This window comes from Ambystoma mexicanum, chromosome 4q (assembly GCF_040938575.1).
Source record: "Ambystoma mexicanum isolate Mex_15411 chromosome 4q, UKY_AmexF1_1, whole genome shotgun sequence".
In the NCBI taxonomy this organism is placed as follows: domain Eukaryota; kingdom Metazoa; phylum Chordata; class Amphibia; order Caudata; family Ambystomatidae; genus Ambystoma; species Ambystoma mexicanum.
The window spans coordinates 772230088-772302176 of NC_090928.1; positions in this window are offsets into that span (position 1 = coordinate 772230088).

Below are 72089 nucleotides of genomic sequence, written 5' to 3' on the forward strand. Positions count from 1 at the left end.
GCAGTTGGCGTTCAGATCTCCAGCAATTATAATCTTACCTCCTTGGTTACTTTGTAGCCACAGTTCCATTATAGCTCACAAGTTAACAAGCCCTTTTTCAAGAGTGAGATCAGTCAATTCACTGGGATTCCAGTACACATTGATAATGAGCACCGAAAAATCATCATTATTGTTACCCAGCTTATAAGAAACCACTAAAAAGTGATGTGAACAGATCCATTCTCCAGTTTTCACCATTTTGTTTGCCTGTTTTGCAGCTATCATCAATCCACCCTTCGGGTGACCCCTATTCTTACCATAAGCACAAACAGAGGTGACATCAAAGCCGTCCCAACATAACTGAACTCTGGACCAGGTCTCTTGTAGGAGAATGAAGTCAAACTCAACTAAGTATCTCATAAATTTTGCATTATGCAGTAAATTGAGACAGCCTCTCGAGCTCCAGCTCACACATTTTAGCTTGTCGCTGGAGCTAAAGAGGCCTACCCAATTGCTTCAATGTGTCAATCGATTCCCTCAAAGACAACGCCAGCCATCGCCAATCTTGTTTGTTCAGATCTTTTTCAGCACTAGAGAGATCATTACCTGACATTCTCTCTTGATTTCCCCCCCTCAAAAGACACCAGCTTCTGTAACAAACTTGGAGGATTTTGCACAGTTGGTCTATATTCATATATATCAAAACCTTGTATTTGTAATTGTTCAGCTTCCTTCAGGAGCAAGGACCTTACCAAGGGTGAGGGAATAACAAGGTGAACATGATCGTACCTAAGTCTGTGTATATAATCCAATAGTTTAATATCTGATGAAGTAATTAGGCTAAGTTCGGGGATAGTCGATAATAATGATAGAATGTATGGTCTACTCAGAGATACATGACCCCTATCATCAAATAAAGCTTTGAGGATTAGCCCAAGCACCTCTGGAAAACCAGTTGTCGTAGGTTAGTGTCCCTCTTACCAGACAGCAGATATTCATTAACACATTCAGACTCATTCTGCTTAACGCCCAAAAAATCCTTACCACTCCCTACCAATGTAGACCCAATACAGGAGGCCGGAAGGTGTTCATGCAGATTTCGGGGTTGAGTGATAGCATCGTAGGTATTAACAGAACCAGGGGCAATATCGTCCCTGAGCACCTTAATGATCAGTTGAAGTATTTTGTTGGCATTCATGGGGGTTTTTAGAAACTTCTGGGCCTTACGACCACCTCACAATCTGTCCTCAGCGGGGATGTGGCCTCGGTCTCTGTAGTGTTGACTCTAGTTTCCAAGTGATGCTGCATAGCAGTATGTTTAACTCTTGCATCACTCTTAGGCTCTACATTACCCACTGACATGTTCACAATAGTTCCATCGGGATCATAACCTTTAACCACAAGTCTAGCAGATTTTTCAGTGTCAACCGCATTTCCTTCAATAAGCACCACACCATCACTACCATCCTTGTGTATAATTTGTTCCCAGACGGACTCAAAATTTGAGGTCAGACTATTTACGTTTGGGATAGGTACAGTTATGAAGATTTCAAACATTACATCACCTTTCTTTTTCATAGCCTCATTCATGGTGCCTAATCCTCTGTGTACCTATCCCTAAGAATTGTTTCTTCGCTAGTTTTACTCTTTACCAGATTACCCTTCAGATTATGGTCTTTGTTACCCTTCCCATTGTAATCTTTCTTTGTCATTAAATCTTTATGAACCACTTCTGGTGGTTCACCCTCATCATCTGTCATTGTCATTGTTTGTGTCGGTTCCACATCCCTCAGGAATTTCCTAGAGGTTTTTTTAAGAACAGCAGCCATCTTATTATTCTTTTTCCTTTGTTTGACCATTTTTTTCCCCTGCCTTTTAGATAGTTTTACTTCAAAATGTTCACACGGTGGGTCCACTAATAGGACTTTACCATCCAAGACGCCCTTAGTATTTTCTTCACTCAGGGCTTTTTTGTGAAGTAGAGTTTTTGAGTTATGCACACCCCCAATTCCTGTATAGATGGAATTACAATGATTTCCTCCTCAGAGAAAGTATTAATGGAGCGTGTACATCATTTATCTACTTTGCACTCGTTCACATTAGACTTAGCTTCATCCCTCATCGCCTGTACAAATGACTCAGTAAATCTTATAGGTAATGTTTCCACCTCATTAGCCAACGTCACTAAGGCCGCTGTCTGTTTCTTCAATTCCGACAACAGCAATCTGTTAAATACACTCATCATTGTAGAAAAATCAGACCCAAGAGCTGGTTGGATTAAATCATTCAAGACCCCCCACCCACCCACCACTGGCTGTATACCTTCCAGATGGTTGAGGGATGGAACATCAGCCAGATTATCATAAGAAAAGCTGCTAGGAATAGATACATCCACCACGTCCAACAAATCACTGTTAACCAGTGTTTCTCCTTTAGCAATATTAGGAGTAGGTGAATCCAAATCAACAAAAAGGGGTTGGGAGGGATCAATTTGGTCCTCAATCGTTTTGCAGTCAGGGGAACATTCCTGCGTGCACTGCAAGAGGGCTTCCTCCTCATCACTCACAATGGGTAAGGGACAGGCTACAGCCCTTGCAAGACTCGCACGTCTGGTGCTGACCGTGGTGAAAAAGTCAGCCCCAGGCATCTCTCCTCATTGCTGCCAGTTTGTTTTTACGCATCATAAACTAAGATGACAAGCTAAAACAACAACAACAAATTCTGCTCAGGTTATTAGGGGAAATCCTGCAGGTTAACACCCTTGTTAGTTTTGGGTAACAAACTTACTGGAGAATAGAGAGTTCCCGCTGTCCCTGCCACCGCCAGCCGAACAGCCCAACAGCACTTGCAGGGCACTTCCGGATGCGTGCGCGGATGCGCGTCCACCCGAGATTTATGCTGGGCGTCGGGCGCGGGAGGCAGGGGGCGTGGCACACACACAGGGAATCTGTGGAGGAGGAGAGAAATCAGCATAAGTTTCCTGCCCAGTACTAGGAAATGCTGAGAAACGTCTCTTCACTCGAAACACAGCAAAGCACACACTGTCAACAAAGTAGTCCAACAAATAGAACAACAAGTAAAGTCAATAAATTCCCCAGAATGGCGTGTAGAGAAAAAGCAATTCCACGCAGTTTCTGGCAGGCAGAATCACCGCAGACACAGCGAAGACAGCAGGGACAGCGAGTACAGCCCAACAGCCCTTACAGGGCACTTCCGGATGCGGCTTTATTTCTGTTTATTGCTTGTAGCTCTGCAACCTTGGGGAAGATGTCCAGAGTAAACTGGGACTTTTCATAGTTTGGGAAACCGAGCCTAACATCCCAGAGTAACCTGGTAAACTGTTCAGTGCTTGAAAAACTCGTTGTGCAGAGACAACGTCTTAAAGCCCCTTTTGAACATAGGAACTGTTCATTGTTGGAAACACTGGGTGCTATACCCCCCCTTTCCTCAGGGGTCAAGTCCTAAAAATAGAAGTGGGGGGACTCATCAGCAAAAGCAATGGGATGTGACGTCGCCAGAAATTAGCATATTAAGGTGAAAAATGCACATTTCATTAAATTTGCTTTGCATAACCACCCAAATTGCACAGGACGAATGGTATTTGCTTCAAAAAATCAACACATACACAGAACCAAAATAGGATGTTTTCTTCTAATAGTGTTTTTGGAAACTTTAAAAGGTGCGCATGTTTTAAACTCAAAGAACCAATACAAATGTTTTCCCTGGAGCATGCAGTCCCGAAATGGGACATTTCATTTTAGTTGTTTGCTATTTTTGTTCCGTTTACATAGTGCACTGGTGAAGTATCTGGCCTGCAAACCTAACAATTGCAGTTCATTCCCCGAGATCGGCATTAATTCATAAATTCAAGGAAGACTTTCAGTGTTTCACATTTTATCCTGGGGGGACTGAGTCCACCCTGTGAAAAAAGTGGGTGGACTCTGTCCACCTGCGTGTACCCTCGACTTGAGCTCTGCTTGTCTGTCCCTAAACAGAGGAAAGCAAGATTCAGTGATAAACGGTTGATGATAAAGTATTTCTAAAATGCAACTCTTTACCGTCCCACCTTGTCAAGTGTTATTTTATTGAATGCAAAGCTATCTGGTACAAGGTTGGAAGGACATTTTCCACTCAAATATCATGTAATTAATGTTAAATATAACAAAACAAAATAAGCAGTTAAAACATGCTGTGTTGTAGGCTTTACTGAAAATGAAATAAGGTAATGCAAATAATTGTCTGTACTCCTGTTGCAAAAAGGGAATTGTTCAACTTGAATTTTAGGATTCTGCAAGCAAGTGATACACAGAAGGTTATTACAAATCACATGAGAGGTATAGTATATTTATGAACAGAACAACATATGGTTTGTTTGCCTTTTCAAGTAAAAATGCTTTAAATTTCCCATTTTCTATCACATGAGACAGAATATATCATATAGCTGTGACATGCTATGCTGTGAATTACAGTTCACCTGACACTGGATGTTTGTGCTGAACTAAGCACATTTGAAAGCTAAGGTTTCCAGACCTCGTCGCATTCACTTTAATGAACTCATAGAAAATGTAAGGCCCCATGTGTGTTTACCTGAGACAATCGCCATGTTTTCAAAATATGAAAAAAACAAGTCAAGATGAATTCCAGGATCAGGTTTTTCTTAGTCTTATATGTTTAAGCTAATCTGGAAAGCCATCCTCGGAATATGTTGATGTGTGTCTGATTGATGTAAATTCAAAGCAGAGATGTACACGAACACTAACCTCCGACCTTGGCAGAGCATTAGCCTTCTGAAGAATGTGTCTGTCTCACCAAGCTGCCAATTAAATGGATCTTTTTGTTTAACAGAATTTTTTTCTCAGTAGATGATTTCTGCTGATAAACTGGGCTAAGCTTATATAAAAGCAATTCAGATAAAAACAAAATGTCTTCTTTAAAATGTGCAGCACAAAAGATGCATTAAATTGACAATTGGAAATACATTTTCGGCTCCTACTCTTTGCCATTTTTCGGATTTGCGAAATGAAGATAGATCTGAATTCAACAGAAATAGGGCAAATTCCAAGCATAGAAAAAGGATATATTACATTGTATGGTTGATGCATAATTCTCATTTTTTAATAACTATTATATATGCAGTGATAAAAACATAAAGTATGTCTCCAGATTCAGAACACTCTTACAAAACTGAATATATAATTTTTAGCAATGGCACATAACCAAGTACAGAATACAAAAACATACATTTTTTTTTCATACCTTGCTTCATGCTGGGCTGCAGCCTCTAAGCTCAGGACCAGGCATTTAACCTGTGCTGCTCGGCACTGTCTTGTTTCCAAGAGACACTGTCTTGTTTTCAAGATGAGTGCATTTCCCCTGAGCTATCCTCCTAGCCCAAATATAAGGAAAACTAAATATTCTAGTCCAATTTGGATTCCTCATTCCACAGGTGAGGGCTCTCTCATAGCTAATGGACCCCCTTATAACATATCAAAATACATTGGGCAAATAGAAGTCAGGAGGGGAGGGCACTAGTGGGCGAGAGATAATGAAAAGAGCCTATAACAGGGTCTGTCTAATCCAGAATTGCTGTTTAAAATGGTGCTGCAAGGAGTATTTAAACAAAAACATACAGAAAGATGAGAGGGTTTTGGGAAGCAGAAAAGCAGGAGAACCCACCTGACGGGGGAAAAGCAGATTGGGATTCCAACTGAAGTGGCTAATTGGAAATCTCGTTAGGAAGGCCTAGGTGGGACTGAAAGTAGAGAGCCTTTTTAGGACTAAAACAGATTATCTGAGAGGGAGGGATTTTGGGAGCAGGTGGACAGACTGAATGGAATAATTTACCTCACAATGCTGGCTGAAACTCGTTGATGTCCTACATGCCCTAGACCTTTGAAAGACAACCCAAACATGTATACAATGATCCCAGAGTATTTAGACTTTCTGAAATTCCAGAGAGCAATTAAATGTATTTTGTGGGAACACTGTTTATAAGCTAGATCACCAAAAAAAGGGGAATGTAGTAGGGAAAGGTGTATGTGCTTTGTGATTTATAATTAAAATGTAAACCCTAGGTAGCCTCATAGTAAGGCTTTTCTCCTGTCATTTGGGATCTATGGAGGCCTTCGACATCCCAAATTGAAATACGGAATGACAAGTCCCTCGATTGCCATAGTCAACAAAGTAACTGAAGACTGTTCCTTATTGAACACCTGGAACTGGGGTGTTGAATGTGCACCTGATTCCTAGAGAATAGTGAGAGAGTTAAGAGCTGCTTTCCCATCATTCCAAAATGGAACAGAATTCCTAAACCAAAGCCTTCACAATTATTTGCAGCACATTAAATATCTCAAAAGCTATTCAAATGTATCTCCCGAATTACAAACAGGTTAAATCTAATTTAGCCCAGTCATTCCTACATATTTTTTGTGTGACTATGAAGTGCTTCTACTTTGTTTCTCAAAACATCATACATGTTTATGATGAAAACTGTATTAGACTAAGGGGCCAATTCATAGAATCTGGCGCAGATGTAGCACACGTGGCTGGTGCAGAGAGGGAGCGTGCGCCATCTGCATGCGCTAAACAGCATTTAGGTGCACCGCATATTCATGGATTTCCCAAGCCATTTGCAGACGTGGCGTAGCGAACATCCAGCAGCGCATGACTTAGGCACTCTGAATGTGCGCTCCACTATGCCGTGGGTTGCAATATGGCCTGCATTGTATCTTACCTGGGGTGGTGTGGTGGGGTTACGTATTGGCGTCATCATGTGGGTGCTCACAGGGGAGGCATTGTACCCTGGGGAGGTGATAATGGTTGTCATTAGTTGGTTTTGTTTATTTGTCTGTATGTGACATGCATGAATGTGCACAGGCATTTGTACTCAACAATGGGCCATGTGTTGCCATGCCTCCCAGCTTCCAGGTCCCGCTGTAGGGCTGACATTCTGAATATGAAACAGTCATGGGTGGACCCAGGATAGTTTACATAGACAGAGGTGATGATTCCCTGGGCATCACATACAACCTGCACGTTGATGGAATGCCAGTGCTTGCGGTTGCGATAGATGTGCTCAGTGGCACTAGGTGGACATTGGGCCACATGGGTCCAATCAATGACACCAAGCACTCTGGGGAAGTGTGCCACCCCATAAAAGTCCTGGACCGGAGCCTGCCTTTCTGCAGGTGTTCTGGGCATGTATATGTGCCTGCGGACTGAGGGGCGTGTAGTCATGATTGCCAACACCTGGTATAGACAGCGTGACTTTGTGGCCTATGAGATGCCCCCAACTATGGCAGTTGTCTGCTGAAATGACCCAGTGGCCAGAAAATGCAGGACATTGAGCACCCTTTCCAAGGGGCTCAGTGCTTGGGAGCACAAGGTGGGTGATGTGAGGTCATCCTCCCACTCAGTGACCAGGTCTAGGATGATATGAGGTGGAAACCTATACCTGACATAGACCTGGTCATCAGGAATCCCAAAAATGATGGTCCTGGGTATGAAAATGCAGGGCCTGGCTATCCTCCTCGTCCTGCGGTGTCCCACGATCACTGCTGCGAGGAATGGGACATTCATTGTAGCTGTATATGCTTGCTTGTTGTTTGTGCACGCTTTTATGCTGCGCCGGGCCGCTTCCGCCTGCTTTCACGTGGTGGATGTGTTTCCGACTTTGCGCGTCTTTTGCCGTGCGCGGGTTTGTCCTGTTCAATTCCATGAATACGTGTTGTTAGCGTGCGTGTTGGCGTTGCGAGGGTTTCACTGCCGTACTTCCCCTGGTACGCCCACATTTTCACATGCTGTTCTCCATTCCGCTTGTTCCGTCCCCTTTTTAGGTGTGTGCGCTGGATGTTGTGCACCCTCACTGGGCTCCTCGCGCACATCTTTCGGGATGTCGCTATAACATGGGTGCCACGTGCAGATTCAGCACAGGTCCCAGGTAAGCCATGCGCAGTGCCTTCCGTGAATCGGTAAACTGGCACACGCATACATTTCGCACGCATGCACTGCGTTTCTGGCACTTGTGCTTTAGATTTCGGTGCACAATGAATCCATGAATTACCCCGTAAACCTTCTTGCACATCAACAAAGTGCACTACTCCAAAAATGTTTTTATAATCACTCAACAACACATAAATAGCAATCATTATTTATATTCAGTATTTGTTCAAATTCTAAAATTAATTTCAATTATACATTTCATGAAAAAGATTCCTAATACAATAATTATTTTCTGCAGAACCATACCGATTTATATCAATGAACTCACCCTAAAAGGAACCAATATGATCCTTGGATCACAATGTTTGTTAGCTTTGAGTGAACAACAATTTACTCTCAAAATGCTTTGATAACTTAATTTGAGCATGGCTAACGTGTTGTGATCTTTGAGAAATTAAGTCTACTGTCTCTTGTGCTTCTTCAGAGTCAATATATCAATGTCAAAATATCTTTCATTTTAATTGCATGAAATAAACTGCCTTCTGATACCATGTTTTATGTCCTGTTTAAATGTATACATATTTGGAAACAACATTATCTTTTATTCTGGTCCAGGTTTCTCTCAATCTTTCCAATAATTCTTCTTAAAGGTGAATTTTGGACTTTCCCTTTGTGATTATATCTTGTGGATTTTCTCAAATGCCTTGTAATGCTTGCGCTGCTCTTTCAATATCGCATGGTGTCCGTGTGCTACTCCAATTGTAGTTTGTGTGAACTTGAATGAAAACATTAGTGAGATAATAGCGGGCTGGTTGCATTTTTCCTTTCTGTAGACAGGCTACCTGTATTAATTTCAAGCCTACGGTTCACTTCCCCAGCATTGTCAGAGAGGGAACAACCTTTACCTAGATATTATTATTTTAAATAAAACAAAACATTCAGATTACTCTACCCCTCCTGTTGCCTCCCAGGCTCTTTGCAATGCCCTTGCCTCTCACTTAATTTCAAAAACCCAGGACATCCTTTCCACCCTCTCCACCCCCACCCCACCTCTCCCCTCTCCATCTGTGGTTGCTGACCATCCTTTAGCCACCCCCCACCATCCTTCTCATCTTTTCCTCTTTTCTCCCCTGACAAGGTCGCTAGACACGTCCGATTTATGAAAGGCTCGTCAAAACAAGTTCATCCCTGTTCCTCTAAAACCATCAAGGACCACATTGACACCCTCGCTCCGGCCCTTGCTGATTTTTGCAACCACTCCTTTGCCTCAGTATCTTTCCCCTCCCCTCTGAAGCACTCCCCTGTGCATCCTCTTCTCAGAAAACCCACAGCTGGTCCTTCTTGTCCAGCTAACTATCGCCCAATTTCCATTACTCCCTTTCTGGGCAAACTCCTGGAAAAGTTGGCCATCTCACAGCTTAAACTTCATTCCAATTCTGTTGGCTGTCTCCATGACCACCAGTCTGGCTTCAGAGCTGCCAGAAGCACGGAAACTGCTCTCCTGAACATCCGTGAAGATCTGCTCTTCAACCTTGACTCTAACATTCCCTCTGTCCTCATCCTCCTCGATCTCTCTTTTGCCTTCGACAAGGTTAACCATACCATCCTGCTCAACCGTCTCCATGAAAACCTGGGTATCACTGATCAGGCTCTGGCCTGGCTGACCACTTTCCTCTCTGATCGACCCTCCCAGGTCCAACTTGGGTCCTTCCTATCATCTATCTTCCTCTCTACCTGTGGTGTTCCCCAGAGGTCTAACCTCTCGCCCTGGCTTTTCAACCAATACCTAGCAACTCTCGCCCACTGCATTGCCATTTTCTGCTCAAATTTCCAGTGCTATGCTGACGAAACTCAACTCATTTTCAGGCTGTCCTTGGCCACCTCCTCTCCCTCTCTCATCTCTGATTGCCTAACTGCCATTCAAGATTGGTGCGCCGCCAATGATCTTTGTCTGAATGCCAGCAAGACTGAGATCCTCCTCATTGGCACACCTTCACCATCCTTTCCCCTCACTCTCTGGCCAGCTTCCCTTGGCCCTCCTCCTACCCCCACCTGCGAGGCTAAGAATCTCAGGGTCATCTTTGACTCCACCCTTTCCTTCTCCACCCACATCTCTGAGGTCTCTAAAAAGTCAAACATCCTACTGCACCTCCTCAGAGGTACTCTGCCTTTCCTCTCCTTCCCCCAGAAGCTCATGGTATCCCAAGCCCTGGTTCTCTCTAGGTTGGACTATCGTAATAGCCTCTTTCTAAATCTACCTGCCTCTACTCTCCACCCTCTGCAACAAATCCAGAACAGGACTGCGAGACTTGTCCTTGGCCTCAAGCCTTGGGATCGTATCTCTCCAGCTCTGAAATCTCTCCATTGGCTCCCAGTGGATGCAAGGATTGAATTCAAAACCCTCTGCATTTTCCACAAGGCTTTCTGGGGCCTGGGTCAAAAATACCTTCAGCTATCCCTCCGCAAATACCTCCACTCTCGAGCTCTTCGCTCCTCTACCTCTAACTCCCTCAGGGTCAGTCGTTTTTCAAAGAAACGAGCTGTGGGTAGATCTGTCTTTGGCTGGGGCCTCCCTCTGGAACAGCCTCCCTGCCACTCTAAAACATGAGGAGAACCATCTCCGGTTCCGGAAGCACCTCAAGACCTTCGACCTTTCTTCTGCCTTTGCTCCCCCTCTCCCCTGCTGATCTGTTCTCTCTTGGCACCGTGCACCTGGCCACCCTCTTTCCTCCGGGCCAAGGTACCTGCTCACCCTACCACCCTCCCGCAATGCCTCTGGGCCTCCCTTTGCACTGGGGTCTGTATCTGTACCCATACAGCCCCCCTTTTCTTCCTGCACTTATCAGACCTACCCTGTCTGCTGCCTTAAATCTAGCACTTGCAAATTGCTGGCTGCACTACCACTGTTTGTTTCATTTATTTATTTATTTATTTATTTATTTATTTATTTATTATCTGTTTCTCCTCTGCTTCGCACGTTCCACCTCTCCCCCTTCCATGCACTTTTCCCCTCCCCTCTCCAATGAACTTGCACGTTCTCAATTTCACTGGGCCTAGTAAGATCGCTGTTTTGTTCTCCCCTGTTCCTCTCCCTTGCCTTGTCGCGCTCTGAAACACTTGTGGACGAGCGCGATAGAAATAAAATATCAATATCATTATCAAAGATTAAAACAGCCTGTTTCTTGTCCCAAATTTTGAAGTGGGATTGTTACATTGGGAGGGGCGTGGGTATTACATTAGTGACATTATTCCATTAAAAAATCCTTCAAAAAACAGATATTTTCCATAGATTGGTGTCGTTACAATCCATTATCTAAAAATCAGGAGGAATTTTAATACTTTGCCACTTTAGTATCTAATTGGCAGATGTTTTATATAGCACCAATGTGCTCTTGGGCGAATGTACTGTACTTTATAAAATGTCCCAAAAATCACAATTATGCTGAGAAACACAATGTGAAAGTCTAGATGAAGCCTAAGAACGTTTACAATCCGGGCCTTTGAAGATTGATCCCAAAACAAGGGTCAACACTGACACCAGAAGAAATCTTAAAATGAAACCTTTTAACTTTGTGTGTAGTTTGTTACTCTGTAAGTGCAGAAAGCACCCCTCGTAGCTCCAACCACACCTACACAGGAGCTAGAAATCAGCACTTAACAAGGTTTTTTACACATTGTTTTACTGATGCCACCGGATTAGCAGAGGTCCAAGTCAACTGATTAGCTTCAAAGGACCCATGGTCTAGTAGGTGTCAACTATAAAAAAAAGAACATTTCCCGAACAATAAAATTGGTTGCATAAAGTAGCTGAACTATTAAAAGTATAAAGTACAATGATAGTTTCCGCTCACTTTAACCTCTGCCTGTAATTCTCCATAAAAGTTAGTGATACTGTAGATGTCCCCCTACCACTTATAAAAGTGACCTTTTATAATTACTGAGCAACTGACATTACCTATTTCCGCAAAGTGTCAGGTCTAGGAGATATTCGCAGTGACTTTGTTACTTGCTGACAGTTGGATGGTAGTTATCACAACAGCGCAACACAATACACGTACTGCAGAACTGAATAGGAACATAGACCTGTGTAATACAGGGACTGCTGTAGCAATCAGGAAGTTGCAGGTCCAGAGTGGGGGAAACGCCCGCCCCGAACGGCACGAATGTGCAAAAAAACAAAGGCATGCAGTGTCTGTTCCTGAGCGGAACAAAGACGACACTAGGGCAAAAATACAAAACGTCCCAAAACACAATCCAAGTGGTGGGTGTCAGAGGACACCTATATCTATCAGTGGAAGAACAAATCGAGTCACCAAGTTGGAACAAGAGCCAAAATCGGGTTGGGAGAATATCCGGGTCAACAATGAAGAAGTCAGAGCAAAGGAAGAGGGGATTGGAGGAAACCAGGAGGACAGGGAATAAACACAGGGAAGGAATGGTCAGGGTGGGACAAAAACAGATACAGGAAGATCACCTAAATGCGTGGCAACAAGGACTCAACAGTTTGTTGGCGAGTAACCCACTGAGTCAACTGCCATCCTTTTTCTTTCTTGACAGACAGTGGTGCTCGCGTGACATAGCCCGCATTTCCCAGTGACATTACTGCGTGCGACCTGCGTCTGCTGTTGGGACATGGAGTCCTATCAGTGACCCTCCAGGCAGTCGAGAACATGATCCCCAAAGCGCCAGAACGTGACACAAGGCCTGATAGGTGAGATGGGTCTATGCTTACCAGTCTCAAACTTGCCAGTTCACCAGTGACATGGAGCACTAAGCAGATGGTGATTGGAAGAGGAAGCCACAAAGGGAGAAACCTCTTTGTTGCCTATCTGCAGCTGGACAGGAGAGGAATGGAATCCCTGCAGGCTACTGGAGATAGATTGAAACCCTGAAGGAGAGTCCTGAGTGGCTTTCAAGGAATCTGGTAGCAAAGACCTGAAGGTGTGGTGAACCAAGGTGAAGCGCAAGCAGGCCACCGCCCTGACAACAGAACATAGCATGGAGGACTATAGCTCTGTGCTGCAGGAGAGGCAGTGAGCAGGAGGCACTACAGCGGGCTGGAGAGCAGGACACTCTGAAGAAAGGCGTGAGTGGGAGGCAGCGAGAGGGCTGGAGTGCTGGGAACTCTGAGACAACAAAGGAAAAGCTGCAGTGAGTGGAGCATAATGGCAACGTGCCGGCTACCCACAGCCGGGTCCTTATTTACTCACACTGGTTTTGTTCCCCGATTTGTGGACGATTTGTGTCCCCACCCTGGACTGCGCCACAGTCCAGGGTGGGGACATAACATATATATTTGAGTTAAGTTTCTGTAAATTGTAGCCAGTGTATCCCTTGTGTTCAGCATGCACCCCCACGTGTATAATAGATGTGCAGCCAAGATCATGTACAATTCGCCATAAGCAGGTTATGAGTTTGATGATTCCATGCGACCCAGTGACGGAATTGATTTTGTATTGCTGTATAAGCAGATGGAATTAATATTATTAGATATTACGAAACACATTTTACAATGAATCTCACTTTTTCAAATTTTCCACACATGACACTAACAATGAAAGCAGAAATTCATGTGATCATAAGATGGCGAACAAGTAAAACTACATGAGAAGGATTCTGTGCCTAAGAAATGTACAAACACATATCATAGCATGAAATAAATATTAAAACATTTCTTTGCCAGATAATTCGGCTGTCTCTTGCATTGCAACCATATTTCAGAAACAAAATGGCTAAAAGCTCCACACATACCCATCCTAATAGTGGAGGATTTGCTGCACACCGCATACATGCTGTCAATCTCTGGAAAAGTCCTTTTCGGTATCCAGGCATTACATTGAATACATAGTTTCAAATGCAAAATGTTTTGTAGGTAAAGTTTTTTTTTTACTATAATGGGTTTTAAGGGGTAAAAAACGGGGGTTGGGGAGGACCGCCCCATTAATTTTTTTTAAAAAAATGCATTTTTTCGATGGATGTGCATTCGAAGCTTTTGCATTCATTGCAATCACTAGGAACCATCTTTTTCTATACTTTTTTACTCGGATTACCTTTTGTCTATTTTAAGTTAACGGTGGAGGAGGTACATAATAAGAACCCGACCTTGCGACCAATCCACGCATTGGTATTCACCGTTGTTGCTAGAATTATCAGATGGCCATTGGGTAATTGCATTTTGGAAAGTCAACCACCTGTTGCCGAAAGTTGCATTTGTGACACATAATGAAATATTGTGATTGTTCGTAGAACATTTGTGACACAGTCGTCCTTCTCAAGCTCCCGGTGCCAGGCTACACATATGACTTGGACCACAGGAGCTGCCATTTTCAAGCTTCTAAACCATGTGGTTTCTCCGTGGAATTAAGTGTGTGGGTAATAGGTGCTAGCTGCAGTACTCAGTGAATTTTTGCTCAAGCATTGCTGATGCTAATTAGAGGAAATGCTTTCTGGCGCCTTCTTCAGATAAGCCCAATTTATTTGATCCACAGCAGATAGTGTCATGTGATTTCCTGAAATAATCCCCTTCCAGTCTGCCGGGCCTTTGAATGAGTGCCATGCCTTAATCCTTGATACCAACCAATACTACCAAGACAGAAACAATAGGCAGTATCAGATATCCGGATGACTGACCCTTGATGCCATCGGCTCTGCTCCAGTGATGTGTTCAGACCAGTGACATCAGCAGTATGCGCCACAAAGAGCAGCTCTACTGTTGTGTTGCCTGATCTGAAGTGGAGCTTTAATCTAAAAAAAAAAAGATGTTCATTTACCGTAATTCTTATTCAGAAAGAAAGTACTGATTACAAGCAAAAATGCCTAGGTTTTAAAAAAAAATGATCTGGCCTAAATGCAGGTTACCAGTGTAGTTGGTAACCTGCATTCTTTTACAGGCAGGCAAGGCAGCCCAGAGTGCAATGATGTGCAGGGAAATAAGAGGGAATGGAGCGCAGAAGAAATTGTCGGGGAAATAAACATCCTTAAGAAATTAGAAGTGGTGGGAGCGCTGAAAGATTGTCTGAAATGAATAAATCATGCTCATTAATATGAGAGTAGGTTTGTTGTGTTTGAATGCACAAGGGTTTAATGTTTAATTTAGTATTTGTTTGCTTTACAGTGAACTATGGCCTCTGACTCTACTACATATATCAACGGTCGTATATCAGAAACAAGTAATATGGCATTAGCACTCTTGCAGTCACAGGAAACGTCTGTGTACCTGGTTGTAGAATAGACCTTTAACGCAGCATTACCAGCCTCAAAACTCCATAATGGTACTCATACTTGTAAGGAAGGCATGGTATCAAGTAGAAGACACAGACACAATGGATAAAAGTTTTGAAAAACTTTATTTGGTATTTTGGTTGGGTTGGTAGAATTCCTATCTGGCCCTAACTCTAGAATAGCAATAGTCTCGACCATTAAACAAATTACAAACAAGTCTAACTCAGTCTATTCAAAATAAAGAGTCCAATACTAAAAAAACCTGACCTTGCCCATCTTCTCAAAATGACAAATGTGTTAAGGGAATACAAAAGGAAAATAGTGTCTCAAAAGAAATTTAAGAATGGCTTCAGCTCCAACTCCCTTCCCCACGTGGTCTAGAGAGTTTCCTTAAAAGTATAGGTGGACGGCACAGTTCTATCAGTTTTGCATACTTTGGCTTTACTGGTACAGTTCAACAGTTCAGGCTTGTGCTTCAAGCTTCTGGTAGTTCAATAATTCCTTAGTCTTCGTTCGCCTTGTCATAAATACACAGTTCCACTTTTGACATTTACGAGCCTGTTTATACACTTTTTCTCACTATCACACAGTTCTGCACAGGCTTCTTATGGTGGCAACTGTAAAGACAGACACAAGTCATCACAGTTCGAGGGTGTTTATTAAATTGTACAGGTGGGTTGGAAAAACGACTAATCTAAACCTAAATCTAAGATGGGAGCAAGCTTCGACCATCAAACAATAATAAAGAAGTCTGAGTGGCGTCTTATCAAATAAAAGGGCCTATATTAAAAAACCTGTTGCCAATCCTTACTCTAAATACAAAAAGAAGTGTGGGATAATCTTCATAAGAAGGAAGTGTTCAGCGTTAGTCGCAGTCTCCCTTGCCCACGTTTTCAGCACGGGACAAGGTAGGATTCTGGAGCACAGCACATGCTCCAGCTTTCCCAGCACGAGTCAACAGTGCCGCTTTCAGCAGTTAGGGCCTTCTGTGGTTAAGTCTCTTTTCTACAAAAAGTCTCTTGCCTCCGAGGACCGGATGTGTTTCAAAATAATAAACAAAAGTTATGTTCTGTATACACAGCGGGTGAGGACCTTTCACCCCTGAATCCCCCTTTTCCGGGCTCAGATCTACAAAACGTTTGTAATAATATCAGGACCTTCAGTAGTTATGTTTTCTCATTTCCGAGGGCTGATAGGTTCAACGTACCAAAATAAATGTTTAACAAAAGTTTTTTTCTGGTTGCACTTTGGGTGATACTTCCTCACCCTGGGACCCTCTCATCTGGGCCCAGACCCCTCTTGAATGTCAGCCTCCCTCTGTCAGGTTTAGTATGGCTTTGTGATGGTTTTCCATCCCTGAGTCCCCCTATTCCGAGCTCAGACCCTTCTCGAATGTGAGCTTCCCCCCGTCAGGTTCGCTATTGCTTTAAACATATTTTAACTGTGAATTCACAAATCTTACTGTCTTTTTAAACAGTTCACTGTGGACATCCCACTGCCGGGCTCACTCTTGTCAACACACTGTAAATCGGGACTTTAGACATTGCCCCCTGTTTATCGGCATCCCTCCTTCAGGTTCTCTTTTGACAACTTTGTCAATCGCACATTTTCTCAATCAGTTCTTATGATGCAGGATTCACTTCCCTTAGCTTCACAATCATCTGTCAGTCAAAGACGTTTGACTGTACAGAGGATTTTACTGGACCCCTGTATGACCACTTTAACCCCTTACAAAAACAGTGGTTGTTCCTAACAAGTCAGTTAGGAACTCCCATCCCCTGCACACTATCTACTGTCTGAACATCAGACCAAATATTCAAATGGGTAGTCACTAATTCATATAAACCATTTGGTATAGTTTCAAACATAAGCAACAATTTGATATGTGAGGTTGTTATAAGAAAAAAATTTTTTCAATTTTTCAGCAAAACATAGTATTTTATTATACAAATGAAAAGCCCAACGTGTTTCGAGTTACAAACTCTTCTTCAGGGGCAATGTAACAATTCTTCTAATTTCTAAAAAGTAAAGATAGAAAAGAACACATCTTAGTATATAATTTCTAACTTCATTTCAATAATCAAACAGGTATTTCATTACAAATGAACACATTTTTTAGAGGAGATGAACTAAGCTCCTCTTCTAATCAGAGGAGGTCTCCCCTACTGTAGTGCATCCTCAGGATAAATATGATAATTACTCAATTTTTAGATACGCCTAATGGTCTTCATTACAACAGAATAATAAGTGAATTTAGCACAGTGCTAACAGGAGGTTGTAATCATTAAAATAAATCATAACACTCAATCCAACCAAAAGAGTCTAGAGAGAATACTGTCAAATGGTCTCGGTCTGTACAGTCAGTAGAAAAAACGGGGGAACATCACTTACCCCAACAGGTGGGTGTCTAGATTGAGATAAAGGACTAAAGGTGCCAATATTCATCAAGTAAATGATTCCTTAGGACATTACGTCCGATAGTGGAAAGATACCTAATTGGTAACAAAAAGTAAATGTAATCAGAATAAAGTGCTGAACCTAGGTTTAAAAGTAGAATGCAAGAAAGTAAGTCAGCACTTACATTCAAAATGGTGTCCCACTGGAAATCCGTAGTACAAAGAAGGGTTCCTAACAGCACAAAGCTGCAAGTAAAGATAGAAAGAGATAGAAAAAGAGTATGAGTTTTATCACTATTACTCATTAAGTTGGCCAAATAGTCAAAACAAGGATCCTCAAATACTTACAATATTCGCCTTAGTCAAGGTAATGTTGGAGCCATGGAAGCGCACACCTCGCCATTGGAAGATGTGTTGTTCCCATGTAAGCCCTTCATTTATACCCAAAGGCGTAATGGGGTGCATGCGCAGCAGTAAGCGATTGCATGCGCATGCGTCTGAAGATAGAAAATCACGGCATCATAGAGCTGACGCAATACGTGAGCATGCGCGTAAGTGTTAGAGTAGGATAAACAAGGTGCTATAAAGTGGCGTCAGACTTGTCGAATCATCGCGTATGTGTGAAAGGGTGTATAATAAAGGTAGCACCGTCATCGTTATGACGCCACCTGCGTGGAAGCGTGATGGCGTCAGTCAATTAGTAAAAAACGAAGGAAAACGTCCTCTTGAGTATACAGAGTAAATGTAAGGCTGTGGACCAATAACTATGAAAAAATAGATAGCAATGGATGTAAACAGAAACGAAAATAGATATAGATAGTAAACCGAGCCAAAAAAAGGCAAGGTAAATAAAAAGCGTGGTTAAAACAAAGAAGTGAAATAAAGTCATAAGTTTCTAATGGGAATGTAAGTCCTAAATGTCGAGATCTACAAAGTATTTTAAATATCCTGCCCACCTGTCTTTTATAGCGGCATGATCCAACACAAATAGAATAAAACAAATAATAAGACATCATCACATCTTAATCAAGGAAAATAAATCAAGGGATACATTATAAAAACGGGCCCAGATGTAGTCTTCGTTCATCCCCAGGGGAGAGAGGGAGTCAAGGCAGTGAATCCAAAAAAGTTCTCTCTGGGATAGTAATTTCTCTAAGTTACCGCCTCTAGGGAGTGGATGTATAACTTCAAATATTACAAATCGCATTTGTGGTACTGTGTGCTGGTGATCTCTGAAGTGTCTGTATACTGGTGATTTGATATTTTTTGTGCGGAGATTGGACTTATGTTCTGTCCATCTTTCTTTTTCTTTCCTGGTGGATTTACCAACATAGTATTTGCCACATGGACAGATTAATGCATATACAACATTTTTAGAATCACATGTAGCATATTGTTTCAGAGGTATCTTTTTGCCAGTGTTACAATGTCGGATGTGATCGCCTTTAATCACATTTGAGCAGTGTTGGCAATTAAGGCATGGAAAAGTCCCATTTTTAGTTTTGCACAGAACAGTTTGATTGGAAGGTTTGCGTTTTTCTGCCTTGATCAGTTTATCGCGAAAGTTTCTGCCCCTCTTGTACGCCAGCATTGGTGGTTCCGGAAAAAGGTGGTTCAGTTGTGGGTCTGTTTTAATGATCTCCTTGTTTTTGTGTATAATCCTCTTAATTTGAAAACTTTGACTAGAATATTTCAATGAGTGGATTAAGTTAGTTTTCATCGTTTTTGCTCTTGGGTCCAGGAGGTCCTCCCGGCTCTGTAATTCTGTTCTAAGTATGGCTTTGTCAATCAGGTCTCCAGGGAAACATCCGTCTATGAATCTCGATTTCATGATAGTATATTCCTCCTCCAGTTTGTCTGCTTCTGAAGTAATTCTTTTAACTCTGAGAAGTTGACTATAAGGTGAATTTTCTTTAAGATGTTTTGGATGGAAACTTTGAAAATGGAGACTGCTATTAACATCTGTCGGTTTCCTGTATATTTGTGTCTTTAGACCTTCATTGGTGATTTCAATGGTAACATCTAAAAAATGTACTGATGGTTTGCCAATGTCCATCGTCAACTTGATTCTGTTGTTGCACTTGTTGAGATATTCCCAGAATTTCAGAAGTTCTTCTTCGGTTCCCTTCCATATGCCAAAGATATCATCAATGTATCTAAACCAGCTCTTAATTTTGTCTTTCCAAATAGCATTGTCAAGGACATACGTATGTTCAAAAAAATACATAAATATATTAGCATATGCGGGTGCTACCGATGACCCCATCGATGTTCCTGAGGTTTGCAAGTAAAATTGTCCATTTAATCTGAAGTAATTGTTAAAGAGAATGATGTTAATAAGTTCTATAGCAAAAACTTTGTGGATTTTGACTTCCTTATGTTTTAGTAGGAACCATTTGAGAGCATTAATTCCCTGGTTGTGAGGAATCGAGGTATAAAGACTAGTTACATCCATTGTAAATAGTATAAGGTTAGGTTCCCCCAAATTCAAGTTTTTAATATTCTGTAGAAAATGAGTTGTGTCCTTTAGATAGGTTTCTGTTTTTTGAATTAGAGGTTGCAGTGCTGTGTCCAGGTATACTGCCAAAGGATGGAAAATGCTTTCTGTACCCGTGACGATTGGCCTCAACGGTGGGTCCATTCTATTATTATGAATTTTGGGGAGTCCATAGAACACCGGTGTTACTGGATTGTTGCTTTAACCCCTTAGTCGCCTCTCCCAAGGCCTTCTGGTAACGGTAGTTTCACAATGGGGTAATTGCCCAGAGTTTTCTGAGTGAGCACCCATGTGGTGCCTGACTCCTTTGTTGCTGGTTTTCCCCCTTCTGGTATCAACGTTTTTGTTGTACTTTCACTATTCAATTAGCAGTTTGCTACTTTTGTTCAACACAGTGGTTTCTTATAGGCTCTCGCCTCAACTCACCGACTATGATGAACTGCCTGGCTTTTCTTCTCTCTGTAGTCAAGGTTGGTACCATGGAGACAAGTGTCTCTCCCCGGCTTGGTTATCAGCAGAGAAGGGCCTTGTGTACCGTTGGCATCTGCTGCAGCACACGCTGGCTATTGTTCGCGGTCTTACGATTCCTTCTGCAGAGGTGTGATGCGCAGTGGTCAGAAAGGGCAAGGTCGCTTCTCTCCTTGTCATCCTCTCGGTTTGCGCTGTCTTTCTCCTGCTCTTGAACTGCCATGCCGAGTTAGCTCTCATGTCGTTCGGTCTGCCTTGCTCGTATTGTGCTCTCGTGCCCCACCTTTTATCCCTGTGTGGAAAGGAAAGGACCGTCCGGTGTGTGCGGTTCTGATCAATGATTTGACTTTGCCTGACCCTTAGGTTGGGCCATGTCAGATAAACGGCTTTAGTGTTAGTGGTGTCGGAAAAGGAGGGGGTAGAGTTTATAAGTATCGTACATGGTAGGATGGGGGAGAAGGTGTTATAAGAAGGGGGAATTATATTCTTTGTCCTATGGTGGTAGGCGAATTTGTAAGGGTGATTTTGGTCGTTTTTGTGAAATTAATAGGGGGATTATGGGAACAGTAATGTTTTGTCAATGCTGACTGGTTGTTCGTAAAATAGTACCTGGCGGGACGTAGAAAAGAATGACCGGGAGTATTCGGGTAGGATACAGGAAAACGGGGATTCTGGGAGAGATAGTTTCTGGGTGTAACAAGGTTTGAGATCCTAGGGGATTGGTTGTATAGAGGGGTTTGATCTAGTCTGGGCAAGAAAGATTCAATGGGAGGAAGGGAGACAGATGTAGCGCAACCTACAAAGGTCTTGGGGATCACGTCCTCCTCACCTTCGTCCCCGGTATAATACTGTGTCTCACCTGGGGTATTTCCCTGAGCAGAACCCTGGGCTCTCACATCCAGGTGATCCTCTCTCGCTAGTCCACCCCTAGGGTTGGGGTCTGAGAGCATTGGCCCTTCCCAGGTCACCTGAATAAGGGATTCTCGAGGCTTGCTTGGGAGAATACCCTCAGGTTTCTCACACTTCCCTCTGCCGGACTCGAGCCTGTCATTCACCTTTCACTTAATCACACAGTTGTGCACAGGCTTCCCTCTGCCAGGCTAATGCCTGTCTTTCTCTTCGTGGGGGTTCCCTTCCCCACGTTTTGTCTTAGGTGTCTTTTCACTGTTGAAGAATTTCAAAACTGCAAGGATTTTTAGGTAGACCTCTGCATGACCACTTCGACCTCTCTTTCACCAATTCTACAATCCACAATCTTCCTCATCTTGCAACCCAATGCCTCTTGGTACTTGTAGTTTCTTATTCACTTTCGTTTGCCCACTTGGTCGGTTTCAAAGTTCATATACTTTGCCCTCTTGGCATACTCAGAGTTTACATACTTTGCTTTTCATTCATTCAACTTTCTTTCGGGATCGCGGTTACTTTTTTGCCTTTGGTGTCCGTTCAACTCAGAACATTTCACAGAGACTTGCGAATGTTCGATTTCGCCTCACAGGGCAGCTCTGTTACTTTATATCCATTCCTTTTACAATTCAGCAATTGTCCTTTCAATTACACGTTTTATCGGTTGCCTTCGAAAAATCAATGGTCGTGTTAATTAGTCTTCTTTCATCAACACTCTTCATGTGGCAGGCAAGTCCATTACCAACGCCTCCTCTGCTCCTCCCCATCTCTGTCATTCACCCGGGAGGGTTGTGGGCTGCTTTCAAGCACCTTGAAGGTTTCTTACTTCCGCTCACTCGATTTCAGTCTTGGAATGCTTATGGCTTCCCAAAAGTGGGGGATTCTCGCCTGGCTTTTTCTCGATCTTCGCCACTGCTGATCAGCCCCTTCGCCTTCCACTTTCCATTGCCTGGTTCACTTCAGCCCTGAAAGAGCTGTTCCTTCTCGTACCCAGCCTCGCTATGAGTGTGCCTGTGCACGCCATCTTTTATCCACCTGACGGGGAGTGTTAACAAGTGGCAGGTGTGTATAGTCAGGATTACGTGCCTGACTATGCCTCACCTCATTACAGGGATATAGCCATTACAAGTCAGTAGAGGTAATCTTTCTGGCCTGATTCCTCATCTTCCTTGGCTCAGTAGTGTTGTCAATGTAATGTGGTGAGGAATTATGGAAGCTGTAGTTTCCCATAAAATAAGCAGGGATAGGGTTTAGATGGGTTGTGGAAAAAGGAGGATACATGTCTCACCATCAGGTGCTTCTCCCCCAAGCCTGAGGACCCCCTACCCAGGTGATTCTCCCTCTCTTGTCCACCCTCAGGGTCTGGATCCAAAAGTGATGGCCTTTCCCTGGTCACCTGAGTACGGGATCCCTGGGGGACTGGGTTGTGAAACAAGCTCTGTTTTTTCACATACTTAAAGATGGGATGATGGCACTGCAGGTTAAGCGCTTGCCTGCCACGTGGGGCAGGTTTCGTGAAATACTGTTGCCCTGTATTCACTATGGTGAATCAGTAATTATTCCCCCAGAAACCGGGCCTGGGACGCTTCTCATGTGGCCAGGAAAAGGCAGACGCTTCCTGATCCCGTCCCTGGGCATGGTGTTCTGTGGGAGGATCACATGAGGGAGGGAATCGGGCCAGGAAGACTGGGAAACCCCATGTTTAACTTTCCCTGTCACCCAACACTTTTAATGGCTGTTTGCCAAAGGGAAGAAGTCAGAAAGGCTAATTATGCTGACAAAGACTACAAGTCCCTTAATCCTATAAGTACTGGGATAGTCATGCAATTAAGCCTGATACCTGAGGAGAGCTGAGAAGCTTAAAAGGCCCCCTTAGGTGCAGACAATAGGAAGGAGCTGGAACTGTGGCCGCAGTGTATGTAGCAGTAACAGAAAGAGAAGGAAGAAGGCACATGTTGGCAATCCAGGCAGAAGTGGGAGAACCAAAGGGACGCAGGGACTCTGATGCAGCAGATTTCACCTGTTTGTCCTGTGAGGGTCCTGTTCCCCCAAACTCTGAGGTGCAGAGACTGTGCAGTGGAAGGCGTACAGGAGGGCTGTCTATCCCATGTGAGCCTAATTGCAGAGATGGTGCAGCAGGAAGCATGTCAGAGACCTTGGTGAGAGTTTGCCATGAAACTGTGAGTCTCAGGAGAGAGAGAGGCTCTTTAATTGAGTGTCCAGACCAGAGAAGCCTTCACAGAGGAAGGGTCTGGGCCCCAAGTGAAGCCATAAGTCGTAGAAGCTGTGCAGCACACAGAGAAAGGAACACAGTAGCCAATGGGTTGTACCAGCATTCTGATTCCTAGCTCGAACAGTATCCAGCTAAATAATCACCTGCGTATGAGTAGAAGTGATGCAACATTGATCGATAATTATTTGACAATGGAACACTTGAATTGTCGCACTTGCGAATGACCAAGCATTCTCCCTTTCACTTGCGGGAAGAGAAAATGTGGTCAAACTGCATTGTTGAACTTAAAACCTTGCAAAGAATACTAGGAAGTGGCTGTGAGTGCCTAATAACAGGTTGTAAGAGGAAGAGTGACCTCTTAATCTGTATTAAAGCAGTTAACAATTCATAACAAAAGACATCAAGTGTTTAAACATTGTTATTATAAGTAGGAGAAAGCAAGCATTGGCCCAAGCTAAGAGCGAAAAAGGTAATTCCCCAATTAAGACTAAAACCACCCTTTCCCAGTGACAAAGAACAGTCTGAATCTCACTGTGAGCTAAATGGAATATCAGCATTGCCTAAAACCAAAGTTTACATGCATTACCTGAAACCAATAGAGTGGTAAAAAAAGCTTCTGGGTAATTCTTCTGGCTAACAGCAGGCAGAGAGATAAAGGCAAGGTTGGGGCAGGGGAACCTGCTACCATTAATTGTTCTTCAAAGTTATTGGAACCTGTATTGCCAAGGCCAACAGGAAGAAGATAGAAGTTTATCATATGGGCAATTCGATTGTTTTGGGTGTTGCAGATAGTTAAGAAAGGCTAAGAGGCTGCCCCTCTGGAAAAGCAAGGTTCAGAGGAAGGTGCCTTGCTTACTTGAAGGTGTTGAAGTACCCAAACGTGAAATGTGTCATAACTGAAAACTCTTTAGTCACAAAGTACTGAAGCCCTGGTGTTGTATTTGGTTGTCACTAGATTTGAGACTTCAGTAACACAGTTGAAGGTGAAATACTATGAGGCTGAGGAGTAGACCCTCATGGTGAACTTTTGTAGAAGTTGTTTAACAGTGAAAGTTGCTGAATTAGAAGTGCTGTGAATCTATCCTGACAAAGATACCTACTGTGACTCCTAATCTTATCAAGAGAGACGTACTAAGTGTTAACCAAGAACTGTGTTTCATTAACATTTGCAGTATTTACTTTAATCTAACAACGGTGTTGTTTCCTCTTGAACAAATGGATGTTGTGGCAAAAGCATTGTGGCTGAGAATAACATTGGTGCTATTTTAGGAAGTGGAAAGTCTTTATTTCACCAAGAAGAGAAGCTTTTCTGTTGTTGGAACTTTGGTTAACAGAATATTATTATAACATTGAAGGAGTCAAGAACTGATCTAAGATTGTATTACAAACACGGATTTCCTTGATCCATTTTGTTGAACATTGAACTCAATGACCTTGAAACCTGGGGAAGGGGAGTGCACCCAGGTTACCAGAAGAGACTGTGAATTTCATTGTTGCTTTTACTATGAATTGCCATATATTTCTTTATGTATTTAATGTTTAAGTGTGAGGGCTAGATATCCTATGTTGCAGTGTTTTCCTTTAGTTTGATAGGTAGGGAAATCTTTGTCAGAGTAGGGATAGTGAGACGTTTGGTTAACTTTATGATTTAATAAAAAGGTGTATTTTGACAAATCATCCAAATGTTTTCTGCCTCACATTCCTGATCCCTCACAGCAGTCTCCCCCGAATTCTCCCCCGAGACTTCGTTCTGAAATCAAATCTCTGGCAGGATGAATACTATCTCGCCCCATCTGAAATAAAGTTGCTGCATTGTTTGCGAGACCGATTTTAACTTCTGGGTTATTATGCATGTCTATGCAAAACGTACGAACCTACTCATCCTCGGCCCTTAAGAGGTTAAATTAGAAGAGGAAAACATTAAAGCAGCATGCTGGATTCGAACCTATGGCCTAGCCTGTTTTTATTTTATGTAAAGCTGCAGCGTGGCTCTTTGAGCTATGAAAGAGCCAGGAGCACAGCCCAGAAAAACACTGATTGGACATATTTTCAGCAAACATGACACTATTGACATCGGAAAAACTGTATTTTACTGTAGCATGTCAGCTGTGAATACTTCAACCAGTTTAGAATTCACCAACCAACCATTTGAGTCCAAATACATATATATATATATACATATATATATATATATATATTTTAATTTTGACTGTTTTTTTATATATGTAATGGGAGCCATTGCACCTACATTAGGGTTACAACATGGGACACAGTACGTATGCTATCACTGAGGCATGATTGGAGCTTTGGCAACTAAATGCTGGAGCACTCCATTATGGCGAGTTCCTTCCACTGTGTTACTGGCCTAACACAGTAGCACAGAGCAAATGAAAGCTACAGGAATATTCCCCCAGCACAGGGAATACAGCCAGGTCTCTCGCTCCCACTCCTTCTCCCCCTCTCTCTGCCTCTCTCTTCCTTTTTCCCTCTCTCTCTTTCCCTCTCACCTTCCGTCCCTCTCTCTCTCCTCTGCTGCGGCAGTACTAGGATGAGTATTGACTAAAGTGCCTGCTTAGCCTCACACTACTACTAACCCAAGACTGATCCCAATCAGAGGTGAACACGGCACAGCACAGCAGTATACCTCCTTCACCTCTTTTGTTTAACATAGGCCGGGGGCAGACTATACTGTAAGAAGAGCGTGTGGGCTAGTGGTAGTAGTAGTAGTACAATGATTCCAAAATATAAGAATGCCCATTGAAGGTTATGTAAAGAAACATATGCCGCAAACAACTAATTTAAAAGTCTTATGGCCCACCCCTATAAGAGAAACACACAGAATGCACACCTTTGATGAGAGATGGCACTCTGGGCTGATAAGCCGATGTGTTCAGGCAAAATACTTCAGAGTTTCGCCCATCAATGATGAACTTTATTCTGCTACAGAATCTTCACTTCAAGGGGGAGAGTTTATTTTTATACTGAGTCTCCCTTTCCAAAGGGAGAGTGTATTCCGCTACAGAGTGTCCCACATGAAAGGGGATATTGTGTTCTGCTACAGATTCTCCCTTTCAAGGTGGAGAGTATATTCTGCTAGTGTCTCGTCCATCAAGTAACAGTGTATTCTGCTACTGTGTGTCCTACATCAAGGGTAGAATTTATTGTAATACATATTCCCACCTCCAAGGGGAGAGTTTAATCTACTACAGAGTCTAGCACATCAAGAGAAGTGTTTATTTAGTTACAGAGTGTGTTCTGATACAGTGTTTCCCCTTCAAGTGGATAATGTATTCTGTTACAGAGGCTCCCTTGTCAAGGGGAGATTTTATTCTTCTACAGAGTCTCCACTTGAAGGGATGAGTTTATTCTGCTACACTGTCTTCCCCCATCAAGTAGGCAAGTGTATGCTGCTACAGAGTATCCTATATAAAGGGGGAACATGGATTCTGCTACAGTGTCTCCCCTTCAGGGAGAGAGTTTATTCTGCTACAAAGTTTCCCCCATCAAGGGGGTCATTCTGCTACAGAGTTCTCCACATCCTGAGGGAGAATGTATTCTGCTAGAGAGTCTCCCCTCAAGGGAGAGGGTGTATTCTGCTACAGAGTCTTCCCCATCAAGGGGGAGAGGTTATTCTGCTATAGAGTCTCCCCTCAAGGGAGAGAGTGTATTCTGCTACAGAGTGTGCCACATCAAGGGAGAGAGTTTATTCTGCTACAGATTCACCCCCATCAAGAGGGAGAGTGTATTCTGCTGCAGCGTTTCGGAGAGTTTATTCTAACACAGTGTCTCTCCTTCAAGGGGGAGAGTTTATTCTGCTACAGACTCTTCCCCATCAAGGGGAGAGTTTATTCTTCTACAGAGTCTCCCCCATCAAGTAGGCGAGACATTCTGCTACAGTGTGTCCTACATCAAGGGTGAAAGCTTATTTTTCTACAGTTTTTGCCCATCAAGGTCAGAGTTTCATATGCTAGAGAGTTCCCCCCATCAAGAGGGAACATTTTTTTCTGCTACAGAGTCACCCCATCAATGGGGAGAGTGAATTCTACTATCTGTCTCTCCCATCGGTGGGGATAGTTTATTCTGTTACAGAGTCTCCACCATAAATTGGCAGGGTGTATTCTGCTACAGAGTGCGCCACTTCAATTGTATCAAGTTTATTTTGCTACAGAGTTTCTCGACTCCAAGGGGACTTACCTTCCCTGACTTGACTTTCCTAACACCCTCCCTAGAAGTGTAGAGACTTGGTTTTAAAAAATGCAAGATGATGCAGGATTTAAAATGGGGAGAAAGTATTTCAAAGGTGGAGATTCCTTTTCAGAATAAATTCTACCAGGGAGGCTTTACTTCAGAATAAAGTCTCCTGGGGGAACTTTGTTAGGGCAAGGTTTTATTTCCTGACACCGGCCTACCGTTGGTTAGTTCAAATCCAGGCACAGCCAATTTAGACCTTCATCCTTCTGAGGTCAATAATTTGATTACCATCAAATCTGGTGACAATAGCACAAATAATTACAGCCCTTAGAAGCAAGGAAGAATCCTGCATGAATTGCTGTATTAAAACTTGATATTATTATTTTGCCAGAGGAAAGGATAAAACATGGGGTGAGGGGTTTGGAGGGGTTATTTCTTCTTGGGCCATGGCAGGAGAAAAGAGGGGAGAAAAGGTGGAGGTAGCCGCATTAGTATATCAAAGAGCAAAGCCGCTGAGAAACCTACATTATGTCACTCTGACTTTCTTCCTTCAAGGGAGAAGACGATGCGGAGGAGAGCTCTGAGTTCAGTTAGGCTTATCAAGTTGATAGACAGAAGGGGGAACATACTTAGGGTTGCTGAGAGGCTTTCCTATTACCAAGGAAGAAGACGGAACAGAGCTACTGGTGAAGGAAGCTAGGCTCTGTAAGAGTCTAGCTTATTGAAGCAAATAATAAAACCCTTAAAACCTCTTATTGGCGTCTCGTTTCTCAACCCACAAAGTGGTGTCAGAATTGGTATAGAGAGCGCCATGGAGACCCTAATTAAGATGCAGACTGATGGACAGCAACAATCTTAACACCTGGTGCAGAGCCAACAGTCTCAGGCTGACCGTCAAGCTTTTCAGCAGGTCATCCACTCTGTCATCCACTCTGGAGAAACACTACAAGACTCTACTCCAAGTAACGGATGTAATGACCACCACAAGGGTACACCCGGTGGTTCCCCCCTTAATCCTGCAAAAGTACCAGGAAGGCGACAATGCAGTGTTCTTTTTTTACACGTTTTTAACGCATAGCCCGAAACGCCCAATAGCCACAAGAAAGGAGGTTCTGCTGCTTATGGGACCCATGCAGGAGCCCAACCCCACATGAGACTTCCCATATGCTGATATCGAAAGGCCCATACTCGAATGGTTAGGGATGGATGAAGAAGCGTATTGAATGAAATTCCGAGAAACGAGATTCAAACAAGGAGAAACCTTGAGACAACTGTTTTACTGAGTAAAGGACATAGTGGAGAAATGGTAGTTGGTAACCTCTTCATCAGTGGCCACAGGGATAGAGAAAGTAATATTCAAAGTTTCTGGATGCTTTACCTGGTCTGATACAGAGATGAGTATGCCAACATTACAGTCTGAGTCTAGTCGAGGCCATTAACATAGAGTCAGCTTACCAGAAAGCGGGTTTCAAAAAGGTTCTGGGGAACATGATCCCGACCAGACCTCTTCAAAAGCCTGCTGCCAATATCATACCTAAACCCATGCTTCCCTGGTGGAAACCCCATGAAGAAAAACCAACCAGGATCGAACCCCGCCACACCATGGGCCTAGGTGTGCCCCGTCTACCTCAGTATTTTGAATGTGGTTCTGACAGAATATAACCAACCCTGAACATATTGAAATAGGAGCCATGCAGTCCAGGAACTTCAGAGGCAGAAGATATCAGTATAGTATAGATGTGCATGTCGATGGTGTACCGACCCAAGCCACAATGGACAGTGGAAGTCAGCAGGCGGCAGTCACACCTCAAGTAAATAAATCAGGGGTGGATCGACTACTCCCGATTCATATTAAATGGATGTAAAGGGACACAAAAGCATACCCTTCCAAGATTAAGCTTAAAATCAAGAACAGAGTCATAGACATAAGAGCTGCTGGCATGCCTACCGTCTGGCACCTCATTTTCAAGAGATAGTGTCTGAAGAAAGTGTTTACAGGAGGCTCCCTTCTATAATGAGGACATTCACACACCCATGACCCGTCCTCATAAATCACAGAAAAAGATCATGCAAGAGAAACGGTTCTGGACAAACACCGTAAACCAATCCGGTATGATAGACTGGGAACTGGACGAGCGGACACCTTCTCTGAGGACAGACTCCCTAACCGATGACACTCTCTGAATCACGCGGATAATGGCCGACGAATGAAGATGTACGTTTTTACGTGATACACTGCATTGCTTTATTATTATTATTATTATTATTATTGTTTTTATTGAGTGTGGACCGAGCTTCGAGAAGTAACTGAGTGCTTTACAGAGGTATACAACAATGCAGATGCACAACAGAGCGTTATACAGACGTATACAACAGTACAGCTGCATAACGGGGTGAATTTTAGAGGTAACAACAGAACAGATTTACAGCGGGTGGTAGGATACAAAGGGGCACAGAGAAGGAGTACAGCTGTACAGGATGGCTGGCAGGAGAGGGCCGGACAGCGTCTAGTGAGTCAGGTGGTGTGGGGGGCAACGCGATGGCCTACGTGTTGAGGAGGAGCGGCTCCTTGAAGAGGTGGGCCTTGAGTTCTTTTCTAAATTGTAGGATTGTGGGGGTGAGTCTGATGCTGACAGGGAGGAGGTTCCATAGTCCTGGGGCGTAGGCAGAGAAGGCTGGTTTTCTGGTCCTTTCCTTTTTGCATGGGTGGATTTCAAGTTTGCACGTTCCCTGGTTTCAGGTGGTGCACTGTCTGCTAGAGAAGCTTAGTTTATCTGCGAGGTAGCTGGGTGACTTGAGGGCGACTGCCTTATAGATGATGCAGCAAGACTTGAAGGTGATTTATGCATGCAGTGGAGGCTAGTGAAGGTCGATGAGTGCCAGGGTGATGCGGCTGTATCTGCGTAGACCCTTTATGAGGCCGCCACGAGTATCCCGGTGGGATAGGAGCTGTGCTTGAACAGTGGATCTAAAGCAGTCCGGAGGGAGGAAGAGCTTGACTTTCTTCAGGATGGAGAGCTGATACCAAGCTGTGTCTTGAAGGAGAGGTGTTTGTACCTGTGGAACCCGAGGTACTTGGCGCAGGAGGTGAGCTCAGGTGTGAAGCCCCCAGGGTTCATGGTTGATAGCCAGGTCTGTATGTCTGGGTGTTAGGTGTTGTTGGTGAGGAGTAGGAATTAGGTCTTGGAGTGGTTGAGCTTCAAGTATGCACTGGACATCCAAGACTGGATCAGCGAGAGGCAGGTTTCGAGCCTTGTGATGTTCTTGATGGAGTGAATCTTGAGGGATAGTTGTGTGTCATCAGTGTATTTGTGGATGTGGAGGTTGAGTGTGGCTAGGAGGGCTCCCAGTGGCTCCATGTTTAGATTGAAGATCACTGGGTAGAGTATGGAACCATGCAGGACTCCTCAGGTGATCTGTAGCATTGGCAATCTAGAGGAGTCCATCTGAACAAACTGCTGGCAGCTGGTGAGGTAGGACTGGAACCAGCATAGAACAAGGTTACTCATCCCCATGCACCGAAGTAGGAGGTATGTGAGCACCTGATGATCTACTGTGTCGAAGGCAGCTGAGAGGTCAAGTAGAACCAGCAGGCAGGGATGGCCATGGTCAAGGATGTTAAGGGCATTGTCGACCACCTGTATGGTTGCTGTCTGTGTGCTGCTTCTGGGTCTGAACCCCGATTGGTAGGTTTGGTGTCGATGTGTTGCTGCAGTTACATGCTGCCGCTTTCTCCATGATCTTAGGGAAGATAGGTGATGGTGCGATAGTAATTAGGGTCGATGGTAAGGTGCCTTGAGTTAGGGAGCTGTTGATTATCTCCAGGTAGGGAAGAAGAGCTTCGGCGTGGGAGGTCTTGAGAATGGATGATGGGAGGATGTTGTCTGTATATGGTGTGGCTTTGAGGGCAACCAGGGTTTCTACCAGGTTCTCTGTAGAGAGTATCTTGAATGTTGACCAGGGTGTGGAGGGAGGTGAGGTGGGTCTGTGTATGCAGAGCTGGTGTCTATGTGCTGGCGAATCCTGCTGATTTTGTCGATGAAGGTGTTGATGGCAGTGGATTTTTTGATGGAGTGTGGTATATCAGGGTCAGGTAGCGGGTTGATGTAGTTTTTGACTGCTTTGAAGAGGGCTATGCTTTTGTTGTCAGCTTCTGCTGTGGTGTTCTGATAGTAGGAGGCCTAGGCTGTGTTGATTAGTTGTCGACGGGTGTCTGGGAGTTTGTTTCAGAGCACCAGGCCGTATGCGATCCTGGAGCGGTGCCGGATTTTCTCTTGTTTCCTGATGACTCTTTTGCTGAGGTTGAGTTCTTGAATGTACTAGGGTTCTGACGGTTTTGGTTTGCAGGTGTCTTCTTTCAGAGCACATGCCAGTTGATGGAAGCTGACAGGGTGGGGTTGAGGGCTTCTAGTAGAGAGTTGCAGTTAGGTTGGGGGTGTTCGGTTCTTGCGAGGTGAAGGTTGATGAGGTCTTCCACAGGGAAGTTCTTGAAGGACCTGAAAGTTTGTTTGATGGGTTTCTGCTGGGAGTGCTTGACTTGGGTGGTGTGCAGTATGTTGAAAGGCATGGCCAGGTGGTTAGACCAGTCAAGCGGGAGAGGAGAGCTGTAGTGGAGGGACAAGAAAGCAGAGAGAGAGTTTCCTTCACCAGTGTGGTGACCTTGTTGCCTGGGAGGTTGAAGTTGCCTAGGCAGATGTTGTTGGCGTGTGTGAGGGACATGGTGGTGAGCAGGTAAGTTAAGTCTCTGATGAAGGCCGTTTGGGTGGTCTGTAGATGAGATGGAAGGGGACTGAGTCCATAAGGGAGAGTGGGAAGTGGCAGGAGAGGACTTCAAAGGAACCAATGTTATTGATGTCAAGTCTGGTGCAGGGCCACAAGATCTTGTGGATGACTGCCTTGTTCTTTCAATGTCTGTGTTTGATGCTGTAGCCGTTGGGGACTAGGACGTCTAGGGTGAGGATGGAGGTGGGTGTCAGCCAAGTCTCGGTGATGAAGATGGCATCAAGGTTGTATGTAGTGATGAGGTTGGCGAAGTCTGCTGCATGGATGGTCGTTGAGCCGGACATTGGCATGCTTGAACTTTCGTGTTGTGGATTGTTAGTGGGTGCTAATGGGCTTGACGCTGATGTGGGTGAGGTTGCTGCATTACAGAGTCCATGCCTTAGAGGAGGGGCGATGTCGTAGATACTGCTGTTGTCTAGTGATGGTGCGGATGGCCTGTGGGGACGGAGGGAGAAAACACATGTCGGTGCTGCGTGCTTACCTGTTGTCTGAGCAGCGGTTCTGTTCACACAGGTCCAAACAGGAATTGCCCTTTTCTTCGTCTGCCCTTCACTTAGGACGCCCGGGCGAGAGATGCCCTTGATCTAAGAGTTGAGAGCAGAAAGGAAGAGGCAGGGCTAAGAAGGTGGGTGGGGCTTAGGCCACGTGACCTAGATCCACTTGCACAAGCTTGACAACTGCAAAGAAAAAGAAGCTGGAGGATGGCCTAAGTAGGGAAAAAGTGTGACAAAACAGGAAGGCACCAACAGTTTATACAATGATAGTGACCATTCAAAAATGTATTTGTCTCTTGGCTACACATAACTTTTTTTAATTTCACTATCAATGATGTGCTGATGAGTATTAAAGGTTGATGGCACTCCTTATGTTATTATCTGCAAGGTCAGATGTGTTGTCGATACGTATGCAAATTAGGGGGTATCTCTCTCTTTTACCACACATGGCCTCTAAAATCCCAGGACCGCATCCAGGGGAGAAATCTTACAGGCGAGTCCCCTATTTGCATAACAATTGTACAGTCTTTGTATGTGCTGTGTTTCTGTTAAAATATCTATGCCACTGTACTATAAAAGTGTATGTGGGATAAAAGGGAGCGACGACGCAGCATGGCCGCGTGCACCTCAATGTGCATCTGTTGTGGCTCCGTGTCTAAAGAAAACCTTTTTGTGAAGTTGGCCACCCTATTTGGCTCTCTTATTCAAGCCCTACTGGCTACGAGCGGCATCTTAAAAGATGCCCCAAATAAAAAAGCGCCAGAGCGGCCTTTTATCTGTTTCAGATGAGCCCCTAAAACGTCTCTGAAGAAACATCTGCCTTTCCTCCCCCTGTAGCAGACCTTTTGTATCGCGATTTCTGATCCTCCAAAGACTTCTTCACAAAATCTTTCAGTCCAATAAACATTAAAGGGGAAATGTGATATTTTCATAACACATGCCTGTCTCTCATCACTTCGAGAGAACCGTGCTCCCCCAGTGGCCCCATGTTTGTAGTTTTGAATGTTCTTACCAGGTTGCTGTGCAGTGATATCCTCCTGGAGGCCGGGGTTATTGTCCCCCTGGGTCCGCTGCTGCAGGGCTGGAGGTGTGTGCCACTCCCCCTCCCCCGACCCCTACCCGCCTCTTTCCTTCCCGCTCTGAGCTCTGCGGGAGACGTCGATTCGTTATTTATGGCTGCAACGCATGTGTGTGTTGTTGGCCTGTCTGATGTAACCTGAGTTATAGTACTTTTGAATTATTGTTAATAATTTACGGCCTTCTTTCGTGAATTATCCATGGTATGAAATGAACCGTTCACGTTTCAGAGGCCAAGTTACTGGGCGCGTATTTTACATTTTACAAAGTGCAGGTCGTTCAGGGAACAAAGCAGGCAAGACAATTAATAATTGGGTGATTTTTTTTCTTTTCTTATTAACCACATCACCGAATTCGTTTGGAGCACGAATCACTGCTTGTATGGCCTATAACAGTTGCCTCCCCATATCAAATATGAAACATAATGTGCCTCACTGCAAGGGAAAGGGGGGTACAGTGATGACACTTTGCCTCATGCGGCATAAATCCCGCCGATGCTGAGGGGTAAACCAAGGCGCTTTACACGTTACGTCGCCTCATATTGATGACGTCACAGGATCGTACTGGCCCTATGCAATACATGAATAAACAGTGTTTTATAACACGAGCAAACCCCCAGCTACTAAAACTAGCAAATGCAAAAGTCACACTGTGTTCTGATGGATATTCTTACAGCCGGGGAATAGGTGCAGGACAGTCAGCTTCAGAGAATATCCTTTGCAGGACACACTACGCACTGATGGAAATTACCACCCTGCCGCCTCTCCTGGGATAAAGGTTTATACCTGCACCCTCATTTGAACACCTATGCCATGGGTGCACAACATACGGCCCGCAAGCCAGTTGCGTCCCGCCAAGCCGTTTTGTCTGGCCCGCCAGCAACAAAGACTTTCCTAATGGAGGGCGGCCCGCAAGCAGCATCGGCCGCCTTCCATTTGGGAAAGTATTTGTTGTCTTCCGGGCCGGACAAAACACTGGTCCTCATTGGCTCAGGGCACACGAACCACATAGCTCCTACGAGCCACATAGTGCGTGTGTGCTGCACCAGTGGAGGGCCAGCACTACGGCTGGCGTGGCCAGTAAGGCTTGATGCCGGAAGGCATTTCAGCCTTGCCACGCCAGCCGTAGTACGGGGCCTCGCCAGCGTTCCAGCTAGCCTACCTTCCAGCACATCGTCCGGTAAGTACAGAATTGTTTTGGGAGGGGGGATGTTTGTTTGTGTGTGTGTAAGTGTGTGTCTGATCTTTGTGCTGCTAGTATGTTGAGATGCGGGTGTGGGGTGTGTGTAGGGTCTGCCTGAATGTGTTTGTGTGCAAGTTCAGTGTATGTTGAGATGCAGGGGTGGGGTGTGTGTCGGGTCTGCCTAAATGTGTTGGTGTGCAAGTTCAATGTATGTTGAGATGCTGGGGGGAGGGTCTGACTGAATGTTTGTTGTTGTTGTGTGCACGTTCAGTGTATGTTGAGATGCGGGGGTGGGGGGTCCGGGTCTGTATGCGTGCATGCTTGTGAGTTTGTTTGGTGCGTTGGGGGTTTGGGGGGGTTCAGGTCTGTATGGATGCATGGTGTATGCTTGTGAGTTTGTGTGCTGAGTTGGGGGTTTGGGTCTGTATGGGTGCATGGTGTATTGCTTTTGAGTTTGTGTGCTGAGTTGGGGGTGGGGGGTTCGGGTCTGTATGGGTGCATGGTGTATGCTTGTGAGTTTGTGTGCTGAGTTGGGGGGTGGGGGGTTCAGGTCTGTATGGGTGCATGGTGTATGCTTGTGAGTTTGTGTGCTGCGTTGGGGGGTGGGGGTTCAGGACTGTATGGGTGCATAGTGTATTGGTGTATGCTTGTGAGTTTGTGTGCTGAGTTGGGGGTGGGGGTTCGGGCTGTATGGGTGCATACTGTATTGGTGTATGCTTGTGAGCTTGTGTGCTGAGTTGGGGGTGGGGGGTTCGGGTCTGTATGGGTGCATGGGGTATGCTTGTGAGTGTGTGCTGGGTTGGGGGGTGGGGGTTCAGGACTGTATGGGTGCATAGTGTATTGGTGTATGCTTGTGAGTTTGTGTGCTGAGTTGGGGGTGGGGGTTCGGGTCGGTATGGGTGCATAGTGTATTGGTGTATGCTTGTGCGTTTGTGTGCTGAGTTGGGGGTGGGGGGTTCGGGTCTGTATGGGTGCATGGGGTATGCTTGTGAGTTTGTGTGCTGGGTTGGGGGGTGGGGGTTCAGGACTGTATGTGTGCATAGTGTATTGGTGTATGCTTGTGAGTATGTGTGCTGAGTTGGGGGGTGGGGGTTCGGGTCTGTATGGGTGCATAGTGTATGCTTGTGAGTTTGTGTGCTGAGTTGGGGGGTGGGGGGTTCGGGTCTGTATGGGTGCATGGGGTATGCTTGTGAGTTTGTGTAATGGGTTGGGGGGTGGGGGTTCAGGACTGTATGGGTGCATAGTGTATTGGTGTATGCTTGTGAGTTTGTGTGCTGAGTTGGGGGTGGGGGTTCGGGTCTGTATGGGTGCATAGTGTATTGGTGTATGCTTGTGCGTTTGTGTGCTGAGTTGCGGGTGGGGGTTCGGGTCTGTATGGGTGCATGGTGTATGCTTGTGAGTTTGTGTGCTGGGTTGGGGGGTGAGGGTTCGGAACTGTATGGTTGCATAGTGTATTGGTGTATGCTTGTGAGTTTGTGTGCTGAGTTGAGGGGTGGGGGTTCGGGTCTGTATGGGTGCATAGTGTATTGGTGTATGCTTGTGAGTTTGTGTGCTGAGTTGGAAGTTGGGGTTCGGGTCTGTATGGGTGCATGGTGTATGCTTTTGGGTTTGTTTTCTGAGTTGGGGGGTGGGGGTTCGGGTCTGTATAGGTGCATAGTGTATTGGTGAATGCTTGTGAGTTTGTGTGCTGAGGTGGGGGTGGGGGTTCGTGTCTGTATGTGTGCATGGTGTACACTTGTTAGTTTGTAAGCAGGGGTGGGGGGTTGGGGTCTGTATGGTATGTATGCATGGTGCATGCTTGGTGGCATGGGCATAGTGTTTGGTTGGGGGTGGGGCCATGGGGCATAGTGTTTGGTTGAGGAGTGGGGGCCATGGGGCATAGTGTTTGCTTGAGGGGGAGGGTGTCTTGGGGCATAGTGTTTGCTCGAGTGGTGGGTGTCTTGGGGCATAGTGTTAGCTTGAGGGGTGGGTGTCTTGGGGCACAGTGTTTGCTCGAGGGGTGGGTGTCTTGGGGCATCATGTTTGCATGAGGGGTGGGTGTCTTGGGGCATAGTGTTTGCATGAGGGGTGGGTGTCTTGGGGCATAGTGTTTGGTTGAGGGGTGGGGGCTATCGGGCATAGTGTTGGGTGAGGGGTGGGTGTCGTGGGGCATAGTGTTTGTTTGGGGGTGGGGGCCATGGGGCATAGTTTTTGGTTGGGGAGTGGGGGCCATGGGGCGTGGTGTTTGCTTGAGGGGTGGGTGTCTTGGGGCATAATGTTTGCATGAGGGGTGGGTGTCTTGGGGCATAATGTTTGCATGAGGGGTGGGTGTCTCGGGGCATAATGTTTGCATGAAGGGTGGGTGTCTCGGGGCATAATGTTTGCATGAAGGGTGGGTGTCCCGGGGCATAATGTTTGCATGAGGGGTGGGTGTCTTGGGGCATAATGTTTGCATGAGGGGTGGGTGTCTCGGGGCATAATGTTTGCATGAGGGGTGGGTGTCATGGGGCATAGTGTTTGGTTGAGGGGTGGGAGCCATGGGGCATAGTGTCTGGTTGTGGGGTGGGGGCTATGGGGCATAGTGTCGCACTCCAAGAGTGAACCCAAAAATAAAGCTAAAACAGGCACAGTTAGGAGATGTACATCCAGCAAAGTATATCAGTCCAAAATAATGTCCAATCAAGTGTCAATAAATATATATAATTTAATTAAACAGACGATATGCAATAACTAAATAGAAATAAATAATAACAATGGAAAATGTGTAGTACAAAATGTAAGTTTGAAATACAAATGAAAATCATTACACCTCAAAAACGTATTCTTTTTCCATGTGTTTAATAAAAATTGGGGGATGAAAAAGCCTCCTGCCACGCCATGCCCCACCACGCCTACCGCCCGCCCCACCAACATTTACTTTTCGGCCCACTATAGCCATCATGTAAGGTACTTTTGGCCCTCTGTCAAAATCAGCTGTGCACCCCTGACCTAGGGGGTCTCTTCCGACCAAGAGATGACCTTGGCTCCTCAGATTAATGATCCAGAAATACTCCTTTCCTTCACCCACAACACTCAGGCAGTTGGGCAGCCATGATCACATCCCCCATTTTATGCCAGTTCCTTTTTACCCTAGAATACCTCTGTTTCTCCTTTCCACACTGCAATGAGCCAGGCGTGCATTTTGAGCTCTTTTGTGGGGAGACTAAGGGACAGAGGCTCGATGGGCCCTTCAATGGTTACCTGCTGAGGAGCATATCCTATTTAAAAGTGCATGTCCTATTTTGCCTTGCCACGGTGCCCCCATGTATTTAAAGGCAGAAATAACAATCCCCCCAACCTCCTTGCTTTCAACTAGTGATTAGTTCCCGCCCGAATGCCTTGAATCAAATGTAGCGTCTGAAGAGGAGCTGAGCTTCACAGCTCAAGCTGTCCAACTACTGAACGGACTCCTCTTACATCTGCGTAGTATCGCGCCTGATGGCCTTGTGAAAGCACCTCAAAGCACATCTATTATAATGGCTGAAGAGCAAGGCCATCAGCCGCAGGTGACCCCTCGGAGCAGTATACACGTACTGTCACTCACTCTCTCAAATCTCAACCAGGTAATGCCCCAAGACTGGTGGTGTCAAATGTTTTTGGCAGCGAATCCTATTAACATCAATGGAGATTAGCTTTTTCTGGAGGGGGCGAACGTTTTCTGAGAGGGAGATTGTATTGAAATATAGTTACGGGTTTGAGTCCAAGGCAGGTGACACCATCCAAATGTGGCATGCTTTCTTTTCAACATTACATTGTGCAAAGTGAATTTGAACATGTGCAGTGTTTGTGCATGGTCAATGGCAATGCTTTAAGTGGGAAGGGCCCCGTAAATCTCCAAAAAGTGGAGCTGAGCCGGGCCCTGCCAGGTCCCCCGGATCCCACCACACCACAGTGGGACACATTATCCTGCCACAGCCGCAGCCACAACGGGAGATGCGCCCGACATTTTCAATTCACGCAAGCTGACAGAAGCGCCAGCCAGGCACAGAGCAAGGCTGTGGCTGGCTGGCACTTCTGTCAGTGTAACTTCCTCCAGTAACCCCTTGAGCGAGGAGTCACAGGAGGAAGTTACTGTCTTTTTGTTTCCCCGCCCCTTCCCCAGGTCACTGAGGCGTCTTTAACCCTCGGCGAACCTGGGGACTCCGTAACATACTTCTATGTTTATAAAAGATGGCTTGAATTGTGTGCTTTTCAAGCCATCTTTTATAAACACAGAAATATTTCTGTGTTTAAAAAAATGGCTTGAAAAGTACACAAACCATAAGTTACCCACACATATATATATAAATGCTATATATTTGTGTGCCTACCTTACTACGGTTTGTGTACTTTTCAAGCCATCTTGAAAACCATAGTAAGGCACGCAAACAAATATATAAATGTAAGCATTTATATATTTATGTGTGTACCTTACTATAACAGATGGCTTGCATAGTACACAAACCATAGTAAGGTACGCATACAAATATATAAATGCTTACATATATTTTTATATTTGTTTGCGTACCTTAATAAGGTTTGCGTACTTTTCAAGCCATCTTGAAGTACACAAACCATAGTAAGACACGCAAACAAATATATAAATGTAAACCTTTATATATTTATGTGTGTACCTTTCTATGGTTTGTGTACTTTTCAAGCCATCTTGTATGAACATAGACCTATGTAAGATATTCCTATGTTAATAAAAGATGGCTTGCATAGTACACACAAACCATAGTAAGGTATGCATACAAATATATACATGCTTACATATATTTATATATTTGTTTGCCTACCTTACTATGGTTTGTGTACTTTTCAGGCCACGCTCATCTTGCAAGCCACATCCCCAAATGAGGCCCCCTCGATTTCTTCCCCCACTTAAGGCCCTGGGTAATGGAATCAGCGAAGGCGAAAACACAGTTGCACTGTGTTTACAAATTCGATTGTGCATGCACAAATGCAGTTTGTGTGTGTACAGTGCACTGTAAAAAGGCCCAAGTTGTTAAATGAGTTGCAAAGAAGTCCACGGGCGTTGCAAGCTGCCACCTAGTTTTTGCGACTACCTGCCACTGAATGATGCCCCGTTCTGAAAACACTATCAAAATGCACAACTAGCTATAAAATGCCAAACGAGCAAGCGCGTGCATTGTTTTGAAAACATCAACAGAAGCTTAAAGCATTGGATGATGGTTAAAAGAAGGCGATGGGTGGCTCTCTTGACAGAAATCTAGAACGTATTTCTATTCTTTTGTCAGAACCCTGGGTAAAGTGGGAAAATCCCCACTCCAGCCCAACCTCCCCCCCACCCCCTCCCAAACACGGAGGCGGAATGGAGAATGACCCTCCCACCTTGCTTGGCATGGGATCCTGATTTGGACAAGAACCGGTAACCACGAGGCAGCCAATGGGGGGAAGGAGGGTTAGGGAGAGGTTGTGGATTGAAAGGGGGAGATTAGGGAAACTGGAAAGAGGTTTAGTGGAACAAAATGGATGGATGAGAGGAAGACCATGGAAAAGCGCATTGCATACATGCAATAAAGAGGAACAAATCACTACACATGAGTCTATAACCACTCCTAATTGAGGCCCAGACCTAACTTAATACTGATTCCTGTCCTAGTCAACACGCCTATAATGCAGTGTAGATGACTGCATTGCCCAGCACAAACGTGATTATAGCGCATACATTAGTTGCAAGCAGGAAATATCATAGAACCTCCAACTTGTACCTCGAGCAGTAACACACATGTGGCAAGCATCTAAGCATTAACACGCATGTAGCAGAAAGCAACAAACATGGGGTTAGCAAACATGTGGGCATAGTTAGGAAGTGAGTTGTCCAGTGAGTGATGTCAATGCGGTCTGTAAAGCCTATGTATTTACAGGGTTAATATGAAGCTGGGATGTTGCTTTCCTGAAGGTAGAAGCGTACCCTCTAACCAAGTGTAGTCCGTCTTTGTCAAATCACTCATGCTTCCTTAAACCCTCAAAAAACCCTCATCTTTGGCCCTGGAACCCACAGTGCGAGTTTCCAGGGCTTGTATTTTCTGCAAGGGACTGTATTCTGAAAGCTGCAGGCAGCCGGCGTCCCATTGGACCGTGTTGGCGACCTGCAGTGGCCACAACACAGTATGTGAGAAATCCCAGTGTTGCCGCCGAAACAGTGTGGAAGTGAGTGCACTAATGGCCACCAAAGCGACGTGCGTATTAGCCGCTGATGGTGCCGGAGCGGTGTGCGAATGAGAGTACCAGTGGCCACCGAAGCAGCATGTGAATCAGCCTGCTGTTGCCACATGAATGCTGTGAGAGTAAGTATCTCCGCTGTGACTGCCACCGAATCATCGTGTGAGGGCCTGCAAGAGCTGCTGAGGCAGTGTGCAGGTAGGTAGCTCACCGGAGATAGCGCGTTTCCTGCAGAGCCCTGCCTTGCCCATGTCATGTATGTCAATAACCAGCAAGCGGCATGCGCGAACACAGGATTGAAATGGAGTTCCCGGCCGGCTGGCTTCCTCCCAGCCACCCGGAACTCTGGGTAATGTATTCCTGAGCCCTAAAGACACACAACTCCAGGCCGTGTTAGTCTTTTGAAAGTGGGCCAAGCCACAGCATACGCCCACCAACCCTACCCTCCTCAATCTTCTGACCTCTTTACATACACATGCTGTTTTGGCTGACACATGAGCAGGTTTTTGGGTTCTCATGGTGGAAAATGGTTTCCCATGGTGGGCAATGTTTTTCATGTACACAAGTGGCTGGCAAGGCACGAGACGCCTTGCATGTTGCAGTGCATAATCTCCATCACTAGAATTGTGAGCTGTGCTTTAGATTCTTTTGACATCAAGAAATGCTGCGTTATATTTCTTTACTGACATCTCCAGCAGCCAAGAAGAACATTAACAGTAAAGGGACAGCATTTTTGTAAACATTAAACTTTGGACAGTGAAGCACCACTGTCCTAGGCCAGGACTTTACCTAAAGTGTCACGGGTGTTAGAGCATATAATCGCCTATGCTCCTCTTCTGGAGGTGCTTTGGAACTGTAATTGAGAAACTGGTATTGGAACAGGTAATCTGTCAATATCCATCACAGGCAAATCAACCATGATATCTGCTAATGGACTGAAAGACAGTGGAGATATTAAGGAGTGGGTAGGGTGGTATAATACTCGCCTCTGTCTTGTCAATAGACTCTAAGCATCAACTCACAATTGTAGTGATGGAGTTTATGCAGTCTATGGACAACATGCACATTTAAAGAATATAACTAACCACCAGAGGCATTGTTTTACATCTCATAAAACCAATCCACAACCCTCATGTCATCCTCCACCCTTCCACACCAGAAAAGGATTTGAAGCCATGTTACCTCTGCCTGAAGGGACACCAAAGGATGACATGGTCAATTTCTGATTATTTGAAGATTTAATTTGGGCAGCTGGAAATAGTAGTTGAGTAAACCGGTTCAAACGGCTTAGTTAAGGAAATAAAAAGCTGAAATGCTATAGGAGATCTGAAAGGAGCAGTCTATAATTTATAGCATTTGAGACATTTAACAAAACATACATTTTGATTGTGTGGTAAAACAGGGTAATCTATAAAATTAGACATTGGGCCTCATTACAGGCATGCCGGTCTGGAAAGAATGCAGCCAGTAAGCTTACCGGCACAGTTGTTTCCGGACCGGCATACTACAACTCTGCCAAGCGGGTGCCCTCCCGCCCGGCAGGTGTGACCTGCCGGGCAGGCCGGCACCCGCCCACAGAGTTTCACGGAAGCACCGGCAGCGTTATTACTGGTGCCAGTGTTTCCGTGGTCCCCACTCCCATAGAGTCCTAGTGGACTCTATGGGAATGGAGAACAACATTTTACCGGCACCTGACTTCCCAGCTGCCATGGTTGTAATCCCCTGTGTTACCGGCAAGTCAGGCACTGGTAAATATTTATGGTCTGGCGGCAACCAGCCAGTATCACCGCCACGGTTACCGCCGGACCCGTAAAGAGGCCCATTGTTTTCACTCTCCGTGGCATAAACATTCATTTGTATCCAAAGCTTTCACATCAGAGAACCTTCTGAAATAATGTTAGTATAAGATGTGGCGAACTTGGTCAAGAACAACTTATGGTTAAGGTTAGAATTGGGCGGCAAGGCATAAATGTAACTGAACACTAAATTGACATCCCACAAGGATGAGTATTTAGGATGTGGAAGGTTTTTAATGTGAAAGGCCTAAATGCTCTTTTAACTAGAAGGTTTTTTTCATTCTGGTTCCCAATGGATCAAGATTGTGCAGTAAGCCTTTCCTTGTAAAAAAAAAAAAATCGGAACCAGAAAATTCTCTATTTGAACCAGAAGGGTCAAAAACTCGATTGATATTCCCATCCAGGCACCCGCTATTCCAACAGGGATCAGCCTGTCTTGTCATTTAACTGAGTGGCAGGTTCCAAGGAATTCTCTGAATATGTTAATAGGTTCTACCCAAAGGCTTGAGAGGGACCTGGAATGCCTGAACACTTCCATGTCATTAGTGTCAGCTGACCATGAGAAATTAGGTTTTGGGGATTGTTTGCTGGATCTGTGAAGAGGAGAGGAGGTGAGGATGATGAGAAATCAAATCAGTCTGAGGAAGTCTATTGACAATGTCAGCAGATTCGGGTGCCATACCTGGGAGGGACAGATTGGAGTTGCTAGTACCAGGGAGGCCTTTTGAATGCAGGCTTTTAGAAGAGTTCTGTGAACCATAGAGTATGGGGAGTGGACCGATCTTGACGTATCGTATATAGAGCTTGAAAATCCATACGTGACCCCCAGCTGAAGAACCTGGGAAGCTGGGCATTTAGGGGGGAGGTGAGCAAATCGAAATGTAAGGGTCCTCATATCTACATATCTAAAGGAAGGAAGTACATATACTCCTGTTAGGCATCCAGTTGCTTCTGCAATGGAGATGATGAGAATTTCATACTGTGACTACTTTGGAAAGGACGGGAAGATGTACAGCCTCCATTGAAATGTTTCTTTCAAAGTAAAAATTCCAGTACTCTTTGGCTAGGTCTGCTAATTGTTGAAACCAAGACCACCTCTCTGCTGATGTGTTATGCAACACACTGCTAAAATGTTGTCAATCTTAATGAGAACATAGCAAATTATTTTTTCTTTTGCAGAGCTATTTAGGGCAAAGAAAACTGCTAGGAGTTACATGCAGTTTATGTGAATGGTTGACTCTGAACTGGACCACTTTCTGCCTATTGGGGGTTGTGCCAGCTCTTGATTCTCATCCAAGAATGCTGGCAACTGATTCTATCAAATTTTTCTGAATATGTCTGAACCGTTCCATGAAGTGATGTATCTTAACCTCAAAAAATGTTACCCTCCGGCATCTAAGGGTACCGGTATGTGATGTGCATAGTTGAGCCTTCTCTGCAGGTGAAGAGTTATTCGAAGTTGAAGGGCTCTGTAATGTAGGGGCACCGAGAAGATTGAATGAAAGGAAGCTGAAAGCATGCCTACTACCTTGAAGAGGGAAAAGGAATTCCTTGATAGGACTGGCTTTAGCACCTTGGTAATTCACTTTATTCAAGAGGAATGTAGAAGGAGTGTTAAGTGGACTGAGTCTATGACGAAGCCCAAGAAGTGGATGGATTGTGTAGGTGTAAGAATTGACTTTTTGAGATTGATGATGTAACCTAGACGTTGGAGGGTTGAAATGGCAAGGGATACGTCATAGTTTAGGATTGATGGACTGCAGGCTGGTAATAGCATGTCATCTAAATAGACTATAATTCTTACTCCTCTGGAACTGAGGAAGGAGAAAACATGAGATTTGTGAAGCACCATGTGGCTGGGGAAAGGCCAACTGAAATGAAGGGAGGTAACTTGGTAGGTGGAGAGGTGAATTGGGATGGTTAGAAAAAAAATCTTTCAAATCTATTTTTGCCATCCAGTGACGAGAAAGATGGTAGTCTCTGAGCATTCGAAAACGTGGAGTTGTTTCATGTTCATGACTAGCCTGTAACCCCCATCTGAATTTGTCAATGTGATGGATTGCCATCTGGGAAGGGTGTAGAAGCCCTAGATTTTTTGATTTTCATTAATAAAAGGATTTAGGTAATTTCATCTCAGAAACAATGATCTGCTAACCAAATATCACCTTCATAAACTCCATGCTAAAAGCATAGTGTACACCTGTGCCCTGCTGGTTCAGTATCCTGTTCTGCAGCGCCTGCTCTCCAGTGGTACAGAGCAGGTCCAGGGGTCAAAGGTGCCCATTTGACAGCTACTGTGACATCGAAGTCACTTCAATGCTGGGGCTGTATTTAAGACATCCACCCCTGTTGCTGAACGACCTATAACAATCACTTTCCTGGTGGTAGTTGTCAACTTTAAACATAAGTCCTACCCAAGATTAAGGTATGGTGGCTGGTATCTCTCAAAATTATCCAAGCCACATCAAATTGATATCACACACATGTCAGCACTGTGAGCCCAGCCAAGCTGGGGAAGGATTGTGTGCCTTCTGGTCAGGCAGTCTGGCCTTCCAGATGCAGGGAAGGAGACTGATTCACTAGGGCTCTCCTTTTGATCATTAATGAAGTCCAGTAACAACTCTCTCCAGCAGGAGCTGTGCTGGTAAACAGGAATCAAATGGCAGACCCATCTCAAAAGGACTAGCCTCACACCAGCTTGTTGCATACCAAAAGGCTCTTTCATGCTATTGACAAGGGAAGAGGGCAGAGTTGGCATAGACAGAGGAAGCTCAGGATAGCTGGAGAAGAGTCCACCATCTTTGTTCTCTCCATATTCTTTCTTCCTTCATGTCCCCTCCACTTCCTTTAACGAAACCACCTTTGGTATGATGTCTGAAGGCAAAGACCACTTGTCTCAAGAACAGGGATTGGACCCCTAAAAGCAGGCATGTTTTAATCCAATTACAAGTGGGCTTTTGCCTATAAAGGGGGTAACTCTCTGAGGGCTCAAAGACTACGGAACATTTTAGCTTTTTACAACAAACGTTTATTGACAAACAGATATACTTTATGTTCAGATATAAAAGAAGTAATCAAGTGAAAATCGGAGAAAACTGTAAAGGTATATATGGAGTGGGAAGATAGTCTTTTAGTGGTTGTTAACATGACAACATTTGATCTTAAGGAGGATCCAAGAAGGGTCAATAAAGCTTTATTTTGAATGGATTGTGTCCTCCCACGTATTCCTCATATTATGATATTCGTATCTCGCCAGCTTCGCTGCTTCAGAAAAATAATTCTCGCCAGAGGGCGCTGTGCACAAGGTCATAGCGTTGATGTCCCTCGACGATCTCCGTACCGCGTCAACGTCACCATCAGTATAAGTAGCTCGTGCTGCGCCCGTTGGCTTCAGTTCTGTTTTTCCGATTTCTTCGCTCTCATGTTAACGGCGCGCTTCGTATTTTCTTCAAGAAAATGTCGTATTGTTGTACCCCTTCACCTCCTAAAATGGGGTTAAAAAAATGTGTCGACTGTGGCTCTAAAATGTCGATCACTGACCGCCACCGTGTTTGTCTTTGATGTCTGGGTTCAGACCATCGGACCGGCGACTGTGGCTCCTGTCAGTCGATGACAGAGAAAGCTCTTTGTGAGAGAAAAGGTAAACTGGCGTTGGGGCGGGAAGCTTCCAAGGCCTCTTCGAAGCCCTCTTCAAAGCATAAAAAGTCTGTTGAATCGAGAGATTGGGATTGGCGCAAACGTTCGAAGAGATCCACGATCATGTAGTAGATGGAGGCTTTCTTCTTCATCTTCTTCAAAGAAGATGAAGAGGAGACACAGATCTCCCTCCTCTTCGTCTGACACATCTACCGAATTGGTAAGATGTCTGACTAGATCGGATTCCCCAAGAAAATGGGAAGAATTCAAGAAGCAAATGATGAAGGTCTTTGAGAACGTGGCCCGACCCCCTCAAAGAGACCTCGAAAGAGCCAGACCCCGGTCGCTCCCTTGAGCGATGCAGGAGAGTCAGAAACTACTAAGACCAAGTCCAGTAGTTAGGAAGGAACTCAACAATCTCCACCCGATGTTTAAATGTAGAAGGCTCCTCGAAATTCAAGTGATTCCCTGATAATGGCTAAAAAGCATAAATCGTTCAAGCACTCAACGAGTTCATCGACGCCGACTACCTCGACGCCGAAGCAAAAGGAGAAATCGGCCTCTTTATCGAAGTCGTCATCGACGATTTTGAGGAATCCTTCGATTCCCTCGAGACAAATTCCTGAACAGGAAAAAAGGTATACACCTTTACCTAAATCAGACTTTTTTAAGTCCATGTCCTCAATATTTGAGGAAGAAAGTGTCTCAGAGGAAGACATTTCTCCTTTTGGAGTAAAATGTGGTACTAGAGATGTGCCAGAGAAATTGATTGACCCCGAGTCCAGATTGAGAGTCCTCTGTGATACCCTTCACTCTGCCAGTGACATTGATACGTCACCTGAGTTAGAGTTTCAAAAACCTTATTCTGCAGAGCATGCAGATTACGGGTACAGGAACTTGATGAACAGAGTTGTTGAATATATGGGATGGGGCAGGTCTTTACCAACCTTTGAACAAGATGATATTTATTTATTTGCATTTGTATAGCGCACTTGCAGCACAGGGGCATCGAGGCGCTGTTACAAGAATTTGTTGGACTTTTGATTCAGAGGTTAGACATGTGACCAGAGGTCTCTTAATTACACAGATACAAGAAGAGTTACATAAAGATGCAAGATATGCGTTTTACAGTTACAGACTGGTATTATGTACATTTCATACAAAAAACTTGGTTTTAATGGCTTTACGGAAAGCTTGGTGGGACTCAATCATTCTTACGTGAGGTGGCAATGCGTTCCAGTGGGTGGCGGCCTGGGTGGGAAAACTGGAGCCACCGGCGCGCATCTTGCGCGTTTTAGGCGTGACAATCATGTTGGAGTAGCACTTCCTTAAGGGTCTTGTGGCAGTATGGTAATAGGTATGACTGACATCCTGGACCAGGGCGCCCAAAAGGACCCAGTTCTTCCCTTTCATAGGGCTCTTCAAAGACCAGTGGTTTCAAATTGGGAGACTCCTGAGTCTGTTGCAGCAGTCAATAAAGACTTTCCTAAAAAATATAGGCCATCAGGCAGAGACCCTGATTTTCTGAGTAAACACCCTACACCAGAAAGTCTAGTGGTACAAGCTGCTACATATTCCAGAAGGTGAAGAAAGGGAAGGCGTTCTGAATATTGTGAAAGATGGTAAGGAGACAATGGGGGAATGTCTCCAATCTGGATTGGATACTATTGACAGCATCAGCAGATCCATGACTGCAAGCACAGTACTGCGCAGATTTGCATGGTTGTGAAAGTCAGGGTTTGCACCAGACGTGTAGGCCAGTCTTCTCAACATGCCTTTCAACGGTTCGAGGCTGTTCAGCAGTAAAGCTGATGGGAGCTTAGAAAAACTGCAGACCTCCAAGGCGGCAGCTAAGTCACTTAGCGCCTCTATGCGACATCCTCAAAAACCTTATTCGGACTCATCTTCCTGCAGAGGTCATTCTTTTCAATACTACTCCTCATTTGGTAAAGGAAGAGGACAGGCCTCACAGAATGGTAAAAGAAATTTCCCTTGTAGTGGACGAGGAAGAGGTGCAAAATCAGCCTCAGCAGCAGCATCTTTGCCCTCAGCCGCTCCTGCAGCCACCTCCAAATTTCTCTGAGACCTTACCACAGAAGACCCCGGTGGGAGGCAGAATCTCTCAGCATCTGAACGAATGGCAGGGCAGTACTTCAGATGGTTGGGCTCTGGAAACAGTAGCTCAAGGTTACTGCCTTCCCTTCCTAAAAAGGCCTGAGTACCATCCACCAGGAGCCAACTCAGTCAAAATTCCAGACCCGCTCCTTGTGCAGGAAATTTTAACCCTGCTAGAGAAAGGTGCAATAGAACATGTACTGGTAGCGGAGAGGAACAAGGGTTGGTACTCCACTTACTTTCTCATCCCAAAGGAGAATGGAGGACTGAGACCCATCTTGGACTTAAGAAACTTGAACAAGTTCCTCAGGAAGGACAAGTTCAAGATGGTAACCCTTTCTCAGATCCTTCAGGCTCTCCAACTCCAAAACTGGTTGGTATCATTGGACCTTCAGGATGCTTACTTTCATGTGCCAATCCATCTCAAGCACAGAAAGTACCTGGGGTTCGCGGTTGGCGGCTCTCACTATCAGTTTTGAGCTCTGCCATTCGGGCTGACCTCCGCCCGAGGGTTTTCACAAGCTAATGGCTGTTGTGGCAGTGAATCTCAGGAGAGGGGGGATTCACGTCTACCCCTACCTGGACGATTGATTGATAAGAGCTTGTTCCCCTGGTCAAGCTCAGGAACATCTTGCAATCACCTGCCACTCCCTACACAAGCTGGGCTTCTTTCTCAATTACAAGAAGTCCCATACGATACCATTCCAAAGACTCCAGTTTATTGGAGCAGTCCTGGATACTTCCTTGGGCAAAGCCTCGCCTCCCGAGGTGAGAGCTCTCCACATTCTGCAAATGGTAACAAAATTCCAGAATGCCCAGTGTCTACCGGTCTATGCTTTTCTGCAGTTTCTCAGCCTCATGGCCTCCTGCATTTATCTGGTGCCAGAGGCTCGACTGAGGATGAGATGCCTTCAATGGGCCCTCAGAACTCAGTGGTCCCAATTCTCAGGGAGTATGTCAGATCTTCTGCAAGTCCCGAGCACAGTTGCTCAGGATTTACTATGAGTGGCTTGCACCGACAATATCCTCAAAGGAGAATCTTTTTTGCAACCATGGCCAGAGATAACAGTAGTGACGGACGCCTCACTCAAGGGGTGGGGAGCCCACACCAACGATCTGACAATCAGTGGTCGTTGGTCTCCATCGGAGTCCAAACTACACATCAACCTTTTGGAGCTGAGGGCAATCAGAGTAGCGCTGAAGGCCTTCCTGCCCTCTGTACGGGGAACGAATGTTGTGATAATGACGGACAACACAGTGGACATGTACAAGAGAGGAAGCGTAGGGACACTACCACTGTGCAGAGAGGCAATGCAGCTCTGGTTCTGGGCAATACAAGAAGGAATCACTCTGTCAGCAGTTCACCTAGCTGGAAAGCAGAACACAGCGGCGGACGCTCTGAGCAGGCAGAGCACAGTATCCCACAAGTGGGAACTAGCTCAGGAAGTCCTTCAAGAGATCTTCACCCTTTGGGGAACCCCTCAGGTGGAACTGTTCGCGACCTCGGTCAACCGAAAGAGCGATCAGTACTGCTCAAGGGAATTTCCCCCCAAGAGGAGCTCTAGAAGACGCATTCGTAATGGACTGGGAAATCCCACTTCTGTATGTGTTTTCTCCAGTCCACGTGATTCCTCATGTAATCAGGAGGTTGAGAAAGTTCAGGAAAACAATGATCCTAATTGCCCGAGATTGGGCCAGGAGGACGTGGTTCATGGACCTTCTGGACATGTCCATCTGCCCTCCAATACATCTTCCATAAAGAGAGGATTTTCTCTCGCAAGAGGAAGGTTGATTTCTCCATCAGAGGTCAAGACATTCAACCTTCACGCATTGGTTTCTGAGAGGTTGAGATATAAGGATTGGGATCTCCCAGATGACGTAATGGAGATTTTGCTTTCGGCCAGAAGGCCAGCAACTAAGTCTCTGTACCAGTGTCGTTGAAATAAATTCAGTAACTGGTGCATGGATAAGAATGTGGACCCTTTTCAATGTGGCACCCCTATGGTGCTTTCTTTCCTGCTACATTTAGCCAATCTGGGGCTTCAGATTGGAACAATTAAAGGATATTTGGCTGCGCTGTCCATTTTCAAGCGCTCCTCGGAAGAGGTTTCCTACTTCAAAATTCCATTGATCATCCAATTCCTGAAAGAGCTCACTAATGTGTACCCTCCAGTTCCTTTTCATGTCCCGATTTAGGATTTAAATCTTGTACTTAAGTTTCTAACTTGTATACCTTTTGAGCCTCTGCATTCCTGTCCCTTGAGGCTTTTAACATTAACAACTGTCCTTCTTATGGCCTTAACCTCAGCCCACAGGGTTAGTGAGTTGCAGGTTCTCTCATGCAAACCTCCGTACACTATTTTTTACCAGGACCTTCTTCCGTACCAAAAGTAGTTTCTGACTTTCACTTGTCACAAAAAAAATCATACTACCAACATTCTACCCTCCTCTTCATTTGGGCAAAGAAGAGGAGAGGTTTCATAGCATGGACCCAAAAAGGGGTCTCAGTTTTTATATATCAATAATGTCAAAATTGCATCAGGATGACTAACGTTTTGTGGGTTATACTGGCCATAAATTGGGATTAGCGGTAGCAAAACAGACCATATCCCGATGGATCATTTTGGCTATAGTGTAGTGCTGCAGATTGGCCGGAAAGGACCTGCCGGATGGGTTTCGAGCCCATTCCACAAGGGGTATGGCAACTTCTGCGGTTCTGAAGAGAGGAGTCCCTGTAGCGGATATTTGTTCAGCCGTAACATGGGCATCAATGCATACCTTCATTAAGGATTACTGCTTAGTTGCCTCTTCTTGTCATGAATGAGTATTTGCTAAGGCGGTACTACATTCCGTCTATGATGAAAATAATTAGTACTCCCATCTCCATACATGTCCACTTCTATGGGAGTCTATTATAAGACGAGGAATACGTGGCAGGACACAATCCATTCGAAGAACAAGTTCCTTACCAACTGTAACGTTCTTTCAACTGGATGTTCCTCCCACGTATTCCTCATCGCCCCTCCCATCCTAACCCGCAGTACAGTTTGCGTTATTTACGCTTCTCTCTCACAAAGAGTTTTCAGTCATGAGGCACGCCTGGGTGTTCCTTGAAGATTTCCTTGAAAAAACAGAACTGAAACCAACGGGTGCGGCACAAGCTACTTATACTGATGGTGACGTCAACGCGGTACTTAGACTGTCGAGGGACATCCATTTTTTTCCAAAGCTGGCGAGATACGAATATCATAAGATGAGGAATACTTGGGAGGAACATCCAGTCGAAAGAACGTTACAGTTGGTAAGTAACTTGTTCATCTGTGGGATTGGTGTAAAAAATTGGACACATTCCATGCCCTAACTAGTTTGAATTATATGGTGCATGAGCATAAGTGTTTAGGGTCTTTAGCCCTGCATATCCTTTTATTTCCAGGTGAGAGGGCTCAGCAAGATTTTATTAGGTTCAGATGGAACCTGTATCCCACCAAAGAGGTGTTATTCAGACAGAAAGACATTTCTTAGGAAAATATTTTGTGTCATTTTTGTGGTCTCAACTGGGTGGTGGGAGACATGCGTCTCCACTGTGGACTACAGATAACCTATTCCTTTGCATACTGTATTTTTAAAATATTTATAATGTCTGAGTTCACACAGGACTGTGACTTTTTTGGGAAAGTTTGTTTGTCAGGACGTTCAGTTTCCCTTTCCCTGGCAGTTATTGGGGTTTTCAATAACTCGAAATTAGAAATGAATCAGTTATAGAGGGAAATTTGATTGTTTTACGTGTTGGGCGTGTAAAAATATATTTCTTTGACTTTTGTAAAATCTGTATTGATAAGTAAACATTTATATCAATCATTGTATGTATTCTTTGTGATGAAATGATGTATTGTTAAGGTTGCACTTTGTTTCAAACAATAAACAATAAAAAAACATTTTTTTTAAAAAGCGTGAATCTCCCACTCCTTCTTTGATTCGCTCTTGAACAAATACCTGAGCAAGAATTCTCTGAACCTCATTTTGGCGAGTTGACTATCCAAAGCCCTCTGCCGAAGGTGAAAACTAAGCATCTAAGGCAGAGTAAAGTTCTGCTCCCTATCACCAGGTGACATTGGGGTGACCTGCTGCTGGAACAAGAGCTGCCTCTCTGCCAGCCACACTGGTACCCAGGACCTCACTACACTTAAGGACCCCTTTTCATGTGTGAAAGCCTCCCCTGTTTTGGGAGACCGAGAACGAGGACTAATCGTAAACTTGAGTCCCAGTAACTTGAGAGTCAAGACAGCTAGGATGCCTGTGTCTTTGCCCTCTAACCACTGCGAGGTGTGATTCGAGCCCATTTGACCCCATCAAATCAACATGACTATCCAGGGCCTGCCTTTGGTACTTGACCAATGTTTGAGCTGCTGTTCTGCTTTCCAGAATCTGGTTGCTGCAGCACCATGCCAACTGAGCGCTATGATGCCTCGGCTAGAACAAGAAGCATATTGTTGCACTTGTTGCCTTCTAACTGCCTTTCAAACCGCCAGCATCCTCATTGCCGATCTTTATCAAATGTCGACCAGACCCTGGGAGACTAATGGAACGAAGACCTTCAAACGCTGCACTAGAACGCCTGACTCAAACTCTACATCCATTTGCCAAAATCTTGCCCATCAAACCAACTGCCGAACTGACCCTGGTGACCCTCACAATTCACACTCTTGAATGCAATGAACTTCAGCTCGACCCAGCATTCGAGCCGGATTCAAACCACAGAAACAGTACTGAGAGTCTGGTTCAGTGCTGTCGAACCGCCAAGAACAGCAAAACGCATTTTAATGTAACTGTCCCCTTGGCCCCTAGAGACTGATTAGGGCTCTTTTAATGCTTTTTGCGCACAATAATATATCCTTTTAGAGAACACTGTGGCTTTTGATTGCCCTTCACCCCTGTCTCACAACGCAGAGTGCTGCATCTTTATATTTTTGCATATTCTGTGTTCTTTCCACAGGGGTGGGTTTTGTGTTTTGTTTTTTCTATTTTGTTATTATTGCAGATGGTGTGTTTAATTAAAATATATATATATAATTTCTATAGAACCTTGATTGGACATTCACTTTTCTTGGACTGTTATACCTTGCTGTTTGGGTTGCTACTGCATTACATTCACTCCCCTCTTGAGAGTATAGCCTTCCCTCAGCCCTCGTTACTACAAAAGACAAAATAGGTATGTCCCTTAACTGCGTCTATTTTACCTTTATGATTGGGATCACTCTTGTTTTGTAGAAGTGTGAAGGCAGAGTATGCAGTTAAGCCTCTACTCATCCTTTTACTGTTGCAGGGCAGAAGTCATTTTCTCACAGAGAATAGAAATATATTGTGGGTGAAACCTGTGGCTCTCTGAGAAACGCTAATTGCCTCTTTTGTCAGAAGATTCTTTACTTCAAGATTACTATTTTCTTGTTCTGTCTTAGAGAAGGTCAGCTGCCATAGCGGGAAGCCGGGAGGTGGATAGGAGTAAAAGTGGAAGCCCTAAATGGTCTTTAGGATTCATGGCCAAGCAGAAAGAAAGACATCCGACCTGCCAGCAAGAGTTTTGTTTGTTGGGGTTGGGGGGACATTTCTAATGGTGAATTGCTCACCTTTGTTATGTCTTGACTGCCTTTGATTCTGGTTATGAAGTGATAATTATAAGAGGAAGAATGTGCCCCCCCACCTCGGTTCTATGTGTTAACATCCCAGCAAAAATTTGAGGTCAGTTCTTTTAGAAACGTGTTGCCAAAGAGCAAACAACCAGCTTTAGGGCCTGGCTTTTGGAATCCCCGGTGTAAAGCTTGGGTTCTAATATCATGAGGAAAGCGTGTCTTCAATCGGTGGATGTGGCCAAGTTTTCATTGCCCAAGAGGGAGGAGCACCTCTGAATCTATCCCTGTAGCTGTGGAAGATTATTACGTTTATTAGAAACCATCGACTATTACTCAATTTCAGGATTTGGGTGAAGGGTACAAGAACATCGAGGAGTTGTCGTGACATGATTTTAATGATTTCTTGATACCCCTCTTAGTGTCGTCGTCCTTTTATGCTAATCATATAAGCATGACAGATTCGAGTTAAGGACTATCTTCTACCATATATGAAGGGAAGGATGAGGACAAACCATTGTTTATTCTTCTTTTCCTTTTCAAGAGACAGACAGGTCCAGAATGGAGGGACTGAGATACAGGTTTGCTAGGAGGTTTGCAAGGAGCCCATTTAGAAGACCCAGGGTTTTGTATGGAATCAGGGTAGGTGGGGGAGTTGGGGGGCTGCCCTAGATCATCTAGTATGGGCAGATTCCTTGGGGAGTGAGAAGACTTGCATTTTTTTTCTGGAGCTGTCATGAATAGATAGGTCGTTGGTACCCTCTGAAAATGTAGAATAGTCAGATATTGTGATGTAAGAGGGTGAATGCAAAGAGGAAATGGTCTTCGATGCCTTTTACTACTGTAAGGAGAGTTCTTCTGTGTTGGGATGGCAAATGTTTGCGTTGTTTGCAACTCTCTCAAGTGCGTGGACTACATTTGGAGCTTGTGTTGCATTTAGAGGAAGGATGGTCTAGATAGGGGCAGGTAGAAAGGGAGTGGTGGAGGTGTTTACGCTTGCGAAAGTGTTTCTTGGTCTTTATAGGGAAAGAAGGGGCATCATACTCAGCAGAATTAAAGGATTTAGAGCTTTTACTGTCAGCAGGGCAGCGGCAAGCTGTCCAGTGAGAATCACTACTGGTAAGGGGTGAAGATGCCACGAGAGTAAGCCATTGTGCATGCCGGTAATGCACTCACTGTCATGCAGACTGAGAGAGGGTGGCGACAGAGCAAAGTACTGAGTGAGCAGTGGGTGACATTTCTGCCAACCGATAGTAACAGGTGAAATTTGACCCTGGTTTCGTTCCGCACACATTTCGGAAACAAAGACTGTACTCACATTTTCATTAATTTAGCTCTACTGGGGGAACTATCACCCACTTTGATGTTCTTGTGGGCATTTCGCTTATTCAGAGCCCCCCCAGTCGATTCTGGTGCCCGAAATGTTTCCTGTTTGGTTCTTCTTGTTTCGCACACTTCTTAGTTTAATACGAAACACAAAACTTGGAGCAGTTACCGTTGTGTCTTACAGCCCTAATGGTTCTTAAGGGCAACCATTACATCCCATTGACGAATGGCCAATGCTTGGTGGTTTTAAAGGGTAGAATAAATATATGTGGTTGATCAGGTGTGTTCAGTAGCAGTTGGCTGCCTCTGTCACTGACGTTGACCTTGCTGGCTTAGGTACTGGATGGCGATGACCATGGCGACGACTACAACTACTTATACACTCCGCTTGTACTGCTGCTGCTGCACCTTATTCCATTGGTAAGCAGGGGTAATTAATCTGGTGTTTTTCTCTTGTTACCACTTGGGTTGTGTATGTGTGGTGTCCTTTTTCTTCTTTTGGCCATATTGCCAGGGTTGAGTCTGCTGCGGCGGCCAGATTAGTATTTGGTCATGTGTATTTAGGCCCAATTGTTTTGCATTTCTCTTGTGTCATGCTTCCACATGGCCCTCCCTAAGTTTTATTGAAATGTGTTGAGGGTGGCAGGGCCAACTTGTGTATCTCTCATTCCTTTGTGGGGAGAGTTTGAACTTGAGTTGTGTTGTGCCATGCTTCCACATGTTATTGGTTTGGTTTGTGTACATTCTGATTTAACAGGGCTAAGCATCTGAGGACAGCTTAGTGCTCAGCTGCTAATAGCCTTTGTATGTTGCTTTTTCAGAGAACGTGAGCAAATACCATGGCCACCTCTGTGCTTTGTATGTCTGCCACACTTGCTTTGGCAGATATAATCAACACAGATGGTGCTGCTACTCTTGATTCATGGGGGTCTGTGATGAATAAACTTGTGTGGCACCAGTGGTCCAGGGATGAATATCAGTTTCTAAACCATCAATCAGCCCCACACCTCTAGTACACCAGTCAGTTATAAACCTCCTTGTCCAATGTTGGTAACGTGGACGGAATGGCAGGCTAATCTCTGCATGGTCATGGATCGTTGGTTAGTTGCAACACAGCGAAAATACAATTATTACCCAATGATAAAAAGGGACTGTCCAGTCAAGGGTGTATACAAATATCTACTTAATTATTACTACAGAAGACAGTTCTAGTACAAAATATAACCCACCCTGTAAAGGAACACACAGACAAGCTTGCCTTAATTATCTCTCATTAGTATGCACTGCCACCAGCCAAACTAACCAATAGAAAAACAGGGGTGTGCCTTCCCCCTTCTTGAGATGTTTTTATGTATCTGTGATTGTCACATTCCATCTGAACATGACAGGGGATGGCGGCGCTTGTAGGCCGTGTCCTCCCAGAGTACATGCGACTATGTGTTTCGTGCAGTGCGCAGAGAAAATGTGTGCAGAATGACCTCACACATTTTCGGAGGTTGATCTCCCATCATTCATTTTCATTACCAAGAAATCAAAAAAGCCCAGGCGAGCGCACACTCCCTGTGCGGATCGTGGAATTCCTCACAGGGTCCATCACAGGCTCTGCCATTGGCGCTGGCACGAGTGGCGTTGTTGACCATGAGAAACAAAAAAGAAGCAGCAGATGGCAGTGTGGCGGCGGTACTAGCGGAGGGGGCCTGCCCAAAAATCAAAAATTGATCAACATCGTACACATCTTGTCTGAGGACACGAAGGACATAGTGTTGAGGGACATTTTGGGGATTGATGAACAGGAGAAAGTCTTTCTTCGATCAGAGTCTGGCAAACTCTGCAGCACTCATCAGCAAGCCTGTACCCATACTCCACTGGCACCAACCACACACCCACAAACTGATAGCAGCAACACCCCATCCTACAGAAAGTCAGCAGTGTGGGCTTACTTCACTTCTGATAAAGCAAGGAGAGCAACATTGAAGTTTGTTTCTTGTGCAGAAAGGAGGTGAGCACGGGAAGGTGGTATCACATATGGGTTAATTTTTGCCAGATAGCCCAAATAAAAAGAACACCACAACTGTGAATGGAGGCAAAGAGGCAGGAAGCACCATGGCTTTGGTGAAAACCTTGGGTTGAACCACGTTTCTAATATTTTGTTGTGCTCCAGATGAAACAGTGGCGGCCTGCATATATGAGGTAAGTTCTTTAAGAAACGTGTCGCCGAAGAGCAAACCATAAGCTTTAGGCCAAGGTGCAAAGCTTGGGACAACCTTATTTTAAAAAAAATCTGTTTTTTGTATTTTGAAACGGAAAACAACAACTTTCCGCCCCACTCCTTCAGTCCCAGCCCAGCTTCTGCATACTTAGTCCGAAATTCTCCCCCTTCTCGGCTCCCCCCATCAAAATAGCAGGTCAAGTGTTGCCATTCTTCAGCGAGGGAGATCATCTGGGGTGGTCTGTAAATCATGCAGAAGGATGTTCCAAGCCAGTCCCTTGTCTTTCCACCCCTCTAACCTTCTCAGTGCCTGTACCACTCCCTGTTCCGCCACCATCCACCTCCGCGCATCCGTCACCCATTGGGCAAGAGCGGGCCCCTAGGACTGCGTTTGGCTAATAGTAACAGGAAGGCTGCCATTCTCTTTCTTTGATTCCGTCGCCCCCCTCCCTGTGAACCACCCTAGCAGACACACCTTGGGTGAGTAATCCACCTGGTCCCCCAGCAATGCCTTAATCCTCCCTATCACCCCCTACCAGTATTCTGCTATCACCGGGCACACCCATACCATGTGCCAAAAACCTGCTGCATTTTGTCCACACCTCCGGGACCGGTGTGAGTGGTCTGGGTGTATCGTATTCAGTTTTTGGGAGTTTAAGTATACTCAGTGCAAGATATTGAATTTAATCAATTTAAAACTAGCATTCCTTGAGGTTTTCCCCACGTTCCTACATATATTATGCTAAGCCGGTTCCTCGAACGTTACTCCCATTTCTCACTCCCACTTACCTTTAACCCTGAGCTGCGGGACGATTCTACTATCGTGCATTGCAGCATATAGCCTGGATATGACATGTCCCTAATTCCCCATGGTTAGGATCACCTGAAGGATAAGGGCAGTAGCGGGTCCTTCTAGTGTCACATCCCACCGGGCCACCAGGTTGCTGGTCAGTCTGGCATAATTCAGGAACTGTCCTGCCGACACCTCTCTGCCCAAGTGTTGAAAGGCAGCAGAGTCCCTCCTCAAAAAGGTCTCCCAAACCCCCCCACCCCCTTCAGTGCATTTGGCATCCCCTATGTGCCTTATGATTTCGCCCACCTTTGCATCGGCCCCCACCCCAACTGTAACTTGGTCTGTGTCCTCTTCCAGGGGGACAAACTTATGAGGAAGGCTGTCGTCTTCTCTCAGTGGAGTTTTCATTGCCCAAGAGGCACAGGCATCTCTGAATCTTTCCCCGTACCTCTCTGACTCCGGTAAAGGACTGACAGGAAAGTATCCCTTGACTCATGGAAAGACAGAGAGGACACTGAAAGGTGAAATGTAAACAAAGTGCACAACACAAATAAAAGAGCAACAAGAAACGTATGTGTACTGCGGATCAGCAAAAAGGAGGAAGAGGAGCCATAGGTAGGCGAAGGTGTTATATAAGTCGACAAGACTTTATCTTAGGTCACGACCTCACACAGTGCTGCTTCAGTATAGAAAGTTTATTGTTTATTATTAACAAACTTTCTTTCCCTTAATGTTAACCTTCTTTGCTGCTGGCGATTTTCAGTAAAATAAAGCATAATCAGAAGCCCGTCGCGTTATCCATAGTCTGCCTGAGTGGTCTTGCTTTTACACGTGACGAAACATGAGCCCAAGTGCATTGTTCAGCTTCACCCCAACAGCTGCTGTCATTCTGCAGGATGTGATGTCAGCTCTCTGAGGCTTCGCAAGCACACGCTGAAGATCATATGTTGGCATATGCTAACGTGTTATGTATTAGAGTGGACTGTGTGAGGGATTTCTCCTGACATTTGACAAGTTGAGCGTGAGGCCCTTACAAAACACTGAGAAGGAAACCGTTTCTGCTTTATCAAAACCAGATTTGAATGCCACATATCTGGTTTTCATGTGAACTTTGAAAAACTCTGCAAGGGCACATTGCATTTGAGCGTAGTATGTTTTAAGAGCGCATCTCTGTTGACCTGGCGCCCCACCTCACACTGACCGCTAGTTTGCACTACGGACATATGCGTCTCCAAGGATGCAGATACTGACATGCTTTCTTCCTCGCTATCGTTTTCTCCTTCCAGCGCCCACTTTGGCCTCGATCACCAACATCCGGGTTTTTGCCCATTTCCAAACGTTATTCTGCCCTGCATTTGCCTTCCTCCTCGGGAGCAGACTCCTCCAGTGGGTCCTCTGCGAAAGATGCCTGCATTACTTGTAGAAAATGATTATCACACCTAGTATTTCTCTTCATATCGCCAGATTTTTTCACAATGAAGTGAATAATGATCTAATTGAAATCAGTATGAAAGGCACTAGTCCAGATCTGGATGCTGTCACTCACGAATCAAAGACAGCTGATCGCATGGTCTTTTTGCTGCATTTTTCACTGTATTTTTTCTTATGGTTTGCAGGCCCCCCCCGTAGCCACTTGTACACACCCCAACCCCAGCCCCTCCCCCCAACAACCTTAAAGCACTTCCAGCAACATTTCTTGACTCCTTTCAAAGTCTTCTGGGAAGAATAACATTGAAATAGACATGAAAATGGTGGCAGGAGTTGTGTAATTACTTAACCAATACCTATTTCTAAACGTTTCCAGTCCCGCAGGAAGGAATAACTTATCCTGTATACCTGCAATCCCTAGCCACCGTTGGTGCGCGCACTTATCTAATAGGGATAGCGAAAAGAGAATGTCCCTCAAAATAAAACTAAACTGTCGGGGGGAAATTCTGCCGGGGTCGGCCGGGCCGTCCGCAGACCTCCGGGCTGGGAGGCCCCAACTCCTCCCGTATAGTTATCTCCTCTTACCCTCCATATCTTAGTTATCCCTCCGAGATGTCCATAATGGTTTACATGATCTTCAAATGACCAATACATATATTCACATGTTCCTCCAGGAGTACAGTATACCCATCTTCCTATGTAGCTCCTGGGGTTCCTTGGGTTCTCGATCTTCACTGATGGTGGGTCTAGATGGTTGGTGATGATTTGGGTGCGCAACTTCTCCCTCTCTTGTATTATCACACCTGTATGCTGTCCGTCATCTGCTGGCATTAAGGGGTGCATTCCCACCATTTCCAGCAACTCGTCAGTCGTGCGTGCCTTCCGGGCCTTCCAAAACCTAATTATGATCAGAGTAGCTCCAGCCAAAATAGTACACCCCACTATTATTTTCAGTCCATCTGACAGCCAAGATGGCATCCATGACCATAATAGTGAAAACCAGCTCTTATCCTTGTCTACACCGTTACTTTCATCCATCATTTTGGAGTGCATCTGGGCCAATTGTGAAACTGCTTCTGTCAGTGTACCATTGTCAGCATCGTTGGCAGGTATGAACGTGCAGCAAGATTGTCCTATCTTTGCACAAACTCCTCCTTCCATTGCTGTGAGAAGGTCCAATACATATCTGTTCTGGAGTGCTACCATCCTTACAGCTCGCAGCTCCTCTTTAATTGCGTTGAACCCATTTACTGTTGAATTGATGGTCATCATTAGTTCCCATCTGGTTATTTGGAGCCATTTTGCGTTTGCGTATGCCTGCAGTCCCGGATGTATTATTGAGGAGAAGAACATTGCTGCTCTGCTGAATAGTCTGTGTTCTGGCGGTATTGATGTTAGTTCCGTTTCCGACCTTCCCCACAGGTAATTTCCTGTCAGTGGCTCTCCTTGTCTTTTTCTCCTATTTAGGACAGTATCATTGCTGTTGGTCCTGTTCTCTTGCTCCTTCTGAAGTGGTGCAGATCTCTTTCTTCTCTTATCCCCTTCATCCATTTTAGGAAATTTCGCCACATCGACATTCTTCTTAGGTACCACTAGTGATGGTACATTGACGTGTACCATTGTGCACACACCATTCCACAGGGGAGGCAGTGTATGATATGCCTTTTCTCCACAGGCCCAATAATGGTCCATTATTACTGCTGTTCCCGCTCCCCCCTCAGGTAACTCCATCACGCTTGCACAATTGGTGTTATATCCTACGTCCACCTCTCCTTTATGCTGGTAGCATACTTTGGGCGCCGTCAATGGTAGTATTGTTATTGGGTCTTCATCTTCTTCTACCCACGTGAGCATTGGTACATACTTGATCCACGTCGTCCAACATCGATGATTGTGTGTCTCGATGGTTGAGATAGTTTCTTTTGTTACCATGCTGCTGCCAATCACTCCTATCTCCCAGCTGTTGCCCAGATACACCTTTCCTGTTATCGTCAGTAGCGGCCTCTCCCAGCATCCTTGTTTACCCGGAACTTCAGTGGCGTACCAATCACATGGTAGATACTGCAGTGTTACCTTCTTTGTTTCTCCTTTTGCAGGGCCACTTGTTATGTATCTGAATGCTTCAGCATGTAAACTGGTCTTGTGATAACTCAGATAGGTCTTGAGGAAGTTGTTTTCATATGGGTATGAGTCTCGTGTTTTCCATGTCATGTGCACTACTGTTCCTTGAAATCTTCCTTTCGTTTGGAACAGGGCCAAATATATTATGCACTGTGCCGTCTTTTCATCTATTTCTGTGGCAACAAATGTTCGTGAAGCGCTCATGGCGTATGGTATTAATGAGCAAACGTAACAGCTATCCTCAGTTGTCTGCTTACCAATGCGGGTCATGTGCTGGTACCATATGTTGTTTGCGACGTGTGCTGAATCTTGTACATAATTATCAATACCTTTATTGTCTGAGTATGTGCTGCGTTTAACTCTATTTTGCTTGGGTGCAATGTTACTATTACCACCTGACGTAACACCTGTTGCAGCAGGGAACGGGGGTATATTAGGTTTGGGTGCAGCAATAAAATTGATAGCATAGCTGTACTGCCAGACAGAGGCAGCCAAGAACCCGGTGACCACAAAAATCCCTATTATTTTTATTACATATGCTAATCTCACCGGCATTTTGCTCTTACCTTGCTGCAGTCCTGGCAGCGTATTCTTGTGACGTTAAAGTTGCCCGCCTAAAAATTCTCAAAAGTGCTCGTTATTAAATGTTAGTTTTGTTTCCTTTAAGCTCTCCCTATCAAGTAGTCATTCAGTGCCCAGGCGAAGAGCTGCTCCCACGCTACTCTAAGTGATCGGTCTCTTAGGACCGGCAAGTATGGGCGGAGGTGGGGCATGTAATATTCTATGGCCAGGAGGAAGGCTGTGTAGTAGACACGTACCCTTCTCCTTTTTAGGTATGTTGGCCTTTTTATTTCGTATACAAATTGGTGTGACAATTCTTCTGGGTAGTTATCGTCTGGCAGCACCATCTACGCCTGTACACCGAACTTGTTAATTAGCTTTTCTTAACAATACAATATTACGCAGTTCCTGTATGTGCGAGAGAAAAAAGAGAACATTCACGTGTTTACATGTGTATTGGTGCAAGCAAGGTCCTTCAGTTTTAGTTACAACTGTACTTAGGAGTCAATGGGGGGGGTTTGCGCTCAGATGGCGGAAGTATTTTTACTCTTTGAGCGTGTGACCATGGGGTGGGCAGTATGGGGATCACCCCTTTCTTCGTCAGTTATCGTCTCCGAGGGGACAATTGGGTCGTTGTCTGTGGTGGAACTTTCTTCCGCTGTCGGGGATGTTGTTGCTGTTCTTCCAATGGACCTGTCGTTGGCGCTGCGGCGGGTCTGCAGTTTGTAGATCTTTACGTCATGTAGGTGGTTCCAGGCACGCTTATCCTTTAGTTTTACTGCTCTTGTTGATACGTCCTCTACCAGATGGGGGCCAGTGAACCTCTTCTCGTTCCACTTTCTATTGAAATTGCGAAGTAGTACGTGGTCACCTTTGGCAAGTTTGCACAAGTTCTCCTTTCCCAATTCTGTACTTGCGCCTTTTTGTTTATTGCTGGTAGACCCGCCCCGTGTGCGCTCGAGCTGTTGAGACACAAACACGACACTAGTAATCAAAGAAGACACATATTGATACATTTCATCACCTAACACACTCGCTGAACTTTCGTGGTCTGTGAATGCCCTTGACGTTGGGGTTAGGGGAAGGCGCATTTGACGTCCAGTAACCACTTCGTGAGGGGTGAGGTGGTGGTCGGACCCTGGCCTATTTCTCAGTTCAAATAAAGCTAACGGAAGGCAATACAACCAACTTTTCTTTGTTGTTTGTTGTATTTTTGCAATTGCCTCCTTCAATAAGCCATTCAGGCGTTCACATACACCATTAGCCTGTGGGTGGTATGCACATGCAAATTTGTGTTTAATGTTCAGCAGGGATGTGATATGCTGGAACATTTCGTTTGCGAAATGTGGGCCGTTGTCTGATCTTAACACCTCGCACACTCCCCACCTGGGGAAAACCTCCCTTACTATGAATTTGGCTGCTCTAAACGCATCAGGGTGTGAACAGGGCCCTGCTTCAATCCACCTCGAAAATGGGCATACTACTACAATCATATACCTATTACCTTGACATATGTTGATCATATCAACATAGTCAATGTGAAGGTGCCGAAAAGGTCCTTCTGGCCGGGGTATGGTACCTCTTATCACTTTTAGAGTATGACCGGCCGTAAACTGTTGACATGTGAGGCAATTGCTGATAAAATTTGACACATGAGAGTTTAACTCAGGACAAAACCAATCTTCTCTAATTCGTGCTGCTATTATTTCCTTGCCTGTATGGGCAGGGTGATGTAATTGGCTCAGGGCGGTATTTAACAGTGCTAACGGTATTACAACTTTCCCAGTGCCACCCTGGCGCCATAGTGCGTCGGTTGGTGACATTGTACATCCTCTTTTCACCCATACTTCTTTTTCGGCCATTGGTGCAGCCGCTTGTAGCTCCATAATCTGTGTGGCTGGGAGATGGGTGTACCCTTCTCTTATTAACATCTCCCTAGCTATTCCCCTCCCTCTCCCTCTCTGTGAGTCTGTGGGGTTCCATATCTCACCAAAGTATGCAGCATATTTCGCATGTGCGTCTGCTGCTGCATTCCCTTTTGAGACGTAGTCTTCACCATTGGTGTGTGCGGTGCATTTGACTAGGGCTAGTTCTTGGGGGTCGTTTATTACTTCAATTAGTTCAGCCAACAAGAGGGCATGTTGTACTGGAGTGCCATCAGCTCTCCTAAACCCTCTTCTTCTCCATTTTGATAACCCTGAGTGGACAGTGGATGTAACATATGCACTGTCGGAATATATGGTTACTCTTTTATTAAAACTTTCCTTTAATGCCAATATTAGTGCAACCAGTTCCGCGGCTTGAGCAGAGTAATGCTGTGGTAGTTGTACACACTTCATAGCCACACACACCGGCGCCTCCATCATTTTTACTACTGCTGCCCCAGTCCTTCGTATCCCATCTCCTTGATCAATAGTTGATGACCTATCAATAAACAAAAGCTCACCTCCCTCTAGTGCGTTTTCTTCAACTTTTCTAGTACATGAGTACATTTTAGTTATTTGGGTGCAGTCGTGGGCGTAATCTCCCTCTTCAATTACTTCTGCTAGGAATCTTGCAGGGTTAACCGTGCTACATCTAACAATTGCTAGTTCAGCTTTAGACAAAATAATCTCATAACCTGATGCCCTCTGTGTCGTTAGTGTGGACTTAGGTTTATTCAATATTGCAAATAGTGCATGTTCCACAAACAGTGTAGTTGGACACCCCATAGTTATTGCTGATGCTTTTTCTACTGCAAAAGCAGCTGCAGCAAGACCTTGTTCACAAGGGAAGTGGCCTAACATCACAGGGTCTAAGTGCCCGCTGTAAAATGCTACTGGTTTATAGCCCATGCTCGTTTTTTGTGCCAATACTGCTTTCATCACTGCTGAGTCGCAATGTGAAAATATAAAAAAGCGTCGCTCATAGTCTGGGGATGCCAGTACTGGAGCAGTTGATATCGCGTCTTTCAATTCGTCAAATGCCTCCCTCATTTCCATAGTCCATCCCAACTTTTTCTCCCCTTTATTTGCTTCCTTCAAACCCTCAAGCAGGGGTCCTATGTATGAGCTGTAATCAAATACCCATGCTCTACAGTAGTTGCACAGCCCCAGAAATTGCTGCAGTTCTCTCACAGTCTGTGGCACGGGAGTGCTTGAGATGGCCTGTGCTCTTTGTGGTGCAATCCTTCTTCCATGTTGGGATATCAGTTGGCCAATGTAAAGTACCTGTTCCTGACAGTATTGTATCTTTTCCATGTCTACCTTGTACCCCTTTTCAGCCAATATTGTCAACATTTTTAAGGAGTCCTCTCTACATTTACTTTCGTTTGTACTGCAAATTATTATGTCATCCACATACTGTAACACTGTGCTTTCCACCTCAACGTTACCCAAATCCATCTGTATTACTCTATTGAAAATTGCGGGTGATTCACAATACCCCTGTGGTAATCTGGTATGTTTCCACTTTGTATTTCGGTAAGTGAAGCTTGTCAAATCTTGTGAGTCTGGGTGTAATGGTATTGAGAAAAAAGCATTTTTAAGGTCAATCACTGTAAATCGTGATGCTTCTGCTGGAATGCCACACAATATTGTGGCCGGGTTTGCTGTTACTGGATACTCTGCTTCTACTATGTTGTTCAAGGGTCTGAGGTCCTGTATGAAGCGCCAAGACCCCCCTTTAGCCTTGCGCACCGGGTACACAGCGGTGTTACATGGTGATTCTGAGGGGACCAATATGCCATTGTTTATAAGGGCCGTTATGGTTTCATATATGCCCTCATCTGCCTCTTTTGACAATGGGTACTGTTTCACTCTTGGTAGTATGGCACCTTTTTTCAATTTTATCCTTACACCCCCTATGCTTTTTATGCATCCCACGTCATAAGGGCTAATAGTCCATAATGATTTGGGCACCTTTGACATATCCTCCTTAAAAAATGGGACTGGGGTGCCTGCGGGTGCCTCAAGTGCCATTGCAATTTTCTGTGCTACTTGTTTGTGAGCCACTCTTAGCCATATTTCTACACTCATCATGAACACCATTTCATCTTCCTCCTTTTCTTCTGAGAACAGCTCTTCATCTGACACCTGGGTCAGCCTACATCCTTCTGCTAGTGCTATCACCGCCCTCCACGCTCTCCCTTCTTTATCTTGGGCGTGCACAGCAACATAATTAGCTGTTGCAATAATGCTCTCAATGTCCATTACAAACACCTTCCCTTCCAGTTCATTAACTGGTGTTTCTGGTCGGAACAGATAGGCTGCTGGCCTCCTCCATATTTTCCCTTCTATCCCTGGCATCCATGCAAATGCCATGTCTGTGCCATACTGGAATAGCTCGCCATCTACTGGCTCCGCCCTAATCGCTGTCTGTCCACAGTATGCTTGCAAAATCTGTCGTGCTGCGAGCATGTTAATCCCTGGAGTAGAGCAAATTATGCCATCCTCTGTAAAGGAGATCGTCATATTCAACCTGTTCATTATGTCTCTCCCCAGTATATTTACTGGTGAGGCACTATAATACAAAAGTGGGACTGACAGATCATAATCTCCAATAGCTAAGGGAACGTTATCAGTAAATGGAACCAACCCTTTAGCCCCAGAAAATCCTTGGGTGTTCATGGCTTCGCCTGACATCTTAAATTTACCTTCCCTTATGCAAGACCGGGTTGCCCCGGTGTCAACAAGGAATGATAATTTTTTGTCACCTATCGTTACCTCTATGCGTGGTTCCTCCGCACTATTAGGTGTTACTGACAGGATGGGACACACCAAGGCCGTCTGTGGGCTGACCTATTGGGGGTACAATGATTGGCCATTCCCTGTGTAAGGGTTGTGTCCCAACACCGTCACCCTACCCAATTGCGTTTGTTGAGTTTGGGGTGGTGGTTGTATTAACGCTACTTGTTGTTGTGGCGGTGGCAGTTGCTGTGTTATTTGTTGTTGTGGCAGTGAATAGGTTTGTGGCTGTTGTGTTGTTTGTTGTTGTGGGTCACTCCCTTGTTGTGACATCTGCTGTTGTTGTATGCCCTGCTGTTCTTGTGAGGTCCTAGGTTGTGCTTGTTCATTCCATGCTGGTGTTCCTGGCCTGACCCTACATGTACGTGACATGTGTCCTAATAGTCCGCAGCTCCAACACACGGGTGGTTCCCTGCTTTGCCATGGGAAGCTCCCTGTGTTGTCCTGGTATACGGGTTGCCCTGTGGGGTAGTAATTTCTAAGTCCCCCAGCCTGTTGTTGGGTATTATATCCGTATCCTCTCCCCCTCATAAACCCTCCTCTCCCTCTGTTATAACTATAATACCCAGTTCCTTGCATTGGGTACCCTCCTCCCATGTTTGGTGCGTGTAATTGCAGAGGCGGCACTTGCTGTATTACACCTTGTGGAGGCGCTATTTGAGCGGGATCTTGTGCAGCCACTACTTGCGTTGGGCTTTGGGCCACTGGTGTGGGCGTAGTTATTAGTGCCCCTTCCATTGTGTATTTAGTAAGTTTTTTCTGTACTAGTTTGGCCTCTTCTGTTTTCATGTCCTCTTCCTTTTGTTTCATTTTTCCTTGCCATGTCCTGCAGTGATGTACTATAGTCAGTTGTATTTCTGGCCATGGTTTTGCTTCCATCCCCACTACTTTCTTTAGTTGTTTCTGAACTCCTTCTGGGAGCCCTTGTACTAGTATATGATAAAATATGGCTGGTGTTTTGTCCCCTTGTTCTCTAGTTTCCATGCGCCACTTCTCTTGAATATCCTGGATATAATCAACAGGATCCTCATTTTCACCCATCTTACGGGAAGTAATGGCTCCTATGTCTGATGTGTCTGGGTACTGCACTCTCAGTGCCTGCCATAGCGCATGTCTGCAGTTTGCAAATGGTGCCCCATCATGCGATGTGTTCGTTATTGTTACCCCATGGAATCCCGCTCTTTTCCAAATGTCATCCGCTCTATCCCCTAATATTGATATTAACAGGCCCTTCACATCTCCTACTGCTAGTTTCTGTCCTGCGGTGTGTTTTTCCATTTCATATATCCACTTACCCGCACCTCCACTTAGTGATAGGAGCCTACATTTTATATTTTCTTTATCCGTATGTTTCCAAGGTACATACTGTGGTCTAACCCCTCCTCTCTCCAACAGTGGCATTAAATTCTGTCTTGTGTCACCCTTTACGCTCCATAATATTGAGTCTTCACACCCCTCCTCTTCCCCCGTTTCCTTTACTACTTCAAATTCTTCCTTACTACCTCTGCTCCTACCTCCCTCTTCTTCCTTTCCCCTTTTTTCGTCATTTCCTGTGTTCAATATGGGTATGTTTATTTGTCTGTCTTGCCTGCGACTAGGGAGGTCCCTAAGCCGACATGCATAAGGTGTAAGTTCGTTCATGAAGGGCGCGAGCTTTATTCTGTGCAGTGAGCGTGCGGTGGTTGAACATGTAGGGTGTGACGTGGGAGGGCGTGATGGGGATGTGGGTGGCGTGGTTTCATGGGTTTGTGTTTCCCCTATTCTTTTCACTCCCTCCTTACTTCTCTCCAGCTCCTCCCATCTTCTACTCATCCAGGGCGAATCTATGTTTGTTCTAGTGAGGTATAGCTTATCTAAGCTTTCCCTTTCACTCTTTCTTCCATCCTTCTCCACTCCTTCTTCCTCCTCACTGCAAAAGTCATTCATAAATGGCACCCCCCACTCTGCCTTTTTTCCTTTTATTGTTACTGTTTTTAAGTCTATTAGGTCTCTTTCTCCCCTTTCGTTGTTACCAACTGTTCCCCCTAGTGCTGATGTTGTTGCTACCTCTCTACTTTTATATACATCTCCCCATCTTTCACTCTCCCTACTCCTCCCTTCTCTTCCCCCTTCACTTCTCTCCTCCATTTCCCTACTATTTTCCTCCCTTTTCCTTTTCAATTCCTCCATTACTTCGTTGCTCATCTGTTCCAATATTCTTTCATCCTCTTTCTTCCTTTCCCATTTCACCCTTTCTCTTTCTACTATACTCTCTATTACCTTCCCCTCTTCATATTTCTTAGCTGTCTCTGATAGTACCCTCCTCCTCCATATTTCCATTTCCTTTTCCTTTTCTTCTTCTTCCTTCTTCTTCTCTCTCAGCACTACTCTTGATACCCTATCTGCTGCTGCTTTTACCCTTTCAGCTTCTCTCTTTTGCTCCTCATTTCGTTCCCTTAATTTTTCCAATTCGTTCTTACCTTCTTTCCTTTTCCTCACTCTCTCTCTTTCCTCCTTCTCAAGTTGTTTGATCAATTCATTCTGCTCATCCCTTAGTTTTGCTAATCTTTCCTCCAAAATCTCTTCCTTCTGCCGTAGTAGCTCCTCTCCCCTCATTTCACTCTCTCTGGCACTATCCTCGTTTGTTCTCTTTACCGCCTCCCTTTCTTCTCCAGTTAGTGAGCCTCGTAATTTCAATAATATCTGTGCAGCTACCCACTCATCGTTTCCTATCTCTACAGTCTGCTCTTCTCCAATCCTCCCTTCCCCCATTGGTATCTTCCTATGAGCCACATATGGTGGAGGGCTGTATGCCGGGTTCGAGTATCCTTCAGCCGCCCTGAACTGTCCTTCTATTTCTCCTAATTCTCTTAAAGGGTACAACCCTCCTCCCTCTGTTTTCACTCCCGGTGTTATGGGTATCTCATTGTTCGGTTCCTTTTTTATGTCGTTTGATTTATCAATCTTTTCTCCTCCCTGTCCTTCATTCCCCGTATTCTTTGTCCTTTCACACCCCTTTTCCCCATCCGTTCCTTCTTTCTTAATCTCCTTTTCTTCCGGTGTTTCCCCCATAGTGAACATTCCATTTGGTCCTGGTCGGGACCCCTGGAACATCCTCCATAAGTTAAACACTTCCACATGGTTTGCCAACTTCTTCCCCTTGTACGTATTGTGCAGATGGTTTAGTAGTGAATGTTGGGCATATGGATCGAAACTACCATTAGGCGGCCATGGTGTTAACATTTTGTTGTCCGTCCCCTGGGTCCACTCTATGCTGTACTTAATTAATTTCTCCCTATGTGGTGGCAGTGTGGTGCATATGTGTTGTAGTGGGGTAGTGAGGGTATTCCCCCACCCTCCCGACCCTCTCCCGTATGACATAATGGCACTCCCCTTGTTACCCTTCCCTTTACTAGCAGTTTACAATATACAACCTTATATTGCTTACCTTGCCCCGCAAGTGTGGGGACTTACGACAATCCTTTGGCAAATTATGCAATAATAATAATAAAAAAAAATAAAAATAAAAAATAAAAAATAATAATAATAAAAACAAATATATATGTATATATGTATGATGTTATATTATATTCCTTCCCCTACGGCCCCCTGCGGCCGAAGCGCACGCAGCCCCCCGCGGCTGCGTACCCCTTACGACGATCTTATACAGTCGCCCTGTTTCTCCGTTCTCCTCCCCCTTTTACACTTGCCGTGGCCGGCGTTCTCCGTGCGCAGCCACGCCCCTTTCCCCTTCTCCTCTTTCGATCCACTCGTTTATCGTTTATCTCCGTATCCACTCCTTTATCATTTTTCTCTTCCCCACCACTCTCAAACCCAAAGTTTCTTGTGCTCGCGATATCTTATTAAATCCCTACTGGTGACGTCACCGATTTCTTCGAGCTACTGGTACATTCTTGTTATGTTCTTTAAGTTCAAAATACACTTGCAATCTACCCCGCTAACCCTACAGCTGTCTTCCTGTCTCTCCTGGAACAAGGTAATCTCATCAATAATATAACCGGACTGCGCACGCTGCGTCGCCTCGCGTGTGATACGCCCCTCAACAGGAGGGCTTAACCAGCCAATTATCTTCCGTTTTGGGCAACTATGTAACTAGCTACCGCCCACAGGGAAACGTCATCTACCTATCGAGTTTCTTGCTCGAACAATAGGGAACCTCATCTACTCATTGATCAATAAATGTCAAATCGTAGGAAACCACACACA